This window comes from Oratosquilla oratoria, unplaced genomic scaffold, assembly GCF_046742065.1.
Source record: "Oratosquilla oratoria isolate Oo_2021 unplaced genomic scaffold, ASM4674206v1 SCAFFOLD93, whole genome shotgun sequence".
NCBI lineage: Eukaryota > Metazoa > Arthropoda > Malacostraca > Stomatopoda > Squillidae > Oratosquilla > Oratosquilla oratoria.
In genome coordinates this window covers 142,815-214,903 of record NW_027467757.1, presented here as the reverse complement: position 1 = coordinate 214,903, position 72,089 = coordinate 142,815, and the positions used below count along the sequence as shown (strand labels likewise).

At 40.0% G+C, this 72,089-nt stretch overlaps 1 protein-coding gene across 1 annotated transcript; it reads left to right on the top strand.

Annotated features, from left to right (window-relative positions):
• Window positions 1–39,852: 39,852 nt before the first annotated feature.
• On the top strand, window positions 39,853–41,322 carry LOC143024116 (uncharacterized). Its single transcript, XM_076182885.1, has one exon. The coding sequence runs from the start codon at window positions 39,853–39,855 to the stop codon at window positions 41,320–41,322; it is 1,470 nt and encodes a 489-aa protein (XP_076039000.1).
• The last annotated feature ends 30,767 nt before the right edge of the window (window positions 41,323–72,089 follow it).

Below are 72,089 nucleotides of genomic sequence, written 5' to 3'. Positions count from 1 at the left end.
ATCTCTTTCATTGTTCTACGAACACTATTACTATAATTATTACTATTATAATTGTTGTTAATTATAAAAAATAGAACATGTGCTAAAAATCACACGTGATATAATAAAAATAACGAGTATGACAATAGAAATCACTACCCTCCCCTAACAATAAACTGCAAAAAGTACCACTAGTCTTCATACAAATGGCAAAAAAATGTATATGATGTATAGAAATCATGACCGACTCAACCTCCTCCTGCTGCTGCAGATGGCTCTGTTCCATCACTCCGCCCAATTCCACCTATGTACCCTGCATCAATGTGGAATATCCATGCTATCACCCTTGCTGATGGATCCAGGACCAACAACACCTCTAAAACCTAGAACAATGGCTTCACCCACCTTGAATCCCAGAAAAAGGCCCCACGGGAAAAAGACCATCGGAAAAAAGCCCCACATAGGAAGATCCCTGGGCAGAAAGAAGCCCTACCGGAAAAAAGCCCCCAATTTATAAATAATAATACTTATTATTAATAACAGTAATACTAGTTCTAAATAAAACCTAGTTCAAAGGACCCGGTGAATTGGTTTCACATTCCGTGAGGCTGAGGTGTTTAATTGCATCAGAGGTGTGAAGTAGGCTTCCCTAATGGTTTGGGTATACAAGTCCCACATTCATCACAGTATCATTCATATCATTAGTGTGTACTCATCTGTGTGGATATATATATATATATATACCAAGGACTACTATTACACAGGACGTGCCCACCCAGATTCCTGGCTCCGCTAGTGGAGGCCATTGCTTTCTTTGTAACCTAACATTCTATATTGGACAAATATATCAAAACTAGAAACCTAACATTGTATATAGGGCAAATATATCAACTATTGACTTATTCAATGCAGTATAAGTTAATATAAACTTTTATAGTGAAATAAGAAACTATTTTTAAGGCACTGTTATGCTTTGAAATACCAATTTTAGCTGGACTTAACAGGTATTATTGTATGAGGTTAGTGGACACCAGGGTAGGCAATTTTTTTTTTTTTTTTTTTTTTTTTTTTTTTTTTTTAAATATAAAAAATATATTCTTATTTAAATCAGATTTATTTTATTCAAATAGATTTTTTTTATATAGATTTTAAATATTGTGGGATTGCTATCTGATATGTAATCTGATTGCTAAAGGACATTTCTAGGATATCAATGTAAGGAGCAGTGTTATATAGACTTGCCACAAGTATACAAGGAATGGTATAAGCCTACATGTGCAGCTTGTGCAGCCCACAGCAAGGTTCAACAAGATTCTTGTTGAAACTTGTTCTAGGTAAGCAGCTTCTCAGTGAGTCAGTTGCTGTTTTGGAATCAATCAGGAAGGATGTCTTCTGGACCAGGCTGAGTGGTTCCTTCAGGCAGAAAAAATGATCCTGTCCGGAATTATTTTGAAAAACTACCAACAACTTCTGGCAAAGGGTACCGAGCTAAATGCAAAGACTGCAGCCAGGAACTACAGGGCATTGTGTCAAGATTAAAATCTCAGAGATAAATGACAAGGTCAGCCACAGCATACAGAAGAAGAAATAGATGACCCAGGTAAATAATTTTACTTATATTGTGTGCATTTCTCCCTTTTCATACGCAACTATATAAATTTGGTGAACAATGGAGAGCATGTGCAATAAAAATGTGAAAGCCTAAAGAGATGATACTTCAATTTCATTACTTTTAAATTCTGTATCCTCTCAACTTTGGGGCCTAGATGATTGTTATTCATTTCATTCAATGTTGTGTAATATATTTCATAGGTTCCATTGGAATTCAGCCCAAAGGGGATTTAGCCTAACCTAACCCAACTAACCCATTATTTTTAGTGAATTTAAAAGTAGACTGAATCCTGTGTGGGCTGAATTCCAAGCCCACCTATTTCATATCCTGTTAATTATTTCCAAATAATTTAGTGGCTTGTATGAATATGATCATTATCTAAAAAAATAACTACTGTACTCAAAAGTAGCCTAAATCACACTGTATTCATTCATTTATAAATTATGCAATATGCTACAATTTTCTGTTTCCATTTCAGGTTCAGTATCCTCAGTTTCTCAAGATGGTTCAGAACCTGAGGCAGGGTTATATTCCTCCATCCAGAAAAGATATTGCTGATAAGTACTTGGATCTTGTGTATGAAAAGGAATATAAAAAGTGTACAGATGACCTGAATAATGAAACTGTATGTCTTTCAATTGATGGGTGCTCTAACATCCATAATGAGCCCATAATATGTGTCACTAACAACATCCACTGGTCAGATTTATTTAGTTGATACAATAGACACACCAAGGAAACCTCACACTGCTGAATATCTTCTACAACTTGTACAAGATTCGATCAAGAAGGCTGAACAAGATTTTGGTTGTCACAATGATAGTGTTGTGACAGACAATGCAGCAAATGTCACCAAGATGAGAAAAGTCTTGGAGGAATCGAATTAACCTGATCATACCGTCCTCACATACAGATGTGCAGCACACCTACTAAATCTACTGGCTCATGACCTTGAGATTGATAATGTAAAACAACATGTGGTCCATGTAGTTAAATATTTTAGAAATCATTATGCTGATTCAAAGTATTGACAGGAAGGTGGTCAGTGTCTAGTCATGCCCCAGGACACAAGGTGGAACACAATGTCAGACTGTCTCAAGGCCTATATAAATAACTGGCCAGTTCTAATGAAGATCTGTGAAGTCAATAGGGAAGCTATTGATACTGAAGTAAGAAACAAAGTATCAAATTTAGGCCTAAAACATTCGGCTGAGGAATTACTGGATCGATTGCTCTAGATGAGGTACAGAGTGACAAGTGCACTATTGCTCAAGTGGTAGATGTTTGGAAGAAATTACTTAGCCATTTCAGAAACAATAAACAAGCTGAAAAACTGGCGGAAAAAAAAAGGTATGAACACTTTATCACCAAAGCTCACATAATTGCCAACCTGCTTCATCCAGCACTTCAAGGAAAAATGCTCAGCGCAGAAGAGGTGAATATTTCTATGGAGTATGCCAATGAGAAATATACAACACTCGTTCCTGTCATTATGATGTTTCAGGCAAAATCACCTCCTTTCCAGGCGTTCAAGTTTACTGAGTCTGTGACCAAGACCCTGACAGCTATCGAGTGGTGGGATTTACATACAGCCATGTTAGACAGTGATATTCTATTATCAGTGCGTCAACTCCTAACTGCAGTAGCCTCATCATCAGGAGTTGAAAGAGTTTTCTCCTCCTATGGACTTATACACACAAAATTAAGGAACTGCCTCGGTAATGAGAAGGCAGCCAAATTGGTCTTCCTTTTCAAGACTATGAACTCAAATGTCAATGATGATTAATGTAAATAATGATTTTCTCAAATGTAAATGCAAATAATGATTTTTTGTTCTTATATATTCAACTACAAAACAATTTCTTTTTGCAAACTTGCAAGGTATGTAATTTCTATTTTTTGTCAATTCTATACTTCCATATGCTACAATAATAAAAATTATGTTCATAATTTCTGTAACTTCTTAATACAATAATAAAATTTGATTATAAAGCCCAGTGTCTTAATTTTATTCATGCCATTTCAATTTCCAAAGCATAATACGAAAATCAATTTAAATCACTGATGTTTTTGAAAAAAATCAACTGATTAAAATCATGATTTAAATCAGCCAACCCTGGTGGACACTTTAAAGGAACAAATAAACATAGAAGCAAAAGCTTACCAGACTGCAGCGATTAATCAGCGAGCCGGGCCTTCTTTACAGAGGTCTGGAAAAGGACTGCATTCTTCTGCTGGTCTTTCTCTAGGTTGTGGAATCCATTCAGAAGAACATTTGCCAGATGACAGAACATCTTGGGACAGTCAATGTCAATCCCACTGAAGCTGGCCAGTGTCAACAAGATCTCCACCAGTCTTTTCTAGCAGCAGGAACGGTGACGGGCTTCCTTGATGAAACACAGTCCACATCTGACAAGGTCAAAAGTGCACACATGTGGAGTTGTCAGGGAACCTCTGGACACTGTCTCGATAAAGTTCTTAATGTCACTGGTGTAACGTAATATTAGATATTACGTCATATGTGTAATTATGTTATAGAATTGTGTTCCTTTGTATTACATAACTATGTTCATATTTCTTGTCTATGTATGTATTGTAACAATGTTAAGCAGTAACGCCCGTCCACTATATGTAATCTTGCCTACGTGCGGAGAGAGGTGCGCACTCTTGTAGAACAAACAGACAAGCGAAATCCTGAATAGTTCGGAGCGCACAGATTTGACAGTTACTAAATAAATAGATTGTTCAAGCGAGTCGAGGGTCTTAAAACTACCCATGTTGACGTGTGTTAACTTACCCTCCTCCTCACCCGCACCCTTAACCGGAAGTATCCCGCTTCCGGTCCAATGGTATATAAGCGGTGGAAATCGCTTACACCTGGTCATTTCTCGCATATCTTATCTCTTGATACAAACTGGAAGTTTAGACTCATGAGACGATTGGTGTGAAGTGATCACCCTTTTTGCCTACATTACGTGTCTGATATACATTGCATTACTTTACTTATATTTGTACTTATTACTTATTCTGATGCATGTTCCTGATCTCTTTGTACTTAGATAGTACCATATTGTATACTTATCTTGTGTTTCTTATTTGAACGATAAATTTCCATATTCTTATAATCATGTAACGGTCCCATTGACCCTACTGCCCATTCTCTTTTGTGTTGATTGCCTGTAAATATTTTCCATTAATAATTTCGTTTACTAGTTTTATCGCTAGTTTAATATTCCTTTCCTGGAATCTTCTTTGTTACCTTTACTTCTAGTCTTACGAATTATCTAGGCCCTGACCAGATAGTTCAGTCCTACAGTGGCTTCTAGAAGTGAGCTGGTTCTTAAGCACTTATCCGTTATACGTAACGTATCTTCACATACCAGCCGCCCGTAACAAAGTGGCGACCCTTGCCAAGGATATTTTATAAGGTATTTAACACATTCTTATAGAGATGGATGATATAATTCAAGAATTCGTTCAAAATCCCAAGGTAAGTTTCTTAAAGAAACAAACTAAAGACACTTTGATAGAAATAGGCAAGCACTTTGGAGTAGACATTGATACAAGTTTGCGAAAGAAAAAAATACTTCAGGAACTCGTTGAAAATCTGATCGAAGATGAGATCTTATCTCCAGAAGAGATTACAGCTATACAAATTCCTTCAAATAGGTTAGAAATAGAGGCACGACTAACCGAACTTAAGATTAAGGAGATTGAATTAAAGGTGAAACAAGTAGCTAGAGAAGAGGAAACTAAAATCAAATTGGCAGAATTTAAAGCTAGAGAAGAGGAAGCTAAAGTGAAACAAGTAGAGTTAGAATTAAAGAAGACAGAAGTAGAAGTTAGGATTGTTGATAGACAACCCGTAGTTCAGGAAGGTCATATAGATATTTCCAAGTATGTAAAACTTCTACCCCAATTTTCAGAAGGAGAGCCAGAAATTTTCTTTCTTCAGTGGGAAAAATTGGCGCATAAGTTACAAATCCCTAAAGAAAATTGGCCATTAATCATTCAAACACAATTTAAGGGTAAGGCTCAGCAAATTTATACTTCTCTTTCAGAAGCAGAAAGCGAGTATGAAAATATGAAAGCTTGTATTTTAAAAGCTTATGAACTAATACCAGAGGCCTATAGACAGAAATTCCGTAATTATAGGAAGACACCTCAGTTAACATACGTAGAATATGCGGCTCAACAAGAGAGGTTATTCAATAGGTGGTGTTTGGCTAGTGAAACGGACACCTTAGATAGACTTAAACAGTTGATTTTGTTGGAGCAGTTTAAGAATACCTTAGAGACAGATCTTAGGATTTTTATAGATGATCATGTTCCCGAAACTTTAACTAAAGCTGCTGTATTGGCTGATGAGTTCACACTAAATCATAAACCTAAGTCAAGACAAATGGAATCCCAAAAGTCAAAGTCATATATTCCAGATTCAACAAAATACTCTGATCCTTGGTCCCCAAAGAAACGCTTTGAAAATCAGTCTAGCCCATCACATTTCAGTTACAGGTCTGATTTCAATCAATATCCTCCAAACCAACCTTGGCAAAGAATGGAAAGGTTTAAGACTAATCCCCCTGTAACTTGTTCATATTGTAAACAGGTTGGCCATCACATTTCTAATTGCAGAAAGAGACTGACACCCTCATTCTCCAATAAGACACCAACTCTTGTAAGTAATATAAAATCAGATGATTCAAAATCCTCTATTCAGGATAAACTACCAAAGAAGCCGGTATTGTCAAGTAATGTAGAACCCCCCTCATCAGATCATGATCCTTGTTTCAAACCATTTGTATCTTCAGGAACTATATCTCATAGTAGTAGTTCACAACAATATCCTATTTCCATACTCCGAGACACAGGAGCAAAGCAAAGTCTGATTTTAAATTCTGTCTTGCAGAATCTGGGTGAGTCATATACAGGTTATGATATATTGATAGAAGGAGTTGGAGGAATTGTAAAATGTCCATTACATAATGTTTTCTTGCGGTCTGATTTAACAACCGGAATGGTTAAAGTAGCAGTAGTAGACTCTCTTCCCATAGTAGGAATATCCTTATTGTTGGCCAATGACATCGCTGGAAGCAAAGTCATTTCTCCCTTAATAACAAATAACCCTAAGACCTCAGTAGAACCTTCAGATAACTTACAGTTGTTTCCCGCTTGTGCTGTAACCAGATCTCAGTACAAGAAATCTGAAGAGGAGACCTATAATTTAGAATCCCTATTCTCCCAAACTGACCCATCTTCTTCTTCACCAGTTTCTCTATCTAGAGCAGAATTAATCAAAGAACAGAAGTCAGATCATTCTCTTAAAAATTTGTACGAGATTGTTTTCATCTCCAGAAGAAGTTGAAAATATGTCACGAGGTTTCTATATAGAAAACGGAGTCCTAATGCGAAAATGGAGAGCATCCACCGCAACCGCTGACCAGCCATGGCAAGTAAGGAATCAAATAGTCCTCCCTCTTGGTTTCAGGAATAATGTTCTAAGATTGGCTCATGATACTCCCTTAGCAGGTCACTTAGGGGTAAGAAAGACCTTGTTCAACATAACCCAACATTTCCATTGGCCCACGGTTGTCAAAGATGTTGCCCAATATTGTAAAACATGTCATACATGTCAACTTGTAGGTAAGCCCAACCAGAAAATTGTAGAAGCTCCACTCCATCCCATTCCTGTAATGGAAGAGCCATTTAAAAAAGTACTTATTGACTGTGTAGGACCTTTACCTCCTTCAAGTAAAGGAAATCAGTACATTCTCACAATCATGTGTATGAGCACTCGTTTTCCAGAAGCAATTCCTTTGAAAAATATTAAAGCTCAAAACATAATCAGAGAAATGTTGAAATATTTCACTATGGTAGGATTTCCCAAGAACATTCAAAGTGATCAAGGAAGTAATTTTCTTTCCAACAAGTTTAGAGAAACTCTTGTAACACTAGGTATAAATCATGTAACTTCCTCCGCCTATCATCCTCAATCACAAGGTGCTCTAGAGCGCTTTCACCAAACGCTCAAGACAATGTTAAGAATCTTCTGTGCTGAGAACACTCGAAATTGGGAAGACGGACTCCCCTTTTTGTTGTTCGCCACCCGAACAACAATTCAAGAAAGCCTTGGATTCAGCCCGTCAGAATTAGTCTTCGGTCATGAAGTCCGTGGCCCCCTAAAGATACTTCATGAACAATGGATGAAAGAAGAACCACCTGTTCCTTCTTTGAAATACGTGTCCCAGGTCACCGAGAAGTTGTTAGAAGCTTGGAAGTTGGCAAGAGAGAACTTGGCGAATGCTCAACGAGAAATGAAAGGTCGGTATGATAAAAATTCTAAACTTAGAACTTTCTCTCCAGGAGATCAAGTGTTACTTTATCTTCCCATACCAGGAGATCCATTGCAGGCTAAATACAAAGGACCCTATGAAGTCTTGTCCAGAGCCAGTGATCTCAACTACATAATCAAAACTCCAGACAGAAGAAAGAGTTCCCGTCTCTGTCACATAAATACCTTAAAACCTTATCATTCCCGAGATCCAATTCCAGCTTGCAGCTCTACCACAATAGAATCGGAAGAGCCTCCTGATAACCTGCCTAATCCTCCTGAGATTCCCTTGGAAAACTCTCAGATACAAAAAAATCATCAGATAAAAGTAGGACACTTATCTGAGAAACAAGATGTAGCAGAACCATTGACTGACCTGTTGAGAAAAGACCACGACTTCGTGTGGACACCTACCTGTGAGACGGCCTTCAAAAACCTGAAGTCCCTTCTCACTAACGCACCAGTTCTAAGGGCACCCGATTTCCAACGACCCTTTCTTCTGCAAGTCGACGCCAGTGACACCGGTATCGGTGCCGCCCTCTTGCAAGAACACAATGAGGTTCTTCACGCTATCGCCTACTACAGCAAGAAGCTGTCCCCTGCGCAGAAGAACTACTGCGTACTTTCTAGAACGTAGCTTTTCAACAGAAAGTGAAAAGCTTTCCCAAACGGTGGAGGTGTAACGTAATATTAGATATTACGTCATATGTGTAATTATGTTATAGAATTGTGTTCCTTTGTATTACATAACTATGTTCATATTTCTTGTCTATGTATGTATTGTAACAATGTTAAGCAGTAACGCCCGTCCACTATATGTAATCTTGCCTACGTGCGGAGAGAGGTGCGCACTCTTGTAGAACAAACAGACAAGCGAAATCCTGAATAGTTCGGAGCGCACAGATTTGACAGTTACTAAATAAATAGATTGTTCAAGCGAGTCGAGGGTCCTAAAACTACCCATGTTGACGTGTGTTAACTTACCCTCCTCCTCACCCGCACCCTTAACCGGAAGTATCCCGCTTCCGGTCCAATGGTATATAAGCGGTGGAAATCGCTCATTCCTTGTCATTTCTCGCATATCTTATCTCTTGATAAAAACTGGAAGTTTAGACTCATGAGACGATTGGTGTGAAGTGATCACCCTTTTTGCCTACATTACGTGTCTGATATACATTGCATTACTTTACTTATATTTGTACTTATTACTTATTCTGATGCATGTTCCTGATCTCTTTGTACTTAGATAGTACCATATTGTATACTTATCTTGTGTTTCTTATTTGAACGATAAGCTTCCATATTCTTATAATCGTGTAACGGTCCCATTGACCCTACTACCCATTCTCTTTTGTGTTGATTGCCTGTAAATATTTTCCATTAATAATTTCGTTTACTAGTTTTATCGCTAGTTTAATATTCCTTTCCTGGAATCTTCTTTGTTACCTTTACTTCTAGTCTTACGAATTATCTAGGCCCTGACCAGATAGTTCAGTCCTACAGTGGCTTCTAGAAGTGAGCTGGTTCTTAAGCACTTATCCGTTATACGTAACGTATCTTCACATACCAGCCGCCCGTAACACTGGTCACAAGAGGTTCCTCAGCACTGAAGACCACATCGTCCGCACACTATGTCTCAAGCCACCCCACCACATAGGCTGCACTGCACTCTTCATTCACAGTCAGTGTCACATCTGTGGTGCACCTCTCAATAGAGGCTGCATCCTCTAGGTCAATTGCAGTCCCCAAGCAGGTATGTTCCTTCAACACAGGGTGGACATCGATGGACTGGAGGTTTATGGCAGCATACCTCGTGAGGCTCTGCTTGCATGCGGAGAATACATCCCCAGTGGTCATGAAAAAGTTTGCACCAGTTGATTGATGGTAGACTGAGAACTCCCCCTCAAGCCGGTCACGCTGGATCTCACGCAGCAGGACATAATGGAAATCAGTGTTTCTGAACAAGTAGCGGCACATGGCAATCAGCCCCTGCATGGCCTGCACTAGTGCATTCTTGGTGTCATGGGTGAAACACTTGATTCTATTTGCTCCATGTCCTGAAGAAGCCTCTTGGAAAATCTTTAGGAAATTCAGCAGGCTGGTTGACTGGGGATACTAACAGCTTGAGATGGATTGTTCAGGCGCTGATCTTGCCCCTTCTCAGATACATTCACTAAATTCCACCAGTTGAGGATGATTTGGATGAACTTTGCAGTGTCATGACATCCTCTGAGCTTCAATGAAGCCACAACCTTTTCATTAAAGACCTTCAAGACATGCTGCACATTTTGTAGTTGAAATCGTGAGGGGTTGACAGCAAATTTAGTGAGGGGAGTAGTCTTCAGAATACTACCTTTCTCTGACTCATACAGTGCCTTGACATCAGCAAATGATGCTGTTGTTTTATTGTCAAGACTGATCTTCTGGCACTTCACACTGATCCAGTTGTTACGGATGCACTTCAGAAGATGCACTGTGTCAAAAAAGAGAAACCAGACATGCTCTTTGTCAAGAGGATGCTTGGCTGTGGCACGGCAATCACCCGGAAAATCAAACAGCTTACAGTACTGCTGGTTTATCTTGTGGTTGTCTGTGATAGATCCGATGACACACCCACCTGCCCTCTCAACATCAGCTGCCGCCTCCTTCACATGCTCAAGCTGGTATGCTGCTGTGAGTTTGTGGACGGGTGTCACAGCATAGAAGTGGACTTGCAGTCTGGCTTGTTCACTGCCATGCCACTCAGAACCCCACCAGAAAATGCAACAGTTGGCCCAATCTGTACTTCATCTATCAAGAGAAATACATTCTTCTGCTGCAGTGTCTTCACTTTGGCAAATGTTTCCCTCATCACCTGATCCTTGTCAATAGATGAAGTGATGTACTGCAGCTTGCATTTCCTTGGCAGCACCAAAAAGTCTCTCAGCTGTTCATAACTACACTTGGGGTATAATTCAAGAGCAAAACTAATCATTCATGGAAAACTGTTTCTGTGATAAAAGTTCTAACTGACGTGTCAAAAATATCAGCTTCTCATTCTCGGTGTTTACACAGGCTGACGTATGGGTTTGAAGAAGATCAGTTAAATATTTTAGAAATAATCATTATGCTGCTTCAAAGTATCGGCAGGAAGGTAGTCAGTGTCTAGTCATGTCCCAGGACACAAGGTGGAACACAATGTCAGACTGTCTCAAGGCCTATATAAATAACTGGCCAATTCTAATAAAGATCTGTGAAGTCAACAGGGAAGCTATTGATACTGAAGAAAGAAACAAAGTATCAAATTTAGGCCTAAAACATTCGGCTGAGGAATTACTGGATCGATTGCAGCCAATCGCAATGTCTCTAGTTGAGGTAAAGAGTGACAAGTGCACTATTGCTCAAGTGGTAGATATTTGGAAGAAATTACTTAGCCATTTCACAAACAATAAACAAGCTGAAAAACTGGCGGAAAAAAAAGGTATGAACACTTTATCACCAAAGCTCACATACTTGCCAACATGCTTCATCCAGCACTTCAAGGAAAAATGCTCAGTGCAGAAGAGGTGAATATTACTATGGAGTATGCCAATGAGAAATATACAACACTTGTTCCTGTCATTATGAAGTTTCAGGCAAAATCATCTCCTTTCCAGGCGTTCAAGTTTACCGAGTCTGTGACCAAGACCCTGACACCTATCGAGTGGTGGGATTCACATACAGCCATGTTAGACAGTGATATTCTATTATCAGTGCATCAACTCCTAACTGCAGTAGCCTCATCATCAGGAGTTGAAAGAGTTTTCTCCTCCTATGGACTTATACACACAAAATTAAGGAACTGCCTCAGTAATGAGAAGGCAGCTAAATTGGTTTTCCTTTTCAAGACTATGAACTCAAATGTAAGTAATGATTAATGTAAATAACGATTTCCTCAAATGTACACTAAATGCAAATAATGATTTTTTTGTTCTTATATATTCAACTACAAAACAATTTCTTTTTGCAAACTTGCAAGGTATGTAATTTCTATTTTTTGTCAATTCTATACTTCCATGTGCTACAATAATAGAAATTATGTTCATAATTTCTGTAACTTCTTAATACAATAATAAAATTTTATTATAAAGCCCAGTGTCTTAATTTTATTCATGCCATTTCAATTTCCAAAGCATAATGCAGAAATCAATTTAAATCACTGATGTTTTAAAAAAAAAATCAACCGATTAAAATCATTATTTAAATTAGCCAACCCTGGTGGACACTTCAAAGGAACAAATAAACAAGGAAGCAAAAGCTTACCAGACTGCAGCGATTAATCAGCGAGCCGGGCCTTCTTTACAAAGTTCTGGAAAAGGACTGCATTCTTCTCCTGGTCTTTCTCTAGGTTGTGGAATCCATTCAGAAGAACATTTGCCAGACGACAGAACATCTTGGGACAGTCAATGTCAATCCCACTGAAGCTGGCCAGTGTCGACAAGATCTCCACCAGTCTTTTCTGGCAGCAGGAATGGTGACGGGCTTCCTTGATGAAACACAATCCACATCTGACAAGGTCAAAAGTGCACACATGTGGGGTTGTCAGGGAACCTCTGGACACTGTCTCGATAAAGTTCTTAACGTCATGGTCACAAGAGGTTCCTTGGCACTGAAGACCACATCGTCCGCACACTTCGTCTCAAGCCACCCCGCCACATAGGCTGCACTGCACTCTTCATTCACAGTCAGTGTCACATCTGTGGTGCACCTCTCAATAGAGGCTGCATCCTCTAGATCAATTGCAGTCCCCAAGCAGGTATGTTCCTTCGACACAGGGTGGACATCGGTGGACTGGAGGTTTATGGCAGCATACCTCGTGAGGCGCTGCTTGCATGCGGAGAATACATCCCCAGTGGTCATGAAAGAGTTTGCACCAGTTGATTGATGGTAGACTGAGAACTCCCCCCTCAAGCCGGTCACTTTGGATCTCATGCAGCAGGACATAATGGAAATCAGCGTTTCTGAACAAGTAGCGGCACACGGCAATCAGTCCCTGCATAGTCTGCACTAGTGCATTCTTGGTGTCATGGGTGAAACACTTGATTCCATTTGCTCCATGTCCTGAAGAAGCCTCTTGGAAAATCTTTAGGAAATTCAGCAGGCTGGTTGACTGGGGATACTGAACAGCTCAAGACGGATTGTTCATGCGCTGATCTTGCCCCTTCTCAGATACATTCACTAAATTCCACCAGTCGAGGATGATTTGGATGAACTTTGCAGTGTCATGACATCCTCTGAGCTTCAATGAAGCCACAACCTTTTCATTAAAGACCTTCAAGACATGCTGCACATTTTGTAGTTGAAATCGTGAGGGGTTGACAGCAAATTTAGTGAGGGGAGTAGTCTTCAGAATACTACCTTTCTCTGACTCATACAGTTCCTTGACCTTGAGGTCAGCAAATGATGCTGTTGTTTTATTGTCAAGACTGATCTTCTGGCACTTCTCACTGATCCAGTTGTTGCGGATGCACTTCAGAAGATGCACTGTGTCAAAAAGGAGAAACCAGACGCGCTCTTTGTCAAGAGGATGCTTGGCTGTGGCACGGCAATCACCCGCAAAATCAAACAGCTTACAGTACTGCTGGTTTATCTTGTGGTTGTCTGTGATAGACCTGATGACACACCCACCTGCCCTCTCAACATCAGCTGCCGCCTCCTTCACACACTCAAGCTGGTGTGCTGCTGTGACCTTGTGGACGTGTGTCACAGAAATCATAATACTAGGCCCTCTGTGCAGCGACTTCATCATAATACATAGCATAGAAGTGGACTTGCAGTCTGGCTTGTTCACTGCCACGCCACTCAGAACCCCACCAGAAAATGCAACAGTTGGCCGAATCTGTACTTCATCTATCAAGAGAAACACATTCTTCTGCTGCAGTGTCTTCACTTTGGCAAATGTTTCCCTCATCACCTGATCCTTGTCAATAGATGAAGTGATGTACTGCAGCTTGCGTTTCCTTGGCAGCACCAAAAAGTCTCTCAGCTGTTCTTTATGGAGTTAAAGAATCTTTATGGAGTTAAAGAATCAAAGCAAAGAAGTAATGAAAAGGCAAGAGGTAATTGAAAACAAATTTCATGATGTTGTAGAATTTGTAAAGGAGCAAAAAAATACAATGAAGGCTATTGACAGCAGACTTGGTACAATGGAGGCCAAAATGGTGGATATTGGTGAATATGTAGAAACTAACAAGACTGTATGCAAGGATGTTGAGGGCAGACTGGGGCTGGAACAGGAGCTGGAACAGTTAAAAAGGGAGATGACTGATCAGGACAATAAGTTGCGAAAAGAACTGAGGATGAAACAAGAGGAGAATATGATGGAAATAAGGGACGGGGAGGCTCGTAGGAATAACTTGATCATCCATGGCGTACCTGAAAGCAATAATGTGGAGTGGAACGTGAGATGTGATGAGGATCAAAAGTATGTGTTAAAACTAGTCCAGAATGTCATGGGAGTTAATATACCAGAAGGAGATATGAGGAGAATTTCAAGATTGGGAAAGTACCGAAGCGATGCTGAAAGTCCTAGACCTCTGGTTGTAAGTCTGGCTACACTATCCATTAAATATGATATTCTCAGGGAGACAAAGAAGCTCAGAGGTAAAGAGGCCTTCAAGGAAATTCGAATTCAACATGATTTAACGAGGTCACAGAGAAAGGACATGAGGGAATTAGTGGCAGAGGCTAAGAAGACAGAAGCAGAAGATCTCTCGGGAAACTACATTTATCGGGTGAGGGGCCCGCCAGAGAAATTAATGATAAAGAAAATTAGGAAAGTGGAAGGAATAGAGAATCAGTAAGTTGGGGGAATCCAGGACAGAAAAAAGACTGATGGTTACGTAAGTGTAAATAAGTTTAAGATATTATTCAGCAATGTGGATGTATTCTCTCAAGATAAGATAAGTGAGTTAAAATTGAGATTGGAGGAAGCATCAGAAAAGCCTTCTATAATTGCATTACAAGAAGTAAAGCCAAAAAATATGAGATTTGAAAGATTGTTGGTTGAATATGATATTGATGGATATGAGATTATTGAGAGAAATGTTATAAATGCACCGGAAGGCAGAGGGCTGTTGATGTATGTGAGAAGGGATTTATCTTTTACAGAGGTAATTATGGAGCAACAATACAGTGAGTACTTATGTATTGAATTACGGTGCAAAGAAGGGAATATATTAATTGTTTCTGTTTACAGGAGTCCAAGGCATGGGACAGAGGATAATGATAAATTGTGCAAGCTAATGTATGAGCTACATTATAAGCCAGTACTGCACAAGATAATATTTGGTGATTTTAACTTACCTAGCATAGACTGGGAAAATTGCACAACAACTGGAGGAATAAACAGCATGGAGTTCAAATTTATTGAAGTTGTGAGGGATTGTTATATGACTCAGTGTATCAATGAAATAACCCGACAGAGGGGGGAGGCGAGAGGAAGAGTTCTAGATTTAATATTTGCGGACAGTGATGATATCGTGGATGATGTTATTGTGGAGTGTCCTATTGGGAGAAGTGATCACGCCTGTATTTCATTTTATTGTAATGTTGAGATAGAGACAAGAATTCGGAAAAGGGTAGTGTATATGTTTGAACAAGCAGACTATGATATGCTAAGAAACAAACTGGATATTGATTGGGGCACCTTCCTTGATGGGGGAGATATGGAGACTAAGTGGATAAGATTTAAAGCCACAATCAAAGAAGTCACTAAAAACTGTGTACCTATTAAAACAGTAAAAGCTAATTCTTCACCAAGGAAAAGGACTAATAAAGAACTGCCAATGGATAAGAGACTGTGGACGAAGATAAAGAGGAAAAAACATCTTTGGGCCCGAATAAAAGAGCTGAGGAATTACAGGGATAATAATGTACAGGAGATGCAAGAAGTTGTGACCGAATATAGAAGAATCAACAATCAAGTAAGAAGAGAAACCAGAAGAGCAATAAAAATAAAGGAACAAGGAATTGCCAGCAATGCAAAAAGTAACCCAAAGGTATTTTGGAAATATGTACAAGGAAAGACGAGCAGAAAATCTGGTATCCCAGACCTGGAATTAACTAACGAAAAACGAGGGACACACAGGACGAAAAATGATCATGATAAAGCTGAAGGACTGGCAGAATATTTCAGCGAGGTGTTTACTAAAGAACCATCCGGAGATATTCCAAGGCTTCCTACTAGAGAAGGAACAAAGTTGGAAAGAATTACATTCTCACCATCAAGGATTAGAGCAGCCATTAAGAAACTGAAGAAAAACAAATCAGCTGGACCTGATGAGATACATTCAAGGATTATTAAGGAGGCGGGAGATGTGCTTGTAGAACCACTGAAGATATTGTTTGAATGTTCTTTTGAGAGTGGACAGTTACCTACTGATTGGAGGTTAGCATGTATAACAGCTATTTTTAAGAGTGGTAAACGAAGTGAACCGGGAAATTACAGGCCTGTTAGCCTAACCAGTATTATCTGTAAACTTATGGAGTCAATAATTAGAGAAGAAATTATTTGTCACATGAAACAAAATTCTTATTTTAGTAACAAACAATTCGGATTCCTCTCTGGATGCTCTACAGTTCTTCAACTGATTAAAGTATTAGATGAGTGGACCCAAGCTCTGGACGAGGGAGATGCAGTAGATATTATATATTGCGATTTCATGAAAGCTTTTGACAAAGTACCTCACAGAAGACTTATTGAGAAAGTGAAAAGCTATAATATAGGCACAGTATTTTCAGATTGGATTGAGGCCTTCCTGAGCTCTAGAAAGCAGTGTGTGGTAGTTAACAGACAAAAGTCAGAGTGGCACAACGTAATGAGTGGAGTCCCCCAAGGGTCAGTATTGGGACCATTGCTATTTGTCTTATATATAAACGATCTACCGGACGTAATAAAAAATGATAGTCAATTGTATTTGTATGCCGATGACACAAAGATGTATAGACAAATCAAGAAAAACGATGGGTAAAATTTTACTTTCGACCTTTGTTGGAATATAGCAATACAAAATTAAATAGTAATTTTGTAAATTAAAATGTATGAACGTAATATGCAAATTTGTGTGCGGAAATGAAAATAAAAATAGTTGCTAAAACAGGTTTCTAAGTAACGAAGTCGTGTACGATGAATGGTACGCCATGTTTGTTATGGTAGATTCCGACGTCGGAGAAATGAAAGGACGATAAATTTGTCTAAACTTAACTAAACTAACCTAACCTGTGTTTAATAAATCATTACCTGCAAATTAGATATCATCCGGCTGGTCCTCGTCGCCATCGTCGTGAGAGACATTGGCGGGCTTTTCAATCACTCTCTCAGCTTTTGTATGGCTATATTCCTCCAATGGTCGAAAGTAAAATTTTACGGTTAGGTTAGTTTAATTTAGTTTAGTTTACTTTAGTTTAGACAAATATTTCGTCCTTTCATTTCTCCGACGGAATCTACCATAACAAACATGGCGTACCATTCGTAGTACACGACTTCGTTAATTATGAAATCTGTTTTAGCAACTATTTTTATTTTCATTTCCGCACACAAAATTGCATATTACGTTCATACATTTTAATTTACAAAATTACTATCTAATTTTGTATTGCTATATTCCAACAAAGGTCGAAAGTAAAATTTTACCAAACGATGATACTAAGTTTTTGCAAGAGGACATCATCTGTATGAGGCAGTGGTTTGACCAGTGGTTATTGAGTTTTCATCCAAAGAAATGTAAATCTATGAGAATTGGCAGATCTGAAGTGCCCCATGGAAATTACTATATGAAAGAGCAGTTATTAGAAGTTGGACATGAAAAAGATCTTGGAGTCATAATTGATAATAAGTTAAACTTTTCTGAGTACATAAATATGAAAATAAATATGGCTAACAAGATAACAGGACTTATCAGGAGAACATTTGTATCTTTGGATGAGGTGATATTCAAGCAATTATATGTGGCACTGGTCAGACCACACCTAGAGTATGCAAATCAAACATGGGCCCCATACCTGGTGAAGGACATAGAGGCTATAGAAAATGTACAGAGGAGAGCCACCAAATTAGTTCCAACACTGAAGAATCTAAGTTATGAAGAGCGCCTCAGGAAATTGAAGATACCCACACTGGCTTACAGACGGGCGAGGGGAGACATGTTGGAAACGTTCAAAATCCTGTCTGGCGGGTATAATACGGAAGTATGTCAAGGACTGTTCATGTTAAGAGATAGCGATAGAACAAGAGGTCACTCCAAGAGGATTTATAAGAAAAGAACGAGACTGGAAAAAAGAAAGAATTCATTTTGTAATAGAGTGGTTAACAATTGGAACATGCTGCCACAATTTGTTGTTGACTCACAGTCTATTTGGAAATTTGAAAACAATATAGATAAGGCATGGAGGGATCAAGATTTATTTTATAATTATAGAGCTAAAATAGATTATAGTAAAATTATTTATAATATAGCCACCACCACCAGTGTAATCACAAATCTAGTTAATCATTCCGAGCTGGATGTACAGGCTTAACAGCCTCTTCCAGAACATCAACTGTTATACTGTTATAACTACACTTGGGGTATAATTCAAGAGCAAAACAATAATCATTCATGGAAAACTGTTTCTGTCATAAAAGTTCCAACTGACGTGTCAAAAATACCAGCTTCTTCTCATTCTCGGTGTTTACACAGGCTGACGTGTGGGTTTGAAGAAGAGTGACAATAATCTCAATCTTTTTGTTAAACTGGATGTCATAGTTAATTGCTAAGCGCACAGCTTCGGCGAACTGACCATACGACCTCAAACCATTGTTGGGATGAAGTGTCTTACCCAGTGGTACACTAATGCGCTTCTTGAATGCACGGCAGATCAGTGGGCTACACAACGTGGGCGTGTTTTCGACAATTACAGACAGTCTGCACTCACTGAAATTTTCTGTCATGAACAGACACACTAACCTTTCTTCCGATCTTGAAATAATTAAGTTCTTGTACTGCTTCTGTAGGTCACGTTCAGGTCTAAAAGCATTAAATGAAGTAATAGTATCTTTCTGAAGAAAATGCCTCGGTTGCTTGTCTTCTGCCTTCGCCGGGCGAGGTACAGGTTTAGAAGATGGCAGACATGAAGCAGGCACATTGAAGACACTGGGAGAGATCGCATGTTAGGTAGAACTACCAGGCAATTTGATAGACGGCGTATTGGGACCCCAGTGTTTCTCACAAATGAAAAATTTGTCATGATCAACAACAAAGTTCTTGCGTGGTGGCAGCACATCAATCCGCATCCGTCTTTCATAACGGTCTTTTGGCAGTCGTAACACTCGGCACCTGTTGTCCTTGTTATAATTACCGTTGCAGTTCACAACACCACTCTTATTCGGCATTTTGAATACACAAAATCAGGAAAAACCTATATAAACACATACAATCCACTTCTAAATGCAGCCACGCGGGAAAGACGGGGTGATATAACCTTGACACCTCCATTGCTAGTGGCACACTGGACCAGCGTTGCCATTCTGGAAAATGAATAAAACCTAGACAGCTTGCCAAAAACTACTACATTGAACAAAAAACTAACTAGATTCGAATTATATTACGCAACATACACATGAAAACATTTTGAAGTTAGAAAACAGTATACATCAAACTAATTACCACTGCCTGTGATGGTGCAATAATCCAAACTATGAGCTAAACTCGTGACTGGTATGCAAGACTGTTGTTGCATTGCTCTTTACGATTCTGCACTTAAATAATTGCACAAACTAATAATTCAGATAATACTAATCTCAACCGTCCAGCAAACATCTGTGTACTAATGTAACCAATCAATCGCGCAAACGTACTGTAAACAAATAACAAGTGCGCCAATTTGACTGACAATTTCTATGGAGTTCGTATGATGATATACATTCAATTCATAGTAACTGTACGTGTGAATGTGTTATAACTAATTTTCAAAATCTCTCAATGACAAATCATGGTTTTATGGGATAATTCGAGAAGTATAATAATACTTCGAATTAGACAGAAATGATGCAGTAAATTAGTATTTTGCGAAAACAGATACAAACTTCGACGCGAGCGCGACAGCCTGCTATATTTTGTACTTTGTAGGATGGTTGCGTGATTAGTAGGCAGGGTTGCCAATTTAGCACTTTTGGTGCCAGATCTGGCACTATTTTTCTGAGTTTGGCTCAAACTTTTTCAATCTAGCATCTGGCTCCAAGAATTTGGCTCCGTAATGCAAAATTAAACGTTTTTATTAGGATCTTCATAATATACTAGATTCTTGATATCCATGACGAAAAGCCACTAGACTACTAGATTCAGGCAAAAATAATAGATCTAGTGGGAAAACACTAGGAGTGGTAACCCTGCACTGGACTGGCCTCCGCTAGCGGACCCAGGGATCTGGATGCGCACGTCCTGTGTAATAGTAGTCCTTGATATATATACATATATATACATATATATATATATATATATATATATATATTTCTACATATAAATATATAAAAAAAGAACAAAGGTGGACAGAAACTTTGTTACGATGGTTATATATGTACACGAAGAAGAGTGTGAACAAAACGTCTATACGAAGGGAGTGTTCAAGGAGAAAAGCTATGGAATGCAGTGCAACACTGTACACGGACTTGGATATATCTGTTGAAATCAAAGGTACAAAACATAGTCATAATTCTAATACTTCTAAAGTAGATGCCACGAAGGCCAGAGTTCAAATGAATGAGCACGCTTCTGCCACCAGAGGAAAGCCAAGTCAGATTATTGCCGATACTGTTGTTAATCTTCCTGTCGCAGCACGTGCTGAGATTGGAAACTCAGTCTGTGAAACGCACGATTCGCAACCATAAGCGCCACGCTCTTCCGAAAGATCCCGCTTGTCTGCAAGATTTAAAACTGGACGATTCATGGACTATGTTTGATGGTCAGGAGTTGATGTTCTATGATAGTGGTGCTGACAGCAGTAGACGGATTATTGCCTTTGCAACTGAAGAAGGATGGCGTTATTTTGCTCGTTCCACTCAATGGTTTATAGATGGCACATTCCGGACTGCTCCGAAACTCTTTCATCAACTCTATATAATTCGTTGCCCTTTAGGCGAGTCGGCGATAACATGTGTCTACGCTTTTCTTTCTGGCAAAACTCAGAGCATTTCTGAAGAACTGTGTGCCACACTAAGATTCAACCTTGATCCTACGACAATCACAACCGATTTCGAACTCGCGACTGTGAGTGCTATCCGGACTGTATTCGGGGATCACGTTCAGTGCCACGGTTGTTTTTTCCAAGATCTAAGAATATAAGGTCTAACCACTTCCGACCGAATTTCGAGGGAGTTGGCGCAGCGGGCCCATGAACGTCACCTGGCTGTTCAAAGTGGGGTTAGCGGGTCCTATAGCTGTCAGTTGATGCTGGTCCGTCGTTCGAAAATGACGTCGCCTTCGTTCGCACCGCTCCACTCAATTAGTTATATTCTGACAAATATTATATAAAATATATATATAAATATATATAAAATATTATAGTTCCTGTCTATATATATGAATATATAATATATATGATATATAATATATATGATATATAATATATATATATATAATATATAAATATATAATATATAAAATATTATAGTTCCTGTCTTCCTTGGCGTTTCACAGTTTTCTTCAGTGTATCACAAAGAGAAAATGGACGCATCCAAATGACGTCAGAAGCTGCGCAGAACTGCTCCAGCGGTTACACCTGTTTACTTAGACCTTGGTTTTTTCCACTTGACGCAGAACACCTGGAGGAAGATACAGCAATTAGGCCTTGTGACACTGTACAAGACAGACGAAGAAAGTAGATTATTTTGTTCTATGTTAGGTGCCTTGGCTTTACTGCCATGTGACAGAGTTTCGGAGGGGATGGAATTTTTAAGAACTGTTATTCCGGTTCAACTCGGTTGTCTGGTAGATTATTTCGATGCGACCTACGTGTCTGGAGGATATCGTCGTATCCAGATGCCTCCCGAACGCCCAGGTGATGTGCTACCGCCGCTTCGTATGCGCCGAACACCACTCCTTTTTCCACCCGAACTTTGGAACGTACACGAAGTAACCTTGTCTGGCGGGCATCGTACGAACATTTTGTCGAACAACCATTGTGAGGAGTGGAATCAAGCCTTCACACAGATGATCGGCCACGACCATCCTTCCGTGTGGATCGCGATCGAGGCTCTACGAAAGGACCAAGCCCTTGTTGCAACGACACTATTGGAAATTGACTGAGGCTAACCACCACAAAAGCGCCAGAGGAGACATACAAAAGACCTTTAGAAAAGGCTTTCCACTCTCTGCAAAGACTTCAAAGCAGGCCAGAAAGATATTGAAGTGTTTCTTAAAGGCTGTGCCCACTGCATCCGCTTTTAATTCGATTTAGATTTATTTAAAGTAGTGCTAACTTTCAAATGTACTATTTCATAACTTAGTGCTGACTGTATTTTTCTATACTAAAAATCTGCTATTCATGATATTTAGTATATTGTAGTATTTTCATATAATATCATGTAAACTGCTGCTGACTTTGTATTATTTCATACTTAATACTTACTTTATACTGCATAGCTAGCCTCAATTATACTATTGATTTTCTATTGTCATGTATTATTTGTGTTGAATTAGAGTAATTTCCGATTGTTTTATTAATATTCAATATATTGTATTATTTTCATATACTGCAGTGTCAAGTAAACTTATCTTTTAAGCAATAAACACAGTTTTATTTTTAAATTGTTATCCTGTTTTCCTAAATTGGGGCTTTTCTAGAATTTGTTTTTTTTTCCGCCTGGGTATTTTCAAGGTGGGGCTTTTTTCCATCGGGAAATTTCCTAAGTGGGTTTTTTTTTCCTAGGCATTTTTGGGGCTTTTTTCCTGAACCGCTTGTCTAAGACAGCCAAAAAATTGTTCTAAGCAATCTTGATTTAGTCTGTATGTTAGTAAAAAGGTTACATTAAATCTTTCATTCAACATTTTGTATAACTTTGAGGGACATTGAAGAAATGATTAACCCTTTTTGAAATTGATACAAGTGATTTTTGCACCCACTCTCATTTCTTTAGCAGTTTTAATCATATCTTCCAAAATGTGATTTTATTCTTCCAAATTCCACCCATAGGCATTTCTAGGGTATTTTTTTTTAATCTATACATACCTTTGCATTAAAGAGATCAAACCAACGATCTGCTAGCATAATGAATTTACTAGTCATTTCCCAATCATTACTCTTTAAAAGGCCTTGCTCACCAAAATACTTATTTGTTTTACCTGTAGTTTCAGACAACAGTTGTGCAGCTAAGTGAACATTCATTCTTCGATGACCTTGTACATCAATGCGTTTGTTGCCAAGTCGGAATGTTGTTTTTAAGTCTTTTACACTCCTTTTGATTATCTCACGAATGCAAGAATTAGTCACAATTTTGCATCCATTTTTACCATCCAATTTGAATCCAGAATCTAAAAGATTGTTTTTAATTAGTTTTATGAGATGTGGAGCATCAGCAAAAACAAAAATTTCCCTGTCACTAGAAGCTGGATTTGTGAAACTATGGTTATCAATGGTGACACCAAGTGTTTGTAAGAGTTTAAGATTTGTTGATCCCATATCCAATACCATAGGAACAACTAAAAATCCAGGTCCTGGAGCTGCAGCGTCTACGTCGTGGGACCACCCCCCAACCCCAAGAGTTGGGGGCCAAACGGCAGCAACCACCCCTGGCCACCGGCTCTACGCAGGTGGCACCGATCCCCAAGAGGAGCTACGCCTACCTTGGGGAGTACCACAATCCTTTTTCCCAACATGCAATATTACGTTTTTTTCTGCACCGAGGGGTGATTTTCCGGCGATCACCCCTCTTCTTCTACTTTTAGCTGGAGATGTATTGTAGAGAGCAATCCTGGGCCCACCACAAAATACACATGCCCAACATACTCTAAACCCATTACTTCGAGCAGACAGACAAAGGGCTCAGTTTAGTGCAATATGTGCAAAAACTGGGCCCACCTCACTTGTACAACACTTGCTGACACAAACCAATACACAAACACTTGGACATGTTCTACCTGCCCTCCAGTAACCCCACTCCCACCTCCCCAACCACAGCCAGCACCCTCACCCACTTCCAATTTCCCTCTGCCCTTACCCCCGATTAGTACTCCCCTTCCTTTGTCCCCGATCTCTCCTTTCCCCCCCTCTCACCCAGATCCTACACCTTCCCCACTACCACCCCAACCTCAACCCCAAACGGCAACATACAACACATACAAAACACACAACATTGACGGTATTAACACTAAAAAACATGAACTTGAACACTTTCTTAAACAACACAACATACACATTGCGATTTTACAAGAAACAAAACTAAGACACTCACACAAAACACCATCATTTCATAATTACACCACCATCAGACAAGACCGGACTGACGGCTATGGCGGTGGACTCATCACCCTGATCCACCACTCCATCTGTTTTGTGGACACAAGTGCCACAACCAAAATTCTCCTCCCTACCACAGATAACACAACAGAAATCCAATCCATTCGAATCCGCACAGGCAACAAATCAACACTGACAATAGTTAACATGTACATTCCCCCCCAATCATCCCCCACAGTTCCAGACACCTTCAGGCCTCATTTTAGCCAACTAGCCTTAATCCCCAACCTGATCATGGGTGGAGACTTCAACGCCAAGTCGTCTGCCTGGTATGTCGACAACCCTGACACAGACAGAGGGCTTGATATACAGACTCAGTTTGACTCATTGACTATCATGAACAACACACATAATCATACACATATCCCACACCAAGCCCTCTACACTCCCTCCTCTTCTGATATCACCTTTTGCTCCCCCTGCCTAACCCCAACAACATCATGGAGAGTGGTCGGAACCCTTGGCTCTGACCACCTTCCAATCATCATCACCACCAAAACAAGATGCACCCCAGTTGGCCACAGACACACTTACACCAATTACAAGAGAGCTAACTGGGAAGCTTTTATTGAAGAGACAGAACAACATTTTGAAACACTTAACAGTACACCAATCACAAACATAAACAATGCTGTGCACACTTTTAATACAATCATACAAAATGCAGACAAGAGATACATCCCTAGAGACAACAGAAAATCACACAACCCCAACTTCACACCAGAAATCCAAGGGCCTCATCAGACAACGTGACACACTTAAACACGGTACCCCCACACCTATCCCTCAAAACATAGCAGACCAAATACAAACACTAAACACTGTGATTGCCAATAAAATACATGAACAAAAAACACAAAATTGGCAAAACTTTATCAATACACTTGATCACAAAACAAACACCAGCAAATTGTACAAAACACTCAACAGCATTACACTATCCATCAGTAACACTACACGCTCTCACGCAGCAATAATCACAACAACAGATAATCTACCCTCAAACAGACAACAAGCAAACGCACTCATACGTCATTTTGCACAGACAAGCCATCTCACTTCTCACCCTGACGACCGACGCACCATTCGACGTAAGAAAGACTTTCCCACAGACTCAGACTATATACCCTTCATAGACAGTCAAACAAAACTCATAATACATAGTCTCAAGCACTCATCTGCCTGTGGCCCTGATAACATAAGCAACATCCACCTAAAACACATTGGACCACAAGGTATACACGCACTCACAAACATTGCAAACTACAGCTATTCACACAACACTATACCTGACATCTGGAAGCATGGTAAAATAATCACCATTCCAAAACCGAACAAAGACCCAACAATCCCAACATCGCACCGCCCAATCACACTTCTCTGCACCCCCTCTAAAGTCATTGAACGCCTAATACTTCAACTTGTCACACCACATATTCCCCTTGCTGACTCACAACACGGTTTTAGGCCACTACACTCCACAAACACTCTTCTGATAAACCTCACACAAAGATTTTAGATGGCATCAATTCAGATAGGCCACACCAAAGAACACTTCTTATAACATTAGACATTAGTAAAGCTTTTGATGCTATCCCCCGCCACAACCTAACAAATAAAATATATAACACAGACATGCACAATAACACCAAAAGATGGCTGGCCAATTATCTGGCAGGTAGGAATGCTTACGTGTCATATAATGGCCAATCATCGCACATCAGAAACATTAAGGATGGAGTACAACAGGGCTCAGTTCTATCCCCCACGCTCTTTAATCTATACATGCATGACTTACCCACACCAGACACCTCAGAAATACAAATCTCTTCCTACGCAGACGACATAATCACATGCACACATCGTAACACAGACAAGGCTGCATAAATAATCCAGCCATACCTTGACACACTCAACACATGGTTCATCACAAACAGACTCAAAATAGCTCCAACCAAATCTACAGCAACACTTCTCACCAACTGGACAAAAGAACACAAATACATACCTCATCTCTACATCAACAACACTCTAATACCACACACAAACACACCGAAAATTCTTGGTGTAACATACGATACATCCATGTCTTTCAAACAACACATCACGAACATAAAAAACAAATGCACATCCAGACTTTACGCACTTAAGTCAATCACTGGAACAACATTTGGACAAAACAAAGAAACTAATATAACAATATACAAACAATGCATACGCTCAGTGTTGAATTATGCGAGTCCTGCATGGGCTCCTAATCTCAGTGAGACACACCACAACACCCTTCAAATCATACAAAACAAAGCCCTAAAAACAATTACAGGCTGCACAAATACAACACCTACAGACCATTTACACCATGAAACAAAAGTCCTCAAAGTCAAGGACCACCTCAACATGAGAGGCACACAAACACTTGCCGCAGCCACCACAAACACATTACACCCGCTACACTACATAGCAGAACACCCACACACACCAAGAAACATTAAAACAACACCCAAAGACCTTTATCACGCACAAATACTCTCTTCTCTTCCTCACAACCACCAAATACCAGCCTCCGGAAACATATTCATAATCATATCACTCCACCGCTCCATTAACACACTGAAAGACAACACACTGCTGCATGCCAGACCCCCTGATATCCACCCTTCTGAATCCTCTCTCCCACGAAAGGACAGAGTCCACTTGGCCAGACTGCGGTGCGGCCACCACCCAGCACTTCTAAGCTACCAGAAGAGGCTGGATGACCGCATTATGAACAGCTGCCCAGGATGTAACACCTCACCCCATACCATACAACACATAATGGAAGACTGCATTATACACAATCATGCACGCAAACAACACAACATACACTCTATAAAGGATTTGTGGGAAAACCCAGTTTCGGCTGTAGCATTCCTTGGGGAGACGGGACTGCTTGGACAGACAGTCTAGGGAACGACAACAACAACATAACTTGTACCATGGGGGCAGTTAGAAAATGCATATATTTAAGGCAGGATGCTACAGGTAATTTATTTTTAATTACAATGTTTGGTATCACTCCAGAGCAGCCTACTCCACAGGGTTTTTTTTTTATCCATCTGTATATATGCCGATGGCATTCGAGTGCTCAGATACATGTTCATGAAAGTTTGTCTTGAGCTGGGCATCTGAATATTTTTTCAGTAGATTTAAAGTACCATTCCTCATGATGATGATGATGATATGGTTTAACGTCACAAACTCCCCCCTATCGGAAGGCTAGGGCAGTGCCCCTCACAGAGGGCTTTGTAGCATGGAATTTAATGAACCATGCCCTTGGTTCAACTTCGCTGGTGGCAGGATTCGAATCACCATCCCCTTGACCTTCGCCTCAAGTAACGACACCCTAACCCACTCACCCAGTGAGCTTCCACCATTCCCCATAGACTGATTAAATCTACAATTTGACAAAACACCACCATCGGACAATCTACCTTGACTACCTACATTTACATAAAGGAAATTATACATACTGTCAACAATAGCTAACAATATAATACTAAAGTATCCCTTACAATTGTAGTAATTGTTAACACTATGCCGGTGCCTGCACTGTGATGTTTTCCATGCAGTGCACCTACACAGTGTGGGAAGTTCCACCTATGTTTGAATCCCTGGGCCACTTTTTGCCGTTCATCCTCAGTTGCAGGTATCTGAAAGCATGTTAGGTTGCATTTACTTTATTGAAACAGCTTGCATTAACATACACAATTCATTTTATTAATACCAACTTGCTCTCTTCCCTATCAGAATGATATTGGCAATAACACATCAGCATTGGCCGACGATGATGGATGTGTGGACGAAATGTTAAGTAAACTTATCTTTTAAATTGTTATCATGTTTTCCTAAATTGGGGCTTTTCTAGAATTTGGGGCTTTCTTCCGCCTGGGTATTTTCAAGGTGAGGCTTTTTTCCATCAGGGAATTTCCTAAGTGGGGCTTTTTTCCTAGGCATTTTTGTTTTGTTTTTTCGTTGGGGCTTTTTTCTGAACCGCTTGTCTAAGAGAGCCAAAAAAAATGTTCTAAGCAATCTTGATTTCGTCTGTATGTTAGTAAAAAGGTTACATTAAATCTTTCATTCAACATTTTGTATAACTGAGAGGGACATTGAAGAAATGATTAACTCTTTTTGAAATTGATACAAGTGATTTTTTCCACCCACTCTCATTTCTTTGGCAGTTTTAATCATATCTTCCAAAATGTGATTTTATTCTTCCAAATTCCACCCATAGGCATTTCTAGAGGATTTTTTTTAATCTATACGTACCCTTGCATTAAAGAGATCAAACCAACCATCTGATAGCATAATGAATTTACTAGTCATTTCCCAATCATTACTCTTTAAAAGGCCTTGTTCACCAAAATACTTAATTGTTTTACCTGTAGTTTCAGACAACAGTTGTGCAGCTAAGTGAATATTCATTCTTCCATGACCTTGTACATCAATGTGTTTGTCGCCGAGTCGGAATGTTGTTTTTAAGTCTTTTACACTCCTTTTGATTATCTCACAAATGCAAGAATTGGTCTCATTTTTGCATCCATTTTTACCATCCAATTTGAATCCAGAATCTAAAAGATTGTTTCTAATTAGTTTTATGAGATGTGGAGCATCAGAAAAAACAAAAATTTCCCTGTCACTAGAAGCTGGATTTCTGAAGCTATGGTTATCAATGGTGACATCAAGTGTTTGTAAGAGTTTAAGATTTGTTGATCCCATATCCAATATCATAGCAACAACTAAAAATCCAGCTTCTTCCACCTTAACAATAAGGTCATACAGTATGTCCTTAGTCATATTAGTGTCAAAGTCGTAGTACACTAGCTGTTTCCAAGGGCTTGTCAGTCCCCTTAACATAGCACACTGCAGTCTCTTTTTAGGTTCATATATTACATCAGTGCCTTTTTCGTATGTCCAGTCTGATGCAACACTTGTCTCATCAAAAGACAGTACACCAAGGCGCTCAATATCTGACATTTTTTCTGTTTTTTGGTTCAAAAGCTGAATTACTGGTAATAACACACCAGGTTGTAAGTCCAGCTTTGACACACGGCGGTTGAGCGTACTTACAGAAGGCAGAGGAAGACGCTTCTTTTTCCCTTAGATATTTGTATGCTTTTGAACTGTAGCCATGCAGTACCAGCGATTCACTAATATCATTATCTGTGTAAGTTACTGGTTAACATTGCATATATTTGTGTTTCATATGCATATGTTTGTGTATATCATATGCAGTTTTGAATGTACAGGAGTCCCTCAAATAACGCGGATTTTATTTCAAAACCATCTCAAATGTAGAGAAGTTTTAAAATTCGCGCCGAGTTGGGCACGCATACGCACACATGCAGCAACATGGCAAACATTTGTGGTGACTGCTTTCTATTTTACCATATACAGTCGATCCTCATATAACGCAGTCATTATGTACACTGGGAACTGCTCAAACAAGGGTGTGGGGTGAGGGGAAAGCCATGGGTGGCAGCCTGAGGTCATGTGTCAACCTTCGGGGCGTTACAATAAATCGCGTTATCTGAGGAACGACTGTATATATTTTGTATTTTACTTATATTCATTTCATTTTATTTTATTATTATATTCCACTTTCCAATATTTCATTATTGCTGTTGTCTCACTTTGATCATTTATGTACTCGTAAAGTTAAGATTGTTGGTTGCAATCCATTAGCAGTGCGCTTGATTCTACCTGTTCCCGCGACTTGTGCGGTGACCCATTCCTCAGTCTCTCACCATTCGTAGTGCTGGTCAATTGCTCTGGAAGTCGTGTTCATTACCCCTCCACGTGTTCTTCACATGGCACCGATACACTCCTCTAAGCCAACAAAGACAAAGATTCAAGGAAAGGCTGGAAAAATTGCTAAGCGAGAAAGGAAGTGTATGACGTTATCAGAAAAAATCATCATTTTGGACAAACTGAGAAGTGGTATGTCCTATGCATCATGTGTAATATAGCAATAGAAAATTAAATATTAATTTTGTAAATTAAAATGAATCACCGTAATATGCAATTTTGTGTGTGGAAATGAAAAACAAAAAAGGTGCTAAAACAGATTTTTTAAGTAACAAAGTCGTGTACGACAAATGGTACGCCATGTTTGTTATGGTAGATGCTGAAGTCGAAGATATGAAAGGATGATAAATTGGTCTAAGGTAAACTAAACTAACCTAACCTAACCGGTAAATCTTTAGTTTTGACCATGGGAGGAATAGAGCAATAAAAAATTAAATATTAATTTGTATACTCTGCAAGCTGAGAGAGTGGTTGAAAAGCCCGCCAATGTCTCCCACGACGACGAGAAAAAGGACGAGCCGGATGACATCTAATTTGCAGGTAATGATTTAATAAACACAGGTTAGTTTAGTTTAGTTTACCTTTGACGAATTTATCATCCTTTCATATCTTCGACATCGGCATCTACCATAACAAACATGGCGTACCGTTCGTCGTACACAACTTTGTTACTTAAAAAATCTGTTTTAGCACCTTTTTTATTTTTTATTTCCGCACACAAAATTGCATATTACGGCGATACATTTTAATTTACAAAATTAACATTTAATTTTCTATTGCTATATTACTCCCATGGTCAAAACTAAAGATTTACCCCAGTATTTAATATGAAATATCAGCATACGCGGATTTGGTTATACGCGGTAATTTCAGGAACCTAACCCCCGCGTTATTCGAGGGACTACTGTATTTTGTAAATGCTTTTTCTCTTTTTCCCATTGTTTCTGTTCCCTACACAGATCATTTCTTTCTTGTGTCACTTGCTTAAGCCTTCTAATGGCTCCAATCAAGTGATCAAGCAGAGGATCTAAACCTGAAACTGGGAGACTGGTCGGAGGTCTATTTTCTTGCAACACTGGTGGACCTGGTGGTGGTGATCTTGGCTTACCCTGGGATGGTGCATTTCCTGAAATAATTAGAAGTGTTTTGTTTACCATTTCATGAACCCATCTCTGTGAGCTTGTATGTTCAAAAACATACAAGTTACATGAACACATTATATTGAGATTAATCACATTAATTCACACACAATAATTCAATTAACCCATTTACGCCGCTTGTTGCGTCAACGCAACGTGAAACAAGCTACAACATGATGTCGAGCTACACCGATAGAACGGCATGTTGTATCCTGTAGCTGCTTCCGATACCAGTAGACACCCAGAACTCCCAGTGGAAGGTTCATATGATGTCACACGTCTCATCATTTGAGGGGAAAAGCAAGTGAAAGAAGCTCCATTTTCTGAAATACAATGTCTTCATCAAAAAGGAGGTGAGTAAGGAAAACCATCGGCACCGGCCTCTTCATTGAAGTAGTTATTTTGTAACGCATATTTTTTTTTCTTGCGCATATAATTGCAGTGAATGAATACATCTGTGTAGCCTAACTTGTTTGTTGAAAGCATACATATCGTCTATAAACATTTTACGATATATAAATTCCATTATTATTATTTTTTTCCGAAAAATTAATTTGAATGAGATCTTAGATGAGCTAGAGAGACCTACTATGTCTGACGAGAGTGAAATTAGTGATGAAGATGAATCCAGTGGAATGGTAAAACAAACTGAAACACATGACGTTTACATCATGCCTGCAAATGATGGTGCTGTGACGGATGAAGATTCTGGCGAAGAAGAAAGCGTGGATATCTCTAATCTTCCCGGAACACAGCTAACTGCTTTTGCAGTGTTAGATTCCACAGTGTCGCAAGATGATGTAGATGAAAATGCTGAAAGACAAGCATCCCAGAAAAAGAAAATCATAAAACTCAGAAAATGGAAAGCACAGGATCTCCCAGAAAAGACAAATGTTCCATGTTACCCATATAAACCATCAATTGCTGATATTCCACGTAAGCCTAGTGAGACCCTTGAGCTTTTCTTGGATGTATTAGCTATTGATCACCTCGTGAAACAAACTGTAAACTATGCAGTACAGAATGGTAAACATTTATTTACGCTGACAAGTGATGAAATGAAAACCTTCATAGGAATTTTGTTAGTGTCAGGCTACTGTTGCATTCCACGTTGCAGACTGTATTGGCAGAGACAACCAGACGTGTATAATGAGCTTATTGCTGACTCCATGCGCCGCGATCGCTTTGATGAGATCATGAAATATTTTCATGCTGCAGACAACACAAAGCTTCCCAAAAATGACAAGTATGGCAAAGTTTCTCCCCTCATGGAAATCCTGAATGGCAACTTTCTCAAGTACGGGGAAGTATTTGGGCCAATGAATCTATCCATTGATGAGTCAATGATACCTTATTTTGGTCGGTATCCGACAAAACAGTTCATCAGGGGAAAACTTGTACGATGGGTTGCTAATGCATGGGTTGCAGCTGATCCAAATGACTATGTTTTCGATATATCTGTTTACCAAGGCAAAGATGGTGCAAAGGGTAAGGCTAATGCATCTTATGGACTTGGTGGAAAAGGTTGTACTTGATGTTTTGGATGATAGAAAAAGTTATCCAACAAAGAATTATCCCTTTACTTTGATAACTTCTTTACATCCCTCAAACTTGTAGAAAAAATCAAGAGCATGGGTCATCATGCTACTGGCACACTAAGAAAAAACCGAATCGAAAAATGTCCATTTACAAATCCTGCAAAGTTTATGAAATTACCTAGGGGAACTGAAGAACATTTTTGTGATGCTGAATCAGGGATAATTGCAGAACGCTGGCAAGATAATGGCATTGTAACAATTGCATCATCTGAGTATGGAGTAGTGAAGGCTGAACGCTATGTTGCTTCTCAGAAGAAACGTATGAATGTTTTGATGCCAAATGCCATCCATCAGTATAATTGGAAAATGGGTGGTGTTGATAGGGTAGATCAAAATATTGCTCAGTACAGGCCTTCAATTCGTGGGAAAAAGTGGTACTTTCCAATTGTCACATACTTGTTTACAGTATGTGTAAACAATGCCTGGATTTTTGCAAGAGAAGGAGGTTACAAAGAGGATATGTTGTCATTCATACGTGCTGCTGCTACTGAATGGCTACAGAATCACGGCAAAAAGCCAAATAATCCAGGAAGATCACGATCAGTTCTCAGTGTTGCAGGTGTATCGGCACAAATGCACTATGATAATGTTGGGCATCACATCGTGAAATCGGATCCTCCAAAACGCTGTCGTTGCAGGTTGTGTAACAGTCAGACTGTATTCATATGCCAGAAATGTAAAGTATACCTGCATCAAAAGTGTTCAGTGCAGTACCATACCATGTAGGCCAGGAGAATCCTGTGAAAATATATCTAAGATAGGTTGTACTATTTCTTTATCATGATTTTTCTTTTTTATTATCACATGCACCTCATTTCTCCACTTCGAGAGCTGTATTATCTCTAAGGGCTGTATTCTTTGGTTTCCTTTAGTTTATAATAAAGAAATTCAAGGTTTCCTTTTTAGTCAGGAAATTCTAATTATGTATCAAAAGTGAATTTTATACATCATTTTTAAAATTCTTCTTAAGCAATATGTATTGCGGTCGGAACGCCGCTCATTGCGTTTGCGCAACAACACATTTTCGTAAATAAAATGAGAACCATTGTACATATAGAGTAATTTTCATCATATATTTGCAGTTTAGGTTCACATTATGCATATATCAAAGCGGCAACATCAAATTCTTACTTTCATTTTTTTTCGGCTTAAATGGGTTAAGTGTAGTTGGGAAGGCTTATGGGAGGATCTTGATTGAGAGGATTAGGAGAGGAACAGAAGGAGTAATTGGTGAGGAACAGTGTGGTTTTAGGACAGGTAAAGGTTGTGTAGATCAGATCTTTGTGGTAAGACAGATATGTGAGAAAGCTATAGGAAAGGGGAAGGATGTTTTTTGGGCTTTTATGGATCTGGAAAAGGCTTATGATAGGGTAGACAGAAAGGCACTGTGGGAGGTTATGCAGATATACGGGATAGGAGGAAAGCTTCTGGGAGCTGTCAAGAGTTTTTATGAGAGTAGTAGAGCTTGTGTCAGGATTGGAAATGGAGAGAGTGTGTGGTTCGAGGTAAAGGTGGGACTTCGTCAAGGATGCATTATGTTGCCCTGGCTGTTCAACTTATACATGGATGGGGTGGTGTGAGAGGTAAATGCAAGGGTAGTGGGCAAAGGATTGGAGATGGTTAAAGAAAATGGAGAAAAGTGGGAGGTGAGCCAGCTGTTGTTTGTGGACGACACTGCGCTTGTGGCAGGATCAGAGGAGGGATTGAGGAAGTTGGTGACAGAGTTTGGGAGAGTATGTGATAGAAGAAAGCTAAAGATAAATGTGGGTAAAAGTAAGGTGATGAGATGTACAAGGGGTGAAAGTGGCAGTAGACTGGAAGTGACCATTAAGGGAGAGCGACTGGAGGAAGTGGATAGTTTTAGATACTTGGGTGCAAATGTGGCAGGAAAAGGTGGAGTGAAAGTGGAGGTAGAGTGTAGATTGAGAGAAGCGAGTAAATGCCTTGGTGGATTAAAGAGTGTAATGAGGTATAGACATTTGGGAATGGATGCTAAGAGGAGACTGTATGAAGGAGTGATTGTGCCAACAGCACTGTATGGGGCAGAAACATGGAACATAAGAGAAGAAGAGAGAAGGAGTTTGAACGTGTTTGAGATGAGGTGTCTGAGAAGTTTGATGGGGGTTACTAGGCTAGATAGAGTGAGAAATGAGGAGGTGAGGAGGAGAACAGGGGTGGAAAAGGAGCTGGGAGATTGGGTCGATGAAAGAATATTAGGATGGTTTGGACACATGGAAAGAATGAGTGAAGAAAGACTAGTAAAAGAGGTATGGAAGGCAGATGTGGAGGGAGTGAACATGAGGGGACGTCATAGGATGAGGTGGATGGATGGGGTGAAGGGGGCTTTGGGGAAGAGGGGAATGTCTGTTGAGGAAGGACGGGAGAGGACAGAAGACAGGGGTGAATGGAGAATGGTTGTATATGGATGATGTTGTGATTGCGTGGGGTGGAGGGGGCAAGGGGGTGGGGTAGTATGTGTGAGCAAAATTTGACGCAGACCGAGGGGATTTCTCCCCGTCCTCTCCTTTTATGCAATGGGGGGACGGAGAGGGGGGGTCGCCGATTTGATGAAGCGGCCTTGCTGTGGATGTGCTGTCTTGCGACACTGCTTCTGACCCAGGGCAGTGGACAAGGTGCAGGGATGACCCGTCATCCAGGAGGTGCTCAGATAAGAGGGAGGGTGGAGGGGTGTGGAGTGTATTCAGGGATGGAATGGGTGGAAATGATTTTATGCCTTTCCCTTTTTGGCTACCTCCCTTGTAAGGGGGAAAAAGCCTTGGTATATGTATGTATGTTAAATGACACAAATTATGAATGTTGTACACAACATGCCTAGAACCATACACATCTTTAAAGTGGTTTACAAAAGCAATCAAATATCTATGTGCTTTTTCCAGTTTCTGGACCTCTGGGTACTGAAAGCAGAAATGTGCTCACACTCAAAAGAAGAATTTTTTTTATAAACATTCTCATTAATGTGTTTCTGGAGACAAACTGGTCCAGTATACAAAAGAAAGGCTCTGAATTCTGTGGCTTTATATCTATCAACTTCATCTAAACTTCTTGGTTTTCTGTTAAATTCACAAGGCATGTAATTTGCAAATTCTTCCAGTTGTGCTGATATTTGTTCTTTACACTGAGAGCCAATCCTCATAAACAGAGGTCCCTTTAGCCAAAGGTTGAGCAATTTTCTCATGACACCCAAATAAAGAAGGTGCATTGGGTCCAGCACAAACTGTGAAACAAGTCCAATATTAAGTGCTAGTAGTGGACTTCGATTATGATGGTGATTATTATCTTCCATAGAACAAAATTTGAATCGGTTCTCTTTTTAGCATCAAGTTCAGGAAATGTAACTGTACCTGCATGATTACCATGTTGTTGGCATCGCTTGCAACTACTGTAACCTGAATGTGATTTAATACATTTCAGAAATTGGCAAGCGGGGGCATCACAGCTAAAAGATTGGATAAATACAGTGAATTTTGACCCCTTAAAATCAAATCCTCTCTCTAATTCAAGCATTTCTTCAATAAAAGATTGTACATATTCTTGTACATTTTTAGGTTTAGAAACCCCTAAAAATATGCCCACTGGTGCTGGTTCTGAAATGATCGCTTCGTTATCAGTGAAAAACTGAACTAAAATTGGCCAAATTTGCTTCCCACTGCTCTTACATAGTGGAATTCCATCACAATTTATATTCAAGGAAACTGTTGTGAATCTACTCTCTGCATCAGGAATACATTCAAGAAACTCTTTGAGGGAGTTCTTTAATCCAAAATGAAAATACTCACCCCCACAGATTTTCTTTATCAGGTCAGTTAGACCTAATGGAGTTTTACAAATTGTCCGAGGGTCTGAAGGCAAATTTGCATCAAATTGCAAATTGAAAATTTTAACAAGGTCTCTTAGAGCGCAGTGCTTAATCTGGTGTTTGATGGCCCAGTTCTTAACCAAGGTTTCGGTGTCTACAGATTTGTAGGGCAACAACACTTCCATTTGTGCATCATTTTCAAGGTTTCGGGTGATTTCGGCCAAGGATTTTTCTGGGCCAAAATCACCAGAACTCTGCAGGGTAGGACATTTCGGCCAGTCCTCCAAATGTTGCTATTATTATTTACTTATTATTGAAAGAAAATATATTATTAAAAGAATTCTAAAAAATTACTTATATATCATTTCAAGTAACAATATTTTTTGCACATACTGTGTGAAAATGAAATGAAATTTATTAAACAAATTATCTAAATTAAAATTATACAACTTTCGTGTGTGGACTAAGGTAAATGGTGTTATTGTTGCACAAAAAGTTGCCTAACATTGTCATTGATAACACGGAGTCTAGGGTTAGATTGTTCAAAAAAATAATTCTGGCATTAGTTTATCTTGATGTTAAATGTCATGGTAACGCTCTGTGTTACCATGATGTTTAATGTCAAGATAGATTTAACGCCAAGATAGTGCAAAAATTTGTTTTGAACAACCCAGCCCAGAAGTTCAACATCGTTAGTGAGCATGCAGTGGGGAAATGCATCGAATGTAGAATGTTTCGGCCAGAATTCTGCAGGGTAGGCCGTTTCGGCCAGTCCTCCAAATGTTCCTATTATTATTTACTTATTATTGAAAGAAAGTATATAATTAAACAATTTTAAAAAATTGCTAATATATCATTTCAAGTAACAACATTTTTTGCACATACTGTGTGAAAACAAAATTAAATTTATGAAACAAATTATCTAAATTAAAATCATACAGTGCACCAAGCCAGGGCACCAAGCCTTCAAGCTTAAAAGGTTATTTTCGCTGGGCCGAAATCACCAGACCGAAATCTCCTTGGGCCAAAATCACCTGATCCCATTTTCAATTTCACTTTCCTCTGTCTCTGATTGGTCGCTACTACTATAACTGGTCAGCAGCTCATAAGGATTGTCCACATTATTACTGCTGGTATCATCAGAGCATAGATATGCACCTACTTGTACCTCACAATCATTTAAACTGGTACTACATTTGTCCTTTCTCTGATGTTGAATTAACTCTGCTTGTACTGGCAAGAGGTAAATATATAATTAAACGTAAAACTCGTCAGATAAAGTATGGTAGCGGAGGGGCAACAATAAACAAATGTTGTTTAGAAAAAGTTGTGATAGAAGTTATCTGCTCACAAATAACCTGTTAATGGTGAGTTTATTGGTTCTTTAGATTTTCGGAATATCATAAATGAAAGGTCATCAAAGAAGCATCATTGTAAAAACTTAAATGAATGGTAAACTAACAAGTTTAAAAGGAAATATTTGTGGTAAATATAATTTATGTAAGTGCAGTGGATACCCAGAAAGTGAAATAAATAAGGATCAGAAGGTGATTAAAGCATAAATAAGACAAGATTAAGGGGGCTGGTGGAACGACCGACGACAACAACGAAACTGGAACTAGAACAATTATGACGGACAACAAAAATAAAACTCGGGCAAGCGCAAATGAGGATCAAAAAGACGAAAAATGTGGAAAATGTGGAACATTGGTAAAGGATAATGATAAAGCCATAGCATGCGAGATCTGTGAGGCATGGTTTCATATCAGATGTGAAAATATGCCAGAAGAAATTTACAAATTTATGGTGGAGAAGGAGGTTGGGGAACAACTGCTATGGAGTTGTAAACATTGTAAGAGGGGGTGTTCCAAATTACATAGGAGAATGAGCAAAATAGAGAAACAACAGAGTGAAATGGAAAATAGGCAAGATAAACTAGAATTTATGGTGAAGGAAATCAGAGAAGAAATAACAGTTGACCAAGAAAGAAAGAAGAAATTGGATAACAAAGTGGGAAACTTAGAAGTAAAGGCTATAGAAATCAGGGAAATAACTGGCAAAAGCACTGAAGATAGAAAAGTTTTGGATGACAGATTAGGGATCCTAGAGAATAAAGTGATAAATTTAGAGGGAAAAATTGAATCATGTGATATGGTAAAGGAGGATAGTGTGGTGGATACTTCAAAGGAAAGCAGAAACACTGGAGGCATAAGTCGAGGATTAGGTGAAACCTTCTACCAGGAAATCAGTGATTTGAGGGAGAGAGAAAATAATTTTGTGATATATGGGGCACCTGAATCTACAGCAAATGGAGATAAAGAAAGAATTGAACACGACAGGGAATTTGTCAAGAAGCTACTTGTAACATGTAATGCAGAACAACACCAGGAAAGGCTGTTTAGAGTGTATAGGTTGGGTAAACAATCTGGTAACAAACCGAGGCCTCTTCTTGTAAAGCAACATGACAACTTAATGAAAACCTGCATATTCAGAAATGTAAAAAGATTGCATGGCAACAAGGAATATGAGAATGTGAGGTTGGCACATGATCTCAATAAGAGGGAGAGGGAACAAGAGGTAAAATTATGGAGTGAGGCAAAAAACTTGATATCAGCGGGGAAAGGCAAACATACAGTGGTTGGCCCCCCATGGAAACGAAGGGTAGTCAAAACCAGGGAACTTCCAAACTAAGAATTGGAGGGAATCCTTGCAAAAGTGTAAACAGGAAGGATTTATATATTATGTTTAGCAATGTGGACATATTTAGTTTTGATAAAAGGTTAGAATTAAGTACTAGAATATGTGAATTGGAAAATACACCTCATATCATAGCTCTGCAGGAGGTCAAACCAAAAATTTTAGATATGAAAGGACCAATGCAGAATATAATATGGAAGGATACGATCTCATTGAACAGAACTTACATAATAACATAGGAAGGTACAAAGTTTAATCTATTCGATCTGAAAACCATATATTGCGAGTACTGTGGTGTACTGATAGAATGTGGAAAAGAGAAATTAATGGTCATATCTATATACAGAAGCCCAAACAGCGATGAAAGAAATAATGCTGGGCTGCTCCAACTGATGCCAGAGAATGATATGAATGTGCAATATAAAGTACTACTAGGGGACTTTAACCTTCCTAACATTAGTTGGAGCAGCTACACAACAGAATCTAGTCATATGGATTACAATAGTCAATTTATTGAGAAAGTGAGAGATTGCTTTTTTACTCAGCACATACTTGATATCACCAGAATAAGAGGGGACAACACTGGAAATACACTAGACCTAATATTTACTAATGATGAAACAATAATTGGAGAAATCAGTGTAGAAAGCCCGCTGGGAAAAAGTGATCATGCAAGCATTCTATTCACTTGTGACACTCAGGAGCAGATGGACAACAGTAAGCAACAAATTTATATGTATGAAAAGGCAGACTATCAGCTCATGAAAGAAAGGCTTGGAATTGACTGGAACCAGTATTTACAGGATTTGGGTACAGAGGAAATGTGGAAGAAATTCACCAATAAACTACATGAAGTGATCGAAGAATGTGTTCCCAGGAAACACATCAGAGCGGTAAATAAGAATAGTACAAGAAAAAATGAAAACCTACCAATGACTAGGAAACTACGGGCTAACATTAAAAGGAAACAAAGATTGTGGGAAAAATTGAAGAAAATTAAACAGGAAAATGATGTAACACTAAACAGGAAATACCAGGACACAGAAAGAGAGTACAGAAGAGTCAATAACCAAGTTAGAAGACAAACCAGGAATGCTGTGAAATCAAAAGAGAGGGAAATAGCAAGGTATGTGAAGGAGAATCCGAAGGTGTTCTGGAAGTATGTAACATCGAAGACGAGAACAAAGGCCCACATTGGAGAACTGTATAAAAATGAAGAAAAAACTCAAAAGGCATCAAGTGACAAGGAAAAAGCTGACATACTCTCAGAGCAATTCTCGAAGGTTTTCATACATGAGTCAGATGAAGATCCACCTAGGGCGGCAACCAGGGAGGCAACAATACTGGATAGTATGGTAATCACTGTAGACAAAATAAGGAATGCCCTGCAAAAACTCAAGAAGAACAAATCACCTGGACCAGATGGGATACACCCAACAGTAATTAAGGAACTGATGGAGGACTTACTGGAACCATTGAGAATCATATATAACAGCTCACTGCGGGAAGGTGTGGTACCCGAGGACTGGCGTATTGCCCATATCACGGCCATCTATAAGAAAGGCAACAAATGCGATCCAGGACATTACAGACCTGTCAGCCTAACAAGTGTCCTATGCAAGGTTATGGAGTCACTGTTGTGGGAGGAGGTAATTAGACATATGAAGGAAAATAAGTTATTTAGTGAGAAACAGTTTGGCTTCATTTCTGGAAGATCAACTACATTACAGTTAATAAAGGTACTGGATGACTGGACTGAGGCAATAGATGAAGGATTGGCAGTGGATGTGGTGTAATTGGACTTTATGAAAGCCTTCAACCGAGTACCACATAAACGTCTGATAGAAAAAATATCAAGCTACAGGGTAGAAGGTAAAATATTGAGATGGATTCAGAACTTTCTAACAGGGAGAAAACAGAGGGTGTTGATAAATGGAGAGGCTTCTGGATGGAAGGAAAAAACAAGCGGAGTCCTGCAGGGATCTGTTCTTGGCCCCCATGCTTTTTGTAATATTTATCAATGACCTGCCAGAGGCAGCAGTGAACGGAAGTAAAGTGTATCTATATGCAGATGACACTAAGATATAAAGGACAATACAAAGCACAGAAGACTGTGATAGGTTACAGTGGGATCTGGATGAGCTCAAAGAATGGACAGAGAGGTGGCTCCTAAGTTTTCATCCAGAGAAGAGCAAATATATGAGGTTAGGGAGGACCACAATGGAAGAGAAGGGTTATAGTATGTACGGCAACATCAGTAAGACAGGAAATGAAAAAGACATAGGGGTGATCATAGATGATAAACTAAACTTCTCCATACACCTGGCAGAAAAGATCAATAAAGCCAATATGTTAGTAGGGCTGATCAGAAGGACCTTTCAACATTTAGAACCATACATTTTCAATCCTCTGTACACGGCTCTTGTAAGGCCGCACTTGGAGTACGCCAACCCCGGTTTGGTGTCCCCATCTGGTGAAGGATTTGGAGGCTGTGGAAAATGTACAGCGGAGAGCAACTAAATTATTGCCATCCCTCAAGGAGTTATCATTCGAAGAGAGGCTGAGGAAGTTGAGCTTGCCCACCTTGGCGTACAGGAGATCCCGGGGAGATCAAATTGAGACCTACAAAATTGTCACTGGTTTATATGACAGAAACTGCACTGAGGGTCTCTTTGAATTTAGAGAGGGGTCCAGTACAAGGGGAAATAGTCGAAAAATATCTAAGCCAAGAGCGAGGTTGGACCTGAGAAAATACTCCTTTAATAACAGTCATTAATAATTGGAATGAGCTGCCAGAATGGGTGGTGAATGTAGACACAGTCAAAAGTTTAAAGTTTTGAGGCAAGGCTAGACAAATTCTGGGAGGGACAAGAACAAATATAAAAATATTGAGCACAAATTAACACTGCACGCGGCCAGCACCAACATCACACTAGAAATCAGGCAGCTACACTGGAGTCATAGGTCAAAGAAGGCCTCTTCTAGTAAAATCATAAAAATGTCAACTGTAATGCTACCGGCAACATCCTCGACATTTTCTTGCAAATAGGATACAAACTCTCGCTTCTGTCTCCGACGCAAAGTCCAGGAGGAAGACATTGCAGCAATCGGTATAAATGGTAAAAGTATAAAGGCAGTCACCACCAAATTTTGAGAAAAAATGCGCAATACTTCCCACTTACGGCAATAAACCACCAACAACAACTCTATTGTTTGGAGCCAAAACGCCAATGACAAAGGTTCCAATATTTTTTGGCATAGACGTAACGTGTTATAAATCCATATGTTATCTGTAGATATGAGAGATAACCAGTTATTTGAATTGATTTTCTCCTATTATTAACAAAAAAGTAAAACAATAGGTAAGGGTAACTGGATTATTTTGACGTTTTTTTATGTTACTAAATAGACAAGAATTAAAATATTGCAATGCACATAACCAAAGACTATATAGGATAGTCTTTGGTTATGTAAGGGTAACTGGATTATTTTTACGGTTTTTATGATACTTAAATAGACAAGAATTAATATAATGCCATGCACATAACCAAAGACTATATAGGATAGTCTTTGGTTATGTGCATGACATTATATTAATTCTTGTCTATTTAAGTATCATAAAAAACCGTAAAAATAATCCAGTTACCCTTACCTATAGTTTTACTTTTTTGTTAATAACAGGAGAAAATCAATTCAAATAACTGGTTATCTCTCATATCTACAATTGATAACATATGGATTTATAACACGTTACGTCTATGCCAAAAAGTATTGGAACCTTTGCTATTGGCGCTTGTTTTGACGCTAAACTATACAGGAGACGCCGCTGGTGTATTGCGGTAAATGAGAAGTGTTGCGCATTGTTTCTCAAAATTTGGTGGTGACTGCCTTTACACTTTTACCATTTATACCAATTACTGCAGTGTCTTCCTCCTGGACTTTGCGTCGGAGACAGAAGCGAAAGTTAGTATTTGCAAGAAAATGTCGAGGATGTTACCGGTAGCATTGCCAGTACAAGCAGAGTTAATAACATTAGAGAAAGGACAAATGTAGTACTAGTTTAAATGATTCTGAGGTGTAGGTGCATATCTATGCTCTGATGATACCAGCAGTAATAATGTAGACAATCTTTATGAGCTGCTGACCAGTTATAGTAGTAGCGACCAATCAGAGACAGGAAAGTGAAATTGAAAATGGGATCAGGTGATTTCGGCCCAGGGTTTTTCTGGGCCGAAATCACCAGTGATTTCGGCCCAGCGAAAATAACCTTTTAAGCTTGAAGGCTTGGTGCCCTGGCTTGGTGCACTGTATGATTTTAATGTAGCTAATTTGTTTCATAAATTTAATTTCGTTTTCACACAGTATGTGCAAAAAAATGTTACTTGTATGCAATTTTTAAAATTCTTTTGATTTTATATTTTCTTTCTATAATAAATAAGGTAAAATTTAACTTTCGACCTTTGTTGGAATATAGCAATACAAAATTAAATAGTAATTTTGTAAATTAAAATGTATGAACGTAATATGCAATTTTGTGTGCGGAAATGAAAATAAAAAAAGTTGCTAAAATAGATTTCTTAAGTAACGAAGTTGTGTACTACGAATGGTACGCCATGTTTGTTATGGTATATTCCGACGTCGGAGAAATGAAAGAACGATAAATTTGTCTAAACTAAAGTAAAGTAAAGTAAACTAAACTAACCTAACCTAACCTAACCGGTAAAAATTTACTTTCGACCATTGGAGGAATATAGCCATACAAAAGCTGAGAGAGTGGTTGAAAAGCCCGCCAACGTCTCTCACGACGACGACGACGAGGACCAGCCGGATGATATCTAATTTGCAGGTAATGATTTATTAAACACAGGTTAGGTTAGTTTAGTTTTAGACAAATTTATCGTCCTTTCATTTCTCCGACGTCGGCATCTACCACAACAAACATGGCGTACCATTCGTCGTACACGACTTCGTTACTTAAGAAATCTGTTGTAGCAACGTATTTTTATTTTCATTTCCGCACACAAAATTGCATATTACGTTGATACATTTTAATTTACAAAATTACTATTTAATTTTGTATTGCTATATTCAAACAAAGGTCGAAAGTAAAATTTTACCGTAAGTAATAATAGCAACATTTGGAGGACTGCCGAAACGTCCTACCCTGCAGAGTTCTGGCCGAAACATCCTACATTCGATGCACTTCCCCCTGCATGCTCACTAATGAAGTTGAACTTGGGCTGGGTTGTTCAAAACAAATTTTTGCACTGTCTTGGCGTTAAATCTATCTTGACATTAAACATCATGGTAACACAGAGCGTTACCATGACATTTATGATTTAACATCAAGATAAACTAATGCCAGAATTATTTTTTTTAACAAACTAACCCTAGACTCCGTGTTATCAATGACAATGTTAGGCAACTTTTTGTGCAACAATAACACCATTTACCTTAGTCCACACACGAAAGTTGTATAATTTTAATTTAGATAATTTGTTTAATAAATTTAATTTCATTTTCACACAGTATGTGCAAAAAATATTGTTACTTGAAATGATATATAAGTAATTTTTTAGAATTCTTTCAATAATAAGTAAGTAATAACAGCAACATTTGGAGGACTGGCCAAAATGTCCTACCCTGCAGAGTTCTGGTGATTTTGGCCCAGAAAAACCCTGGGCCGAAATCACCCGAAACCTTGAAAATGATGCACAAATGGAAATGTTGTTGCCCTACAAATCTGTAGACACCAAAACCTTGGTTAAAAACTGGGCCATCAAACACCAGATTAAGCACTACGCTCTAAGAGACCTTGTTAAAAATGTTCAATTTACAATTTGATGCAAATTTGTCTTCAGACCCTCAGACAATTTGTAAAACTCCATTAGGTCTAACTGACCTGATAAAGAAAATCTGTGGAAGAACTTGCAAATTACATGCCTTGTGAATTTAACAGAAAATCAAGAAGTTTAGATGAAGTTGATAGATATAAAGCCACAGAATTCAGAGCCTTTCTTTTGTATACTGGACCAGTTTGTTTCCAGAAACACGTTAATGAGAATGTTTTTTAAAAAAAATCTTCTTTTGAGTGTGAGCGCATTTCTGCTTTCAGTACCCAGAGGTCCAGAAACTGGAAAAAGTACATAGATATTTGATTGTTTTTGTAAACCACTTAAAAGATGTGTATGTTTCTAGGCATGTTGTGTACAACATTCATAATTTGTGTCATTTAACATACATATACCAAGGCTTTTTTCCACTTACAAGGGAGGTAGCCAAAAAGGGAAAGGCATAAAATCATTTCCACCCATTCCAACCCTGAATACACTGCACACCCCTCCACCCTCCCTCTTATCTGAGCACCTCCTGGATGACGGGTCATCCCTGCACCTTGTCCACTGCCCTGGGTAAGAAGCAGTGTCGCAAGACAGCACATCCACAGCAAAGCTGCTTCATCAAATTGGCGACCCCCCCCCTCTCCATCCCCCCATTGGATAAAAGGAGAGGATGGGGAGAAATCCCCTCGGTCTGCATCAAATTTTGCTCACACATACTACCCCACCCCCCCGCCCACTCCACCCCACGAAATCACAACATCATCCATATACAACCATTCTCCATTCACCCCTGTCTTCTGTCCTCTCCCGTCCTTCCTCAACAGACATCCCCCTCTTCCCCAATGCCCCCTTCACCCCATCCATCCACCTCATCCTATGACGTCCCCTCATGTTCACTCCCTCCACATCTGCCTTCCATACCTCTTTTACTAGGCTTTCTTCACTCATTCTTTCCATGTGTCCAAACCATCCTAATACTCTTTCATCAACCCTATCTCCCAGCTCCTTTTCCACCCCTGTTCTCCTTCTCACCTCCTCATTTCTCACTCTATCTAGCCTAGTAACCCACATCATACTTCTCAGACACCTCATCTCAAACACATTCAAACTCCTTCTCTCTTCTTCTCTTATGTACCATGTTTCTGCCCCATACAGTGCTGTTGGCACAAACACTTCTTCATACAGTCTCCTCTTAGCATCCATTCCCAAATGTCTATACCTCATTACACTCTTTAATCCACCAAGGCATTTACTCGCTTCTCTCAATCTACACTCTACCTCCACTTTCACTCCACCTTTTCCTGCCACATTTGCACCCAAGTATCTAAAACTATCCACTTCCTCCAGTCGCTCTCCCTTAATGGTCACTTCCAGTCTACTGCCACTTTCACCCCTTGTACATCTCATCACCTTACTTTTACCCACATTTATCTTTAGCTTTCTTCTATCACATACTCTCCCAAACTCTGTCACCAACTTCCTCAATCCCTCCTCCGATCCTGCCACAAGTGCAGTGTCGTCCGCAAACAACAGCTGGCTCACCTCCCACTTTTCTCCATTTTCTTTAACCATCTCCAATCCCTGACCCACTACCCTTGCATTTACCTCTCACACCACCCCATCCATGTATAAGTTGAACAGCCAGGGCAACATAACGCATCCTTGACGAAGTCCCACCTTTACCTCGAACCACTCACTCTCTCCATTTCCAATCCTGACACAAGCTCTACTATCATAAAAACTCTTGACAGCTCCCAGAAGCTTTCCTCCTATCCCGTATATCTGCATAACCTCCCACAGTGCCTTTCTGTCTACCCTATCATAAGCCTTTTCCAGATCCATAAAAGCCCAAAAAACATCCTTCCCCTTTCCTATAGCTTTCTCACATATCTGTCTTACCACAAAGATCTGATCTACACAACCTCTACCTGTCCTAAAACCACACTGTTCCTCACCAATTACTCCCCACTGTTCCTCACCAATTACTCCTTCTGTTCCTCTCCTAATCCTCCCATAAGCCTTCCCAACTACACTTAACAAGCTAATCCCTCTGAAACTACTACATTCACACTTGTACCCCTTTCCCTTGTAAAGAGGAACTATACAGGCACTCCTCCAGTCCTCCGGCACTCTACCTTCTCTCCAGCAAACATTAAATAGCCTCACCAACCAGTCCATCATCACTGTACCTCCCTTTTTCAGACATTCTGCATGGCATCCATCCAGACCAGGTGCCTTACCTGCTTTCATCATCTTAACAACTGCCTTCACCTCATCCTTCCTTATTTCTCCTCCATTCTCCTCACTCATCACGGTCATTTTCTTCGCATTTCCCACTGCAGCTATCTTTCCTTCCCTATCCTCCTTCACATTTAGCAACTCCCTAAAATATTCTGCCCATCTTCCCCTTACTGCCTTCTCTTCCATTATCATCTCTCCATCTGCACCTTTTACCTTTTCTTCTCTACTTAATTCGCCTCCTCTTCCTCTCTTAATTTCTTTCCAAAACATCTTTTTATTACTTTCAAAATTTTCTGTCATACTCTTACCCCATTTCACATCTACTCTCCTCCTTGCAACCTTTACCTTTTGCTTTACTTCTCTTTTCTTTTCTTTGTACCTCTCATATGACTCCCTCGTCCTATTTTGTAACCAATCTGTGAAAGCTCGCTTCTTCTCTTCTACAACCTTCTTCATTTCCTCATCCCACCATTCACTACCCTTTCTTCTATTTCCCCCTGTCCTTCTTGTTCCACACACCATCCTTGCACACTTTATGACTCCCTCCTTGAACCATCCCCATTCCTCCTCCACACCCAGCTCTACTCTATCCTTTACTCCCTCCCACTCCTCCTTCAGCTTCTTTTCGTACTCCTTCTCCTTTTCCTTTTCATTCAAAGAGTTCACTCTAAGAACCTCCCTTCCTTTTGTCCCTTTCCTCTTTCTCTATCTATCCAGATGATGTGAATAGACATGGACCAATTTATAAAATTGCTTAGAAAACCTAACTGTTTTCTCATGCAAATAGTTAATAGAATTTATGAATTGAAGGCATATGAACCTGAAGAGAAGAATTCTAAATATCCAGCTGCAAAAGTGGTCCACAGTAATTGGCCAGTACTAAGTGATTTTCCTTGTGTACAGTTTAAAGTTTTATACCTTAAGAACTTTTGTATCAAAGTGAACCCAGCTAACTGTGGCATAATTATAAATAGTAAGGTTGGGAAAGTAGTGAATATATTGAAATATGAAGGAGACCCAGACATTTATTTGTCATATATCTACAAAGTTTATGAAGATTTGTACACATATCCTGTGCAGTCAAGTTCTCTGGGTATATATGCTGTTAGTAATGAAAGTAAGAGCCTAAGAACATGCTCATATAAAGATATTGAATGTAAATGTATTCTTTTCCCCCTTCAGTCTCGTTTGCCAAAGTTTGCATCTTTTCCCTTACTTCACACAGTCCACCAACAATGAGCTGCGGCTTCTGTTGAAAAATGGTTGTCTGATGTAAAATGTTACCATATTTTATTTAATTTGATAGTAGACATATTGAGATTATTATATAGGCTAGTGTACTACAGCCATGTACTGGTACCACAGTTTTGACCTAGCTCAATGGATAGAGTAACCCTGGCTTTATGTACTGAAGGGGGATTCCTGCCCAGACTTATCCGGCATTGCTAACTTAGACCTCATTACTCATCAGGTGCCAAGGAGGGCAATCAAATCTTCATAGAGGAGTCATAGTTCAGTATAGAGTGAGGGCTACCAATACAATATACTGTTCATAGAGCAGTGAGGACTGTGTTGCACAATTACTGTACAGTAGGGTGTCCCAAGAAACCGAAGTGAATCGGACACACTCCAGCACTTGTTGCCCTTGTTTCCTGTCGTGACAAGTTTAAACAGGAAAATTTTCAGCTTCCTATCTCGTCTTTTACTGGTCGCGCATTTCATTCAGTTTTCTGCTGGGAGTCAGAGAGTGAAGTTGTGCAGCGGTCACTGGCATAGCGTGCAGCGGTCAGTGTTGTAGGGGCATTAGGTGAGCTCTATTTTACAATAACAAATATTTTTCTGTGTTACTTTGTTTATTTGGTGAAGGTGAGGGAAGGTGGGTGTGAAAGATAGGTAATAGAGAGAGGAAACAGGAAAGACGTGTGAGAGAGAGAGAGAGAGATAGGCTAAGGTGTGTGAAACTTATTCTGTCATTTTTTGTTTCCAGGTCTAACGTAATGGCGTGTAAAACACGATCTAAGGAAGTTGTATGGCTACTGAAGAAGTCCCCAACATCGTCATTTCCGGGGAATCGTCTTCCGTCGATAGGCGAGGTTCTCCAGGTGTTTTTGTTCCATCACAAGATCCAGAAGGAGGTTCTTCTTGTTGCAGCAGCTTCTACAGCTGAGAAGGTCATGGAAGTGTGGCGACGTGCGAACATTCCGACGTCGGATGTGTCGTGGGTGAAGAAGAAGATCCTCAAGCTGTACAAAGAGTACTGCACCTTGGCGAAATCCAAGTCACGAAAAACAGAGATGGAAGAAATGAAGAGATGCATCTTCAGAGACAGCCTCGAAGATATGTTCGACATCGCGCATTCTAAGGCAATGGAAGCGAAGATCCCCGAGGAAGACAAGGCATTCTTGAAGGCTCAGAGGGAGGACCGGCAGAGCTGCTCCATGGCTGGCGTGGACGAGAAGCTGAAACAAGCGACTGAGGAGAAGAGACGTAAGAGACAAAGGATGGAGGAGATGAAGAAGAAGGACGCGGCTGCTTCGTCATCCACTCTTGATCGTAACGTGGCTTTAGAGTCTTCTACTTCATCCTCATCAGCCAACGAAGACACGGAGGACGATTTCAAATCCCCGACACCAGCTACATCTCGACGCCGTCGACTTCCCCAGGAGAACAAGCTCACCAAGGAGCTGACCCTTGCTTGGGAACGCGACAACCTGTCCGTCCGTGCTGCAACATCCTCCTACGCCGCTGCTGCAATGAGCCTCGGCCATGACATTGAACGTATCACTGTGTCCCGTTCGTCAATCCACCGGGCCAGAGTCAAGAACCGTGAAGAGATTGCCATGTCTCTCTCCTTCAAGCCTGAAGTCCCTTTGGTGCTGCATTGGGACGGCAAGTTGTTACCCAGTCTAGCGGACGGAAGGTCGTTGGAGGAAAGGGTCGCCGTCTTGGTGTCCGGGGAGGATACGGAGGAACTTCTGGGTGTTCCTGTGTCTTCTGACGGAACAGGACAAGCTGTTGCGGAAACAGTCTTGAAGCTGGTGCGGGAAGGCAGCTTGGAGGGCAACATCATTGGAATGTCATTCGACACGACAGCAGCCAACACGGGGATGGTTCAAGGAGCATGTATCAGGATTGAACATGCACTGGAGAAGCCCCTGGTGTGGTTGCCATGCCGCCACCACATCCTGGAAGTTGTTCTGAAGGATGTCTTCGTGGCTTGCATGGGCCCATCATCTGGTCCTGACATATCCATTTTCAAGAGGCTCCAGAATCGTTGGCCTTCTGTTGACCAGAGCCGACCACAGCCCCTGACATTGACTGTTCTGTCATACGACGAAGAAGCTCACCGCCTTGAGATGCTTCGTCACTTGAAACATCTGCTTGACTGTGGGAATCATCCACGCGAAGACTACAAAGAGATAATCTTGCTCAGCGTGGCCTACCTTGGAGGAGGAGTCCCTACATCCTTCCGTGCTCCTGGTGCTTACCACATGGCCAGATGGATGGCCAAGGCCATCTACGCCGTGAAGATCATGCTCTTCCATGACCAGCTAGAGATGAGCAGGCGGGAGTTGGCGGAGATCCGTCGAGTGGCATTCTTTGTGACCATGGTCTACTCGAAATACTGGAACGAGGCAATGATTCCGTCCTACGCAGCCAAGAACGACCTGGACTTCATAACTGACGTGAAGAGGATCTGCGACGATGGGGTGGCGTCGGTTGTGGAACGTGCGATGCGGCGCCATCTCTGGTACCTTTCTGAGGATCTGATTGGACTGGCCATCTTTGATGACCGCATCAGCCCGGAGCAGAAGGCGGCGATGGTAGAGGGGATGAAGCGTCCTTCAACGACCAAGAATCCACGGCGCCCCGAGTCGAAGACACCAATCAATCTCAACGGGCCGCTTTCCGCCTTTTGCTCAGTGCGGTCGATGGAGCTCCTCAAAAGTGTCCTAGGAGGCAGGTATTCCCAGGAGCCGACCTTCCTTGAGCTGAGTCCTGAAACATGGAACACAGATTCGAGTTTCAAGTGCGCAAAGAAGCGAGTTGGTGTCCTGAAGGTCACGAACGACCTCGCAGAACGAGGAATAGCCCTCATTCAACGCTTCTTAGGCAGACGGACGAAGGAAGAAAGGCAAACCCAGTTCCTCTTGAAGCTTGCCCGCCTCCACACGAAAGCCGTCCCGAAAAAAAGGAAGGCGGAACTCAAGAAGAATGTACTGGAGTAAGAAGAAGAGAAGATCTTTGTTTTCTGCAGGAAATCAGAAGTCGATGCATCAGTTACATTACTGATAAAAATTTAGTTGTCCTGAGACGTAATTGTTGATGAGGTAAAATATCTTGCCTTATGATGATTATATTATCAATATATTGAAAAGGGAAATTTAATGGAGTTTATATTTATTTTCTTTCAATGGTATTTTATAATAGTTTCAATAAATATGAACTTTCTGCAGCCATTAGTTGTCGGTCTATATGCAATAGAAGAAAAAGCCAGAATTTTATTGTTTGATGGAAATTAAGGTCGAATCTCAGAGGAGCTATAAAAACGTTCATTTTGCGCGACCATTAAATATTGCCCAATGGTCATGAAAATTTGGTGGAATCATTTTCATTTGACAAGGAAGCAGAGCAGCATGTGCTGGATTTGATATCATTACTTTGAATTTCTACCTATATACGCTTGGGACACCCTACTGTACAGTACAGTACATGTTGAACCTTCATGTATCTTTTATAAGCCAATTGTATTTAAAAGCAGGAAGGTATGGCAAAATTTGGAGTTATTGTCTATGAGGAAGGAAATGAAATTGCTGTGGTTCCTGATACCTGGCTGCTGGATGGGAAATGTTATTGGCCACAATACTGTGACACTTCAAAGCTCAACAGAGCTATCAAGGAGAGTCACCCCAGAAGGAAGCTGGATACAGTATCATGTAAGAGTACTCTGTAAATGTGGTAAGTAACTTTAATTTCTAAATATCCTATATATGAATAAGTTTGAATAGTTCAGTTGGCAAAATAGCAAATTGAATGATACATAAATTATTTTTTAAATTGGTTGCTTTGAATGTGTGACTTATAGGCACTGTTGTATTTGTTTTTATTGTGAGGCTGGTTTGATGGGCTGGAAGCAGTAAACTAGAAATAGGAGTATGGGGAGAGGCAAATGACATCAGAGGTCTTCTGGTCAACACAATAATATGGAAACTGACAATGATATTTTCCCACATACTTTAGTAGTATTGCTGCTACCATCAAATTTAGGTGAAACTATATTGTATCAGTACATTACTGTATAATTTGTATAGATACATCCAGACTATAATAGCCATGAAAAAGTGATCTAAAGATCAGTGAATTTACTTTGTTGTCAAGAAGGAATTGCCTATACACGACACACAAACATGGTCACCTGGCTGGCCTCAACATATTCCAGTTCCAAGAAGAGTACTGTGACAGACTACACACTCTAGTTTCTAACTGTAGCAGAAGTGATTACTTATTTTAGATCAGAATTCATAAGACCAGAAGATATGTTGGATTTTAGTTGATGGCTGAAAACTGAGCACTACTGTATTTACCATCTTAATGTGTGTGAATGTATGCTGTAGAACTGTTCTGATACTAATGAACAAATTAGGTGGTATGTTTATAGTACAGTATATCTTACATATGTTATTATTAGTAAAGTTAACAGATATTTTAGCTTACACAGTGTGTTATTTTTCACAAAAATATCTCGTTACTAAAACTTTCCTTTTTGCATTTCAGCTGAGTGTAGTCAAGCTCGAGCAATGGCAAAGAAAGCAGAATACTCCTGAGATATTCAAAGTGAAGCAGAACTTGGAAGAGGAAACAGAAGGTATAACTTTCATGTAGCCTTTCTTTCCAGTATATACTTGCACCATTTTTATGTAACTGCACCACAAAAAGTTTTTGGAGCTTAACTGCTGAGCAAAAAAGGAATGGTTGTAAACCAATTTTAAGGTTAAGTTTTCATTGCTGATTTTATTGTATAACTTGTTAAGTTCTGAATACCATGATCAAGTATCTTTAAATTTAAACATAAGATTTAACAATAAGGATGTGTAATGCTGTTAATAAAGACCATTAACATAAAGTTTTCCTCAATGTATTTGAAGGGGTTTTGCTTGACAACAGAAACTTCCAAACCACAGGAAGAAATTGGAAAAACCATCATGAAGTATTTAAGGAATGCATCAGACTGATGTGGTGGTCACAAGAGGTATTCAGATATCAATGCTTCCACCAGTAGTGACACATCATAGGCCTCCTTTATGTAAACATTTGTCCAGGTGGTACATATACACTAATTGTTGCCCAATGCAGAACAGCTGGACCACTGCATACCACGACAAACTTACTTTCATAAGGAATATCTGGCCATTCTTTCATACATACATACATACATATACCAAGGCTTTTTCCCCCTTACAAGGGAGGTAGCCAAAAAGGAAAAGGCATAAAATCATTTCCACCCATTCCATCCCTGAATATACTTTTGTTCATACCAAAGAATATACATACATACATATACCAAGGCTTTTTCCCCCTTACAAGGGAGGTAGCCAAAAAGGGAAAGGCATAAAAACACTCCCACCCATTTCATCCCTACATACACTCCACACCCCTCCCACCCTCCCTCTCATCTGAGCACCTCCTGGATGACGGGTCATCCCTGCACCCTGCCCACCGCCCTGGGTCAGAAGCAGTGTCGCAAGACACAGCACATCCACCAAAGAATATGGATTTGTTTAATTATACTTTAATTCACACCAAAACAATATGGATTTGTTTAATTTAGGAATAATTGTGCCATGTACAATTGTACCCAGGTGTTTGTGTCCATGACCCCAATTCCAGCTAACATCAACATTTGGCATCCTTGCAGTCATGGATACAAAATGGAAATAGATATGAGATTATCCTCATACACTGTACTTTCACAGTTGTTCAATGGCTTAAATACTATATTTTGTTCAACACTTTGTGATATTCATTTGATATTTTCATATTTGAGAATATGAAATGAGAATACTTTATATTTTTGATACTGAAAGAGTACATTAGCATATTATGTTATATACATATACATATATATTTATTTATTTATATATATATATTTATATATATATATATGAATATATATATATGTATATATATATGTTTCCTTTGAAAACTGCATACACTGTACTTTCACAATTGTTTAATGCCTTAAATACTATAATTTGTTCAACACTGATATTCATGTGATATTTTCATAGTGGAGAATATGAAATGAGAATATTTTGTATTTTTGATACTGAAAGAGTACATTAGCATATGTTTTATATATATATATATATATATATGTATATATGTATACATCAATGTGTATATAGTTCCTACTAGAAAATAGTCTACGTAAGGACATAAGAATGAAGGAGACTGCAAGAGACCATAAGGCCTACACTAGATTTTCATTTTTACTGCAGTATACATTGTAATAAAAAATTGGTTTTCATATTTCTCTTAATAAAGTCTACTTGTATATAATCAGGCGTGTTTCAGTTTGTGAACTTCATCAGTATCGCATGATATTCACTTTCACATTTGACTGTACTGGTTAGATGTTTATCTGTATACTATAGTGGACTAAGTCAACTGGATGCTGGTAAGTGCATTGGACAATTTGATATAGTTATTCATTTTCACATTTGACTGCATCTGTTAGACATCACAGCCTTTGATGGAGAACTACTTTTCTGCCTACATGTCATGTGTATGATTCAGGACCAGACTAGGTGCCATGCACACTTGCCCTTCACCCCTACTCCATTAACCTTTTTCCATACCTGCTACACTTCTTGGTGCATTTAACAGATCCTAGAATGCATCCAAAAATATGTATCATGTGTGGTAATAGGTTAAAGTGGGAGGGGTGAAGGGTGAGGTGGCATGTAGCCTGATACTGAGCTATGCACATGAAGCGTAGGCATAAAAGTAGTTTTCCATTAATGGCATTGATGTCTAACCAATGCAGTCAAATGTGAAAATGAATAACTATATCAGCTGGTCCAATGCACTTACCAGCATCTAATGAACTTAGTCCAGTGTGTATGCGGATAACTTTATTAGTTGGACCAATTCTGGGAATAAGAATTAACGGATGTGGCCCAATGTAGTGTAGGCCCAATTTAGGGTTCCCATTCATTGCCCCTGCATTGGCCCAGCTTCTAGCCGACACAGTCCAGTGTACATGCGGATAACTTTATTAATTGGACCAACTCAGGACACCTGAGTTTACGTAATTGGCCCAATTTAGTATAGGCCCGATTTAGGTTACCCGTTAATTGTCCCTGCTTTGGGCCAGCATCCAGCTGACATTGTCCAGTGTGCATGCGGATAACTTTATAAGTCGGACCAATACTGGAAATCTGAGTTTACGTAACTGGCCCGACATTTCTTAATCGGCAGTGCCTGAATAGATATGATGTTGGTCTGGTTATTTCATGTTTGTTGGGACAGTATATGAAAATAATACAATATATTGAATATTAATAAAACAATGGGAAATTACTTTAATTCAACACAAATAATACATGACAATAGGAAATCAATAGTATAATTGAGGCTAGCTATGCAGTATAAAGTATAAAAGTATTAAGTATGAAATAATACAAAGTCAGCACTAGTTTACATGATATATGAAAATACTACAATATACTAAATATTATGAATAGCAGATTTTTAGTATAGAAAAATACAAAGTCAGCACTAAGTTATGAAATAATACATTTGAAAGTTAGCACTACTTTAAATAAATCTAAATGGAATTAAAAGCGGATGCAGTGGGCACAGCCTTTAAGAAACGCCTCAATGTCTTTCTGGCCTGCTTCAAAGTCTTTGGAGAAAGTGGAAAGCCTTTTCTGAAGGTCTTTGGATGTCTCCTCTGGCGCTTTTGTGGTGGTTGGCCTCGGGTATTTTCCAATAGTGTTATTGCAACAAGGGCTTGGTCTTTTCGTAGAGCCTCGATCGCGATCCACACGGAAGGATGGTCATGGCCGATCATCTGTGTGAAGGCTTGATTCCACCCCTCACAATGGTTGTTCGTACGGTGCCCGCTAGACAAGGTTACTTCATGTACGTTCCAAAGTTCGGGTGGAAAAAGGAGTGGTGTTCGGCACATACGAAGCAGCGGTAGCACATCACCTGGGCATTCGGCAGGCATCTGGATACAACGATATCCTCCAGAACCGTAGGTCGCATCGAAATAATCTACCAGACAACTGAGTTGAACCGGAATAACAGTTCTTAAAAATTTCATCCCCTCCAAAACTCTGTCCCATGGCAGAAAAGCCAAGGCATCTAACATAGAACAAAATAATCTACTTTCTTCATCTGTCTTGTACAGTGTCACAAGGCCTAATTCCTGTATCTTCCTCCAGGTGTTCTATGTCAAGTGGAAAAAACATCAGTGGCACTGAACGTGATCCCAGAATACAGTCCGGATCAAGATCTATATACAGGTAAACGTCGACTTACGATGGCCGCGACTTACGATTGTTCGACTTTACGATGACGACGATATGATAATTTAACCCCTTCCATACGGTGCCGCACACGTAGGCGTCATGAGGAGCAAGTGGATTCGCGACGCTGCCATATCGGCGTCTTGATTATATTTATTGTAGTCGCCCCTGTGTTTTTACATTCTCTCAAATGTGCCCTGAATCCCATTCTCTGTGGTTTTCAAAATTCGCGGGTGAAAGAGCGAACGATCGATATAAGCGGTGACTATATTTTATGATGCGAGTATTATTACGTCACGTCGTATGGCTGGCATTGGCTGCTGCCCGCGAGATTTAAGTTCCGTACTGAAAATACATATTATAGTGTTTGAATATGGTAAAAAGGATAAAAATAATTAAATAAACTACTGTACATGTTTAATAGGCTATATTCAGTATCTCTGGTGGTTAATATACAGGTAGGCTAGGTACAGTGACCACGGAACAGAGTGGGGATCGACTTACGATGAGATCGTCTTACGATGGCTCTATCGAAACCTAATGCCATCGTAAGTCGACGTTTACCTGTACACCAGGTCTAACTGCTTGAGCCGTTCTGTGCAGCTTCTGACGTCATCTGGATGTTTCTGTTTTCTCTTTGTGAAACACCGAAGAAAACTGTGAAACGCCAAGGAAGACTGGAACTATTATATTTCCCCCCCCCGTTATCTCTCTCTAGCTCATTGCTATTATCAGTGTGTATTTACCTATTGTATTTTACGGGAAGGGGAGCTATGCTCGTGGTGTCCCGTCTTCATATCTCATTTTATCTAAACTGTTTTTGAATTCATGTATTGTTTCCACTTTCCATTGTGTTGTTGTTATCTATATTTTAACGTTAATGCTTTTACTGATATTTTCGATTTCCCCTGTGTCGTCAGCAGACCTCTTGTTTATATTTTTCTGCTGTGAGGGGGAGCCCGTTCGTCTCCCTCCTCATTTCCTTCCATTTCCCTCAGTAATCCCTCCCCTTCTCCCCTTTCATCACCTTTCTACACCACGAGCTTTCCCCTTCCCTACTAATACAAAAAGGTACTTCCTCGTAGTTGAAATCCACGAAAACTGCGTGTGTTTTTTTCCGGAGTTGCAATCTTCGCCGTCAATCCGAAGATTTGTGTGTGTGTGTTATATCTACACCTGTCGCTGGTGGGACTCATAAAAAAAATTGTGATGCATTAGTATGTGTGTGTGGCCAAGAGGGATTTCAGAAATGCAATAATAGTACCAACCCTCACATATGCAATTGAAACATGGCTTTGGAATAAGAGTCAGAGGTCTAGAGTGCAGGCAGTGGAAATGAGTTAAGTGAGAAGTGCTTGTGGTGTAAGTAGAATGGATAGAATGAGTAATGAAAGTGTGCATGAGCTTTTTCCAATGGGTCTCAAAGGCGAGGGGAAGAAATGTAGTGGTTGAAGACAAGGTCTATTTATACGACCTTGGTTGAAGAGGTAGAGATAGACAAAGTGGTTTGGCCACATGGAGCGAATGGAAGAGAGTAGGATGATTTTCACCTCCCCTTGTAGTCACTGTCACCACTGTCAGACCTCTCCCTCTATTCTGTTAGTAGTCACTTAATTTCCCCTCACGTCTTTTCTTATAAGTATCCAGTAGTTTTCTAGTACTTTTTAAGCAGTAGGCCCCATGCCTAGTTTCCTTTAGTCTCACTAGTTTCCAAGTGCATTAGGCCCCTTGCCTAGTTCTTGTCATGTACTTCAAATCAGTCCTGGGGTAAAGAAATTGTACTTTTCTTCTTTCACTGTAATTTCACAGTCTTGTTACACTCAGGATCTCTCTCTCTCTCGGCTCCTAGACCGTCCCCCGAGATCCCCGTATCCTACGCTAAGCTACCTTCGTCTGACGTCACTAATTTTTCTAATCCAATCTCCTATGACTTCTCAAATAAATGTCACTCCTTATGGGCGTGACTTTGAATTCATGCACCAATAGTTTTTTCCTCCTTCTCCACCTTGCACCAATCCGGAAAGCCATTGCAATGCCACTAGCAATATCGTTTACCTCAGCATTAGTCAAACGAAGTTAACCTGCGCCTACAGAGTTTTGATTACATCATCAATTATAAAACTGTCACCACCGTTGGTGTTTACATAGACATATCGTCGCCTCAATGTTATCAAATTGTTGAGTCAGCATTCTAATGCCCTAGTGTTTCCCAAGCTCATTTCCATTTGTACAACTACTGGCCTCTTACAATGAACCAAGAGGGTGTATGTGAGATAGAGGGGGGGGGGAATGATAAAGGGTGACCTCCAGTAAAATGATGGAGGGATAGGGTGCAGGAGTATGTCAGTAAGAGGTGTGAAAGATCATTGAGAGATCTTGAGCAGGCAAGGAGAGTGTGTTTGGATAGAGATGGAAGCTCTTCTGCTGTGGTCATCTCATTGTGGGAGCTCCTGGGAGCAGGCGTCAAAGATGATGATGATGATTAGTGTGTGGTTGTACGTAAACATTCTCTCTTTCTCTCGCACACATACAATGGAATATCAAAACCGAAATAACAGGTAATAACTTTTATTTGACTACAATGATTACAAAGGCGGAGCATGCCAACAGGAGACCTTTTGGTCCATATCTAGGTCGGATGCAAAAAAAAAATCATAATAATAAATTGATAAATAAAAACAATAATAATGTAAATAACAAATAAAATACATAAATAAATGCTATAGTTAGATGATAAACAAACAGGTAAATAGTAAATAATAATGAATTGAAATATAACTAATAAATGAAAATCAAAACAGACAAATGATAACAAAACAAAAACAAATAATATGAAATAAATTATAATCATTACAGCATCTTGCTTAGGTGTTTATCTAAATGATTCTTAAAGCTTCAAACTGAACTACATTGCACTACCTGTGCAGGAAGTTTATTCCATTCATTAACTACATGGTTGGCGAAGTTGTTTCTACCTACTTCCAAATTGAATCTATTTCCGGACAGTTTGAGACCATTGTTTCTTGTCTGATTCTCATTCAATGTGAAAATGTTGTCACTTTTGATGATGTCAGTTCCCTTTAGAATTTTGAAGACCTGTATCAAGTCACCTCTGAGTCTACGCTTTTTTTAGGGAAAACAGATTAATATGTTTTAGTCGATTTTCGTATGATTTATTTTTGATAATTGGAATCAGTTTTGTGGCTCACCATTGTACTTTTTCCAGTCTGTCAATGTCTTTAATGAGATTCGGTGACCATACAGAAACAGCATATTCCAAATGTCAACGAACTAACGATTTATATAGCTTGTTAATGAGTGATGGACTTTTGAAATCAAAAGATCATGCAATGAGTCCTAGAATCTTATTTGCTTTCTCAGAGGCTGAAATACACTGCTTGGATGATTTGAGATCTTTACTGATAATTACTCCAAGATCTTTTTTCACTATCCACTTTTGTTAATGAATTTCCAAATAACTTGTAATCGTACTTACTGTTATTTTTACCTATGTGCATTACCTTGCATTTACTTGTGCTAAATTTCATTAGCCACTTTTCAGACCATTGCTGTAATTGATCTAAACCTTCTTGAATATCTAATTGATTTAAGTGATCATTTGCCATTCCGCACAGTTTTGTATCATCAGCAAATTTGGAAACAGTAGATTTTAGTCCATGGTCTACATCATTTATATATACAGTACTATGAATAGAAGTGGCCCAAGAACGGAGCCCTGAGGAATACCACTTGTAACATTTTTCCATCTAGAAGTTTTTCCACTTAAAACAACTCTGTTTTCAATCATTCAACCAATTTCTAGTCCTACATTCATTTTTCGTTCATTTGTTTGGGTTAATTCAACGCACAAACTATCACATGCATCCTGTTTCACTTTCTCTAAAACACTAGTTTAGAATATTTCCTTTTTTCACTTGTGAAGCCTTAGATTTCTATTTAGGTTACGCATTCTAAAAAACATGTGTGTCCTTACAAAAAAATGAATAACCTCTTGAGGCAATGTCACATATATACAGATTTGCGCTATTAATTTCTCTGTGGAATTTGTTCCTGGTGTTAGTGATTTCTGGCCATGGTAACATGTGAACATGTGTTCCATTTTCTCAAGATCACACAGAAAACTCTCACTTGGTGTCATTAAACCACCAGACTTCCGACTAGCTATAGTATTCCATGAATTATTATGTGATGTTACATGTGATCCAAGAAATTCATACATACATACATATACCAAGGCTTTTTTTCCCTCTCACCAGGGGGGTAGCCAAAAAGGACAAGGCACAAAAACATTCCCACCCATTTCATCCCCAAAAACACTCCACACCCCTCCACCCTCCCTCCCATCTCAGCACCTCCCAGATGACAGGTCATCCCTGCACCCTGTCCACTGCACTGGGTCAGAAGCAGTGTCGCAGGACACAGCACATCCACAGCAAGGCTGCTTAATTAAATCGGCGACCCCCCCTCTCCGTCTCCCCATATAAAGGAGAGGACGGGGAGAAATCCCTTCGGGTTGCGTCAAAAGTTTTTACTCACTCACACTACCTCACCCCCATTCCCCCGTCCAATCCACCTCATGCATCACAACATTTTCCATATACAACCATTTTCCATTCACCCCTGTCTTCTGTCCTCTCCCGTCCTTCCTCAACAGACATTCCCCTCTTCCCCAAACGCCCTACACCCCATCCATCCATCTCATCCTAGGACGTCCCCTCATGTTCACTCCCTCCACATCTGCCTTCCATACCTCCTTTACCAGTCTTTCTTCACTCATTCTTTCCATGTGTCCAAACCATCCTAATACTCTTTCATCCACCCTATCTCCCAGCTCCCTTTCCACCCCTGTTCTCCTCACTTCCTCATTTCTCACTCTATCTAGCCTAGTAACCCCCATCATACTTCTCAGACACTTCATCTCAAACACATTCAAGTTCCTTCTCTCTTCCTCTCTCATGTTCCATGTTTCTGCTCCATACAGTGCTGTTGGCACAATCACTCCTTCATACAGTCTCCTCTTAGCATCCATTCCCAGATTCCTATTCCTCATTACACTTTTTAAACCACCAAGGCATTTACTCGCTTCTCTCAATCTACATTCTACCTCCACCTTCACTCCACCCTTTCCTGCCACATTTGCACCCAAATATCTAAAGCTATCCACTTCCTCCAGTTGCTCTCCCTTAATGCTCACTTCCAGATTACTGCCACTTTCACCCCTTGTACATCTCATCACCTTAATTTTACCCACATTTATCTTCAGCTTTCTTCTATCACACATTCTCCCAAACTCTGTCACCAACTTCCTCAATCCCTCCTCCGATCCTGCCACAAGCGCAGTGTTGTCCTCAAACAACAGCTGGTTCACCTCCCACTTTTCTCCATTTTCTTTAACCATCTCCAATCTCTGACCCACCCCCCTTACATTTACCTCTTACACCACCCTATCCATGTACAAGTTAAACAGTCAGGATGACATAATACATCCCTGACGAAGTCCCACCTTTACCTCAAACCACCCACTCTCTCCATTTCTAATCCTGACACAAGCTCTACTACTCTCGTAAACTCTTAACAGCTTTCCTCCTATCCCATATATCCGCATAACCTCCCACAGTGCCTTTCTGTCTACCCTGTCGTAAACCTTTTCCAGATCCATAAAGGCACAGAAAACATCCTTCCCCTTACCTATAGCTTTCTCACATATCTGTCTTACCACAAAAATCTGATCTACACAACCTCTACCTGTCCTAAACCCACACCGTTCCTCACCAATTACTCCCTGTGTTCCTCTCCTAATCCTCTCAATCAAGATCCTCCCATAAGCCTTCCCAACTACACTTAACAAGCTAATCCCTCTGAAACTACTATATTCACACTTGTCCCCCTTTCCCTTGTAAAGTGGAACTATACACACACTCCTTCAGTCCTCTGGCACTCTACCTTCTCTCCGGCAAACATTAAATAACCTCACCAACTAGTCCACCATCACTATACCTCCTTTTTTAAGACATTCTGCATGGCATCCATCCACACCAGGTGCCTTACCTGCTTTCATCATCTTAACTGCTGCCTTCACTTCATCCTTCCTTATTTCTCCTCCTTTTTCCTCACTCATCACTCTCATTTTCTTAGCATTTCCCACTGCAGCTATCTTTCCCTCCCTATCCTCCTTCACATTAAGCAACTCCCCAAAATATTCTGCCCATCTTCCCCTTACTGCCTTCTCCTCCATTATCATCTCTCCATCTGCACCTTTTACCTTTTCTTCCCCACTTGATTCGCCTCCTCTTCCTCTCTTAATTTCTTTCCAAAACATCTTTTTATTACTTTCAAAATTTTCTGTCATACTCTTACCCCATTTTACATCTGCTCTCCTTTTTGCCTCCTTTACCTTATGCTTAATTTCCCTTTTCTTTTCCCTGTACGTCTCATATGACTCCCTCGTCCTACTTTGTAACCAATCTGTGAAAGCTCGCTTCTTCTCTTCTACAACCTTCTTCATTTCCTCATCCCACCATTCACTACCCTTCCTTCTATTTCCTCCTGACCTTCTTGTTCCACACACCATCCTTGCACACTTTGTGACTCCCTCCTTGAACCATCCCCATTCCTCCTCCACACCTACCTCCACTCTATCCTTCACTCCCTCCCACTCCTCCTTCAGCTTCCTCTTGTACTCCTCCCTACCTTTTGTCCCTTTCCTCTTCCTCCATCTGTCCTCCACTCTCAACTTACCTTCCACCAGAAAATGATCTGATATTCCCCCACCCTCTCCCCTTAGCACATGTACATCCTTAACTCTTCCTATCATAATCCTATTTACCACTACATAGTCCATTAAAGCTCTATCTACCACCTTTCCCTCCACCACCCTCTCCCATGTGTACTTATGCTTGACTTTCTTCCAAAACACTGTATTTGCTATCATCAACTCTCTTTCTAGACACATTTCCACCATCAACTCTCCACTACAATTCTTTCCTGGAACTCCACATTTCCCAACCACTCCATCAATTGGCTCCTTTCCTACCCTAGCATTAAGGTCTCCCAGTACTATTACATTTACACTTCTCCCTAAACCCTCTATGCACTCATTTAAATCTATCCAAAAGGCCTCCCTTTCTTCTACATTCTTCTCACTGCCAGGCCCATATGCACTTACAAAAGCCCACATCTCCTTTCCCAGTTTCACCTTCATCCACATTATCCTTGAGGAAACCTCCTTCCACTCCACTGCACGTTTACCTATCTCTTCACTTACTAGTATAGCCACCCCTTCCCTCCCTCGCCCTCTCTTCACTCCTGATAACCTCCCACTTACACTCCCAAACTTACAATCGCCCTTCCCTTTCAGCTAAGTTTCACTCAAAGCCAACACATCCATCTTTCTTCTCACAAACATACTACCTATCTCTTCCCTTTTACTCTCATCTGTACCACATCCACGCACATTAAAAGACCCAAACCTTAGGGTGCTGGACCGAGGCCCTCCAGCCCCTCTTATGCCTCTGCCTTTTTTTCTAGGAATGTGCCCTGTAGGGCTACAAGGAGAGGGATGCCTAGTCCCAATCCCCGTCCCTTTTTTTCTCGCCTCTTACGATCCAAGTGGGAATACTTGGTGGCAGTATTCTTTTCCCCCACCACAGGGAATTCCCCCACCATAGAAAAAGAAAATACTCAGAGAAATGGTACAGTATAGCAACAAGGGTTGGGGGACAGCATAACGGAGGGACAGTCGTAGTATAAAAGTAAAATCATTTTTCTATGAACAGAGTTTTCCTCTATCATAGACAAAATGATGTGTGGCTCTGGTCCGTAGGGGCGCCCCATATAGACCCTAAAGTATCGACTGCATGCACAATCCTTCTTTTTTCATTTCACTTTCCAAATTTGAAAATGGAATGCTATCATCAGGAAAATCTAGATTTTTTCCCTCAGAAATGTATGGATCATCAATATCATCAATATGCAAGTTAGTTAATATCATTGCTGATAAGCTTAATTCATTTTGCAATGAATCAGTCACACTATTCTCCTGATCAGAATTGCTTATCATGTCTTTGGTGAGTGAATCACTCATCATGGGTACATTATTTTCAGTTGTTACATTGTACTTGCTTCCCATCAATTTCCTATCTTTGCCAAGAAGATGGGCTCTTATTCTATATTTAAAAGCAAGAGGTGATGGATGATCATATGTAGAACCCATTTGCCTGATGTACACAAAGAAATGTTCCAGCCCATCTTGGTTTAGCCTGTATGTCGGTATGTATGTAAGACCATACTTTTCTTTGACCATTTCATATAAGTTCTGCAAAGACTGAGATGAGACAACTAGACCTCTCTGAAATTGATAAAGGTGATTTCTTCCAATTTTGATACTCTTTGCAATGGTGATCATTTCCTCCAGTACACTGTCTTGATGAGCAAGTTGAAAACCATAAGCATTCCTAGAGGGCTTCCTATCATAAAGAACTCTAGAGTTCATGACGTCAAACCATGCATCTACAATTGAAATAAATTTGCTTGTCTCTTTCCAGTCTTACTTTTCAGAACCCCTTTACCTCTGAAATACTGTATGGTCTTTGCTGTTGTCTCTGATAAAAGTTGTGTTGCAAGCTTGATGCTCATTCTTTTTATACCCTGTACAGTGATGTGCCTTTCAGATCACTGATACTTTTAAATACTATTTCCTTGACACAATCACTGGTAACACAGCTTCCATTTGCCAAGATGAAACCAGAATCTAAAAAAATTTTTCTTATTAATTTGACAAGATGAAGTGCATCAGCAAAGACATGGACATTCCGATTAGGAGAATCTGGATTACAAAAAGAGGAGTTGTCCATACAAATACCTAAATCCTTCCATAACCTTATGTTTGTTGGACTAAGGTCACTGACCATTGCTAAAACAATGAAACCAGCCACTTCTATATTCTGTATGATATACAAAATTTCTTTGGTTAGACCGCAATCAAAATCATAATAGACAAGCTGCTTCCATTGTTTCACAAAGCCGCAAATCATGACACATGGCTCTATTCCTAGGATCTATTAATGTATCCATTTTCTTGTCAAATACCCACTCATATGCAATACTACACTCATCAAAGGACAAAACACATAGTCTGTCCTCTTCATGCATGTCCTTAGCCTCATGCTCTAGTAAATGAAACACAGCCTTCAAAATCCCAGGTTCTGTTAAATTTTTATGCCAATCTATTTAGTGTTGTTACAGATGGTAAAGGCAACTGCCACACTTCTTTGAGATACCTATAGGCTTTTGGGCTTAAATTTCTTAATGCAATGCACTTACTTATACTGTATCATCATCACTCCAACGTCTAATACAAGTTCCATTTAACATATGCTCTACTTGAGATGGGAAAAAAAACTTATTTAAGTTATATTTAACCTTAGTATAAACATTTGTTACTTCTCCTTTGAGCACAATTCTTTCCTTACTCCATTCTTCCTTTTCTTTTAGCAATGCATCCCTCTGTTTCTTCACAGCCTCTAACTCTTGTTGCACAGCAATGATGTCACATAACTTTCCCAAGAGACCCTTGCCCTGAGATGACACTGGCTGGGCAGCAGCTGATTTGTTGGGGTTGCCTGCAAATTAACAATCATTAGGGACCATATACAGTCTCTCTCATCTAGCTAGCTATGTCTACATTACATAGTATTTGCATTGTGACACGTATTCTCTGTATTAGTAATCATATTGTATATCATAATTACTAACATGATATCATATTGTATATAATACATACATACATACATATACCAAGGCTTTTTTTTCCCTTACTAGGGGGTTAGCCAAAAAGGACAAGGCACAAAAACATTCCCACCCATTTCATCCCTGAAAACACTCCACACCCCTCCACCCTCCCTCCCATCTTAGCACCTCCTAGATGACAGGTCATCCCTGCACCCTGTCCACTGCCCTGGGTCAGAAGCAGTGTCGCAGGACACAGCACATCCACAGCAAGGCTGCTTCATTAAATCGGCGACCCCCCCTCTCCGTCCCCCCATATAAAGGAGAGGACGGGGAGAAATCCCTTCGGGCTGCGTCAAAAGTTTTGCTCACACACACTACCTCACCCCCATTCCCCCGTCCAATCCACCTCATGCATCACAACATTTTCCATATACAACCATTCTCCATTCACCCCTGTCTTCTGTCCTCTCCCGTCCTTCCTCAACAGACATTCTCCTCTTCCCCAAAGCCCCCTTCACCCCATCCATCCATCTCATCCTAGGATGTCCCCTCATCTTCACTCCCTCCACATCTGCCTTCCATACCTCCTTTACCAGTCCTTCTTCACTCATTCTTTCCATGTGTCCACCCCATCCTCAGACTCGCTCCTCCACCCTACCTCCCAGCTCCCGTTCCACCCCTGTTCTCCTCCTCACTTCCTCATTTCTCACTCTATCTAGCCTAGTAACCCCCATCATACTTCTCAGACACCTCATCTCAAACACATTCAAGTTCCTTCTCTCTTCCTCTCTCATGTTCCATGTTTCTGCTCCATACAGTGCTGTTGGCACAATCACTCCTTCATACAGTCTCCTCTTAGCATCCATTCCCAGATTCCTATTCCTCATTACACTTTTTAAACCACCAAGGCATTTACTCACTTCTCTCAATCTACATTCTACCTCCACCTTCACTCCACCCTTTCCTGCCACATTTGCACCCAAATATCTAAAACTATCCACTTCCTCCAGTTGCTCTCCCTTAATGCTCACTTCCAGATTACTGCCACTTTCACCCCTTGTACATCTCATCACCTTAATTTTACCCACATTTATCTTCAGCTTTCTTCTATCACACATTCTCCCAAACTCTGTCACCAGCTTCCTCAATCCCTCCTCTGATCCTGCCACAAGTGCAGTGTCGTCTGCAAACAACAGCTGGATCACCTCCCACTTTTCTCCATTTTCTTTAACCATCTCTAATCCCTGACCCACTACCCTTGCATTCACCTCTTGCACCACCCCATCCATCTTAAGTTGAACAGCCAGGGTGACATAATGCATCCCTGACGAAGTCCCACCTTTACCTCAAACCACTCACTCTCTCCATTTCTAATCCTGACACAAGCTCTACTACTCTCATAAAAACTCTTGACAGCTCCCAGAAGCTTTCCTCCTATCCCGTATATCCGCATAACCTCCCACAGTGCCTTTCTGTCTACCCTGTCGTAAGCCTTTTCCAGATCCATAAAGGCCCAAAAAACATCCTTCCCCTTACCTATAGCTTTCTCACATATCTGTCTTACCACAAAAATCTGATCTACACAACCTCTACCTGTCCTAAACCCACACTGTTCCTCACCAATTACTCCCTCTGTTCCTCTCCTAATCCTCTCAATCAAGATCCTCCCATAAGCCTTCCCAACTACATTTAACAAGCTAATCCCTCTGAAACTATTACATTCACACTTGTCCCCCTTCCCCTTGTAAAGTGGAACTATACACGCACTCCTCCAGTCCTCTGGCACTCTACCTTCTCTCCAGCAAACATTAAATAACCTCACCAACCAGTCCACCATCACTATACCTCCTTTTTTAAGACATTCTGCATGGCATCCATCCAGACCAGGTGCCTTGCCTGCTTTCATCATCATAACTGCTGCCTTCACTTCATCCTTCCTTATTTCTCCTCCATTTTCCTCACTCATCACTCTCATTTTCTTAGGATTTCCCACTGCAGCTATCTTTCCCTCCCTATCCTCCTTCACATTAAGCAACTCCCTAAAATATTCTGCCCATCTTCCCCTTACTGCCTTCTCCTCCATTATCATCTCTCCATCTGCACCTTTTACCTTTTCTTCTCCACTTGATTTGCCTCCTCTTCCTCTCTTAATTTCTTTCCAAAACATCTTTTTATTATTTTCAAAATTTTCTGTCATACTCTTACTAACATATAATGTATATCATAAATACTAACATGATGAGTTTACCAAATAATACAAGACATACCTTGAATTGGCATTGCTTGCGATGACTGCCTTGCTTCAGTTTCAGGGAGAAGTTCCAGCCTGCTAGGTTCTTTCTCCTTGTTGTGGGACACAGCAGTTGCATTGTCAGGATCATCTGTAAAAAATATATATATCTTTAACCCTCTATCTGCCACGGTCATTCTTACTTAACCTTCTTGACTCTCCACCTCTCTCTCTGTATTAGTAATCATATTGTATATCATAATTACTAACATGATATCATATTGTATATAATAAATACTAACATATAATGTATATCATAAATACTAACATATAATGTATATCATAAATACTAACATGATGAGTTTACCAAATAATACAAGACATACCTTGAATTGGCATTGCTTGCGATGACTGCCTTGCTTCAGTTTCAAGAAGAAGTTCCAGCCTGCTAGCTTCGTTCTACTTGTTGTGGGATACAGCAGTTGCATTGTCAGGATCATCTGTAAAAAATATATTGTTAACCCTCTATCTGCCACGGTCATTCTTACTTAACCTTCCTGGCTCTCTCCACCTCTCTCTCTCTCTGTATTAGTAATCATATTGTATATCATAATTACTAACATGATATCATAGTGTATATAATAAATACTAACATATAATGTGTATCATAAATACTAACATGATGAGTTTACCAAATAATACAAGACACACCTTTAATTGGCACTACTTGCAATGACTGCCTTGCTTCAGTTTCATGGAGAAGTTCTAGCCTGCTAGGTTCGCTCTCCTTGTTGTGCGACACAGCAGTTCCATTGTCAGAATCATCTGTAAAAAATATATTTTTAACCCTCTATCTGCCATGGTCATTCTTAACTTTCCTGGCTCTCTCCACCTCTCTTTCTCTCTCGCTCTGTATTAGTAATCATATTGTATATCATAATTAGTAACATGATATCATATTGTATATAATGAATACTAACATATATATCATAAATACTAACATGATGAGTTTACCAAATAATACAAGACATACCTTGAATTGGCATTGCTTTCGATGACTGCCTTGCTTCAGTTTCAGGGAGAAGTTCCAGCCTGCTAGGTTTGTTCTCCTTGTTGTGGCACACAGCAGTTGCATTGTCAGGATCATCTGTAAAAAATATATATATTTTTAACCCTCTATCTGTTACGGTCATTCTTATTTAACTTTCCTGGCTCTGTAGATACGGTTTGCAAGGAGACACAGGGGAGAAATAAGGGAAAATGCAAGGGTAACTTTGTCCTTTTAACCTATGAAAATAATTACTTGAGCCCAGCACAAAATTACAGTCTAAGATGTGGGCATTGAAGTAGTACATTTGACCAGCATTGGAAGGGTTAATGATTATAGTTGTCTCACACACACACACACAAACTAAGATTTATACTGTCCTCTCCCTCTCTCGTGCTAACATAATGATAATAATAACAATAGTGAGAATAAACACCTTGTGAGATCGAAACCTTTATTAGTACTACGTTTCGCTTGTTACAGCTTTTTCAAGTACAGACATGACACACACTCTGAGCACATATAAGCCAACAGGGAAGGAACTGGGAGAGGTTATCAGGAGGAGGGGGACGGAGGGGACTTTGTGGAGGAGACAAAGGAGGACATTTCGGACAGTTTGTTGAAGTGGACTAAGGGGGACATTTCATACATTTATTTAATGCGGGTAACAGATGGATTATAGGAGGGGCGATGTTAAACATGCCTCTGTTCTGCTCAATGGTTTTGAAGCTTTGAATGGCGGCCGCTTCGAGGCATTTTCTCCTCATCCTATCTGGTTCACTAAACAGAAGTTCTGCGTTATCCCAATCCATCAGGTGGTCGTTGGTGTTCCGGTGGATAACACAGGCGTTGGTGGTGATGTTGTTCCGGGAATCGTAGCGATGCTCCCGGATCCGGGTCTTCAGGTCACGGGAAGTCTCGCCGATGTATACTTTATCACATCCAGCACAGGGTATGCGGTAGACACCAGCGTTTTTTCCCCACATCTCGTCCTGGCTGTCATTCCTTCTTGAAAGCTCTTTGATAGTTCTGCTGGACTGGCCCACTACCTGAATGTTGCAACGCCCAAGTGTCCGGGTGAGGGTGGCGGTGACGCTGCTGGCTGGAAGGATAAGCCTCCTAGCTGGATCTTTTGCTGGTTCCCGCCCTTCCATTATTTTGAGTGCCTTTTTCTTACACTGGTGGATGATGCACTCTGGATATTTTAATTTATGAAAAACCTCCTTTATGTGCCAGCTAGGAGGCTTATCCTTCCAGCCAGCAGCGTCACCGCCACCCTCACCCGGACACTTGGGCGTTGCAACATTCAGGTAGTGGGCCAGTCCAGCAGAACTATCAAAGAGCTTTCAAGAAGGAATGACAGCCAGGACGAGATGTGGGGAAAAAACGCTGGTGTCTACCGCATACCCTGTGCTGGATGTGATAAAGTATACATCGGCGAGACTTCCCGTGACCTGAAGACCCGGATCCGGGAGCATCGCTACGATTCCCGGAACAACATCACCACCAACGCCTGTGTTATCCACCGGAACACCAACGACCACCTGATGGATTGGGATAACGCAGAACTTCTGTTTAGTGAACCAGATAGGATGAGGAGAAAATGCCTCGAAGCGGCCGCCATTCAAAGCTTCAAAACCATTGAGCAGAACAGAGGCATGTTTAACATCGCCCCTCCTATAATCCATCTGTTACCCGCATTAAATAAATGTATGAAATGTCCCCCTTAGTCCACTTCAACAAACTGTCCGAAATGTCCTCCTTTGTCTCCACCAAGTCCCACCCGTCCCCCTCCTCCCTGATAACCTCTCCCAGTTCCTTCCCTGTTGGCTTATATGTGCTCAGAGTGTGTGTCATGTCTGTACTTGAAAAAGCTGTAACAAGCGAAACGTAGTACTAATAAAGGTTTCGATCTCAC

Coding starts and splice junctions, on each gene's coding strand:
- LOC143024116 (XM_076182885.1), top strand. CDS start 39,853: ATGGTCATATCTATATACAGAAGCCCAAACAGCGATGAAAGAAATAAT.